We start from the raw sequence: 72089 nt of genomic DNA, 5'->3' as shown, positions 1-72089 counted from the left end.
GAAGTCTTTCCAGCAACTCAGGAATTAGGGGAAAAGTGTAATGATTTTTAATAGTTATCTTATTTAGTTCTCTGTAGTCAATGCATGGTCTTAAGGTGGAGTCTTTCTTTTCTACAAAGAACAAAGGTGCCCCAGCTGGGGATGAAGAAGGTTGAATAAAGCCTTTCTTAAAATTTTCATCTAAGTATTCTCTGAGCACCTTTAATTCTGGTTCAAAAAGATTATACATTTTGCCAAAAGGAATAGTAGCTCCAGGAACCAACTCGATGGGACAATCGTAGGGACGATGAGGAGGTAGTTAATCTGCTTTTTTTCTTGCTGCAGACATCACTAAACTATTCATATTGAGGTGGCAGTTTATCATAACTCTGATAAGGAATTTCGGAAACTTTTTTTGTTTTTGGATGGAAAAACTTATATGACAATTGTCCTTGCAGTATTCAGAAGGAAATGTAACAGTCCTTAATTCCCAGTTGAGAGTAGGATTATGGATAGCAAACCACGGAATTCCTAAAATAAAAGGAAACTTGGGAGAAGAAATCAAATGAAAACTAATAGTTTCATGATTATCAGGTTCAATACAAATTCCAAGTTCAATTGTCTCATGAGTTACAGGTCCAGATGATAAAGGTGATCCATTAACAGTTTCCATATCAATTGGCACAGATTTTGTTCTACGCGCAATGTTATTATCAAGCGCAAATTGCAGTAAGTCCATAAAATCTCCCCCTGCCCCAGAATCTAACATGGCAGAGCATTGCATTTTATGGTTCCCAATTATAACCTGTATCGGAATGACAAAATGAGAAGACGATGAATACATTTTGTTTTTGTTTTGGGTTGCAGGTGAGATGGTCTGCATAACTGAATCCGGCAGTTCAGAAAGTTCAAAATTGCTATCTGCCTTACCACTTGTGCAAGCTATAGACCTTTGAAACCTGTTGGGACAGTTAATGGCATAATGTCCTGAGCCCCCACAATAGAGGTACATATTTTATGTATAGCGCCTCTTTTTCTCCTCCACACTAAGAGGTTTTCGGATGACATCAATTTGCATAGGTTCTGGTAACGATTCAGTTTTTTGCTATGTGTTAAATGCCGAGTGACTGAAGGAGTAGATAGGTTTGTTTCCAAATATCCGCAGTCTCTTTTCTACATTAAGTAGATCTCTCATGCCTTATAGGCGGGGAGGTCTTAATCTCCCATATTTTAGGGGTTATTTTGTGGCCTCCCAACTCTGCCTTTTTAGTGACTGGGAAAATAGTCCTTTCTGCAGTAAAGTGGTGAAGGAGGCAGGTTCTTCTGATTTCTTCACTGTACTGGAATCCAATTACCTATTAAATATACTGAGCGGGTATACACTTTTCTGCAGAATGGCTATAAAGACCTGGTCGGTTATAAGGGCTTGGTGCGCAGTTAAGGCATCGCTTATCTGCACCCCATTATGGCACAATCCGAAACTTCTTAATCTAAACGATTTAAGTTGCAGTCAGTACTGGAGGACTAAAAATGTGCAGTACTTACATCAAGTAGTCAGCGGTGGACAAATTCTGCCCCTTATGGAACTAAGGGCAAAATTAGGTGAGGTGGCCTGGTTCGCATATTTTCAATTGAGGTCAGCACTCTTTAGCACTTTGAACGGTCACCTTTTTATTATAGACACTCCTTTATTTTTACAGGATTTAATTTGTAAAAAAACTGCCACGAGAATTAAACTATCTTACTGTTATAGACACTTAATGGATAATTTTTTTCGGGATGTTCTTTCTCCAGGACAGAGAGCCTGGTCTTCTCTTCTTTCAGAGGAGGGTCCCCCAAACTGGGAGAATATAGGGGAAAGCTTAAAATTGGTTTCACACAATTCTAATCACATTGTTGTTCAATTTAATATTCTGCACAAAATTTATGCGACACCTATATGGCTATACAGAAGAGGACTCCAGACCTCCTCTAACTGCCCCCGCTGCGGCGATCCCGGGGCAGATCATCTACATCTGTTCTGGGACTGCCCAATGGTGAGGAGGTACTGGAGCCTGGTCCAAAAAAATCTGACGCGTAAACTTAAAATTGTTGTTCCTCTGTCTCCTAGGATATGGGTCCTGGGAGATTTATCTGAGGTCAATCATCAACCCATAAAAAGTCACTTGTTGATCAAGGTGATGTTCTTGGCGAGGCTTCTGATTTCTAGATCCTGGTTTTGCTCTTCCGCCCCAGATTGTAAGAACTGGCTGGGTTTGGTGGAGAAAGTGAAAAGCTATGAGAGGATCCTGTACAAACAAAGAGGATCCTACTCAAAGTGGAATAGTCTATGGAAAGATTGGGACACGGCTAATTAATTAGGATCCCCTTCTTTTTTTTTTCTTTTTTTTTTCCCTGCAGGGTGGGGGGGTGGGGGGGGGGGGGTTGGTGGGAAGAGACGGGGAAAATGCTATCTGTCCGGCTTTTCAGCATTTATTCTATAGATGTATAATGTGAAGGTTCAAATGTCGACACTATTATGTATATTCGTATGAAATTATTTTCAACCACGTTCACAGATTAGAATTGGCGGACTTATGGATTTTATAATGTTAATTATGTAATATGTATTTAAGTTTTTGTATCACAATAAATAAAATTTATTTAAAAAAAAAAAGTAGATCTCTGATCAATTCGGATGCACAGTTGAATAAAACCCTCCAAATTATCAGGAGCCTCAACTCTGGCAAGCTCATCTTTTACTAGCTCTGATAATCATTGTCAAAATTGACTCCTTTGGGCTGCTAGATTCCATGTGGTGTCAGCTACCCAACGTCAAAATTCCACTGTGTATTCAGCAACTGAGGGATGTCCTTGTCAAAGATTATGCAATTTGGTCACAGCTGTGGCACATCGATTAGGGTCATCAAAAACTTGATCCATAGCAGTGATAAAGCTATCTAAATCATTGAGGGAACAGTTCTTTTCCACATAAGGGGAGGCCCATGTAAGAGCTTCATCTCTCAGAAGATTGATGATAAATGGCACTTTTTTCCTGTCACTAGTAAAAGGAGCTGGTTGCATTTGAAAATATATGTGGCATTGATTAAGGAATCCTCGGTACTGGTGATTATCGCCATTGAACTTTGATGGCAGAGGCATACAGGTATTTAAATCTGAACCTGAGTTGCGCATATCCAGAAGTTGTTTTTGCAGTTCAATTATTTCTTGTTGTTGATCCAGCACCAGGGTTTATAACTTAGAAAAATGTTCTTGGTAAGTAGAACCAAATTCTTAAAGCTCAGCCACTTGTTGCCTCAAAGTGGTCACAACAGACTCCATTTTTGGGTGAGGTTATTCTGTAACGATCCAAGTCTGGTTCGGAGACTTTATAGCAACTACCTGAGGTAACGTAGTCAGGAGGAAGCCAGTGGTCGATGCACAGGATAATGTCAGCAAGCAGGAGAGAGTAGCTTGATTACAGGCTGGGAGCACAATAATCTTGCAATGCAGGAAGTGCAAGGCTGGGCTTAAATAGGAAGTTCAATCATGGAACAGGGTGGCGCAAACCAGGGAGGCGGGAACCAAAACTTGAGACACAGGGACTAGGCATAAGTTCAGCACAGGAGCTGGGTTCAAGTCCTGAAACTTGACAATCGCTTTGGTGATTGAATGCTGACGAAATAACTGATAAAGAGTAGGAGGATAAGAATAAAGGAGCATCAGGACCAGTAAACATCAGGACCAGTAAATGATGGGAAGGACAGACAGCTCATTTCAGCTGAGGTGGTAGAGCCTTGACTTGCGGAAAAGGGGTGTGGGCTACTGGGTGATGCAGCGGTTGTTGTGGCAGGCTGGACAACTACATTAGCACCACGGTTCTCCTAGGCCACTTTATGGGGACACTGAATGTGTTGACGCAGGGCCGTGGTGCCCACATGGCTTCTGCCCACATATTCGGCAAATGGCCATGTTTACCTCCTCCGTTGGGCTTAACTAAAAACTGCCAGTCCGCCGAGTATGGCATTTTCCTCCAACACTCTGCGCTGACTAGCTGCTACCGCTGCCTCCGTGAACCCCTGCACCGCGGGTCTACCCCGGCACGTTTGGCTTCCAACCTCCCACTGCTGCCTCCCTGCTGACTCATGGCCACACTACCACACTGCTGGCTCAGCCGCTGCCTCGTGCGCAAGCTGCCACCCTCTTCTCCTGATGAGGATGAAGCCCCTTCTTCACCTGGCTCCCAAGTGCGATAGGCTACATCATCATCATCATCATCCGCTACTGTCTACATGTCACTGATATCTCCCTCAATGGTCTCAGGGCCAGGAGCCTGACCGCAGATGTCTCCTCCAGATCTTGGCTGGGCAGTAGCTGCTGACTGTCCTCTAGTAGCTCATCCTCGCTGAAAAGTGGAACCGAGCCTATGGCATATAATACTTCTTGTGCTGAGGGAACAGAAAATGACAGAGACAGGTTGGGGGCACAGGGGATGCTCTCAGACCATGTCAACTAAGCGTCGTGTCAGAGGAACTCACCGACACTTGGCGGGGGGTGTCTAATGTCACTTGCGATGAAGTTAAAGACCGAGTCAACCTATAACATTGTCCTCTGTGCAACGCTGTCCCCCTACTTACCGCCGCGGTAAGTAGGGGGACAGCGTTGCACAGAGGACAATGTTATAGCTTGATAAAGGCCTCATTGAGTAGGCCGAAACGTTGCTGGGATTAAAGTTTTGGGGTCTTCACCTTGTCACCTAAACACAACACAGAAAATCCGCGGCACTCCTTGAAATAAAAAATGTGCAATTTATTCACACATGTCAGAAAAGACAACGTTTCGGTTCTCTCACAGAACCTTTTTCAAGTCACCTGACTTGAAAAAGGTTCTGTGAGAGAACCGAAACGTTGTCTTTTCTGACATGTGTGAATAAATTGCACATTTTTTACTTCAAGGAGTGCCGTGGATTTTCTGTGTTGTTTATCCGGTCCTGCATCGAGGGACTACTGCGGGCACCGCTACAGCTGCATATTGAGGAGTGCTGCCTGACCTTTTTCATGGATCTATATATATATATATATATATATATATATGTAAGCAATCATTTAATGCTTTGCTAGATTGTGAGTCTAGAGTCTTCTGCAAGTAGAATGAAGCCTCAGAATAGCCTAAGACTACATCTCAATATGGAGATGATCAATTAATTAATGTATTTATTTATTTGCCAATCTAGATGATATAATTTCACCCACACTATCAAATTAGTCTTAATAAAATGAAATATCATTTTCTGTGTCTCTTACCAAGTCCTAGTAGAAATCTCACTTCTGCTCCTAGGAAAGCTGGGTGGTCCATCATAGCGCATCTTACCATGGCTTTCATCTTGATAGACCCCTCTAGAGAGCTCAACTTCTCTTCACATGGTTGTTGGTATCAGACGGGCCGGTCTGAGTATTTCACAATCTGCTCAGTTACTGGGATTTTCACGGACAACCATTTCTAGGGTTTACAAAGAATGGTGTGAAAAGGGAAAAACATCCAGTATGCGGCAGTCCTGTGGGCAAAAATGCCTTGTCGATGCTAGAGGTCAGAGGAGAATGGGCCGACTGATTCAAGCTGATAGAAGAGCAACGTTGACTGAAATAACCACTCATTACAACCGAGGTATGCAGCAAAGCATTTGTGAAGCCACAACATGCACAACCTTGAGGCGGATGGGCTACAACAGCAGAAGACCCCACCGGGTACCACTCATCTCCACAAATAGGAAAGAGAGGCCACAATTTGCACGAGCTCACCAAAATTGGACTGTTGAAGACTGGAAAAATGTTGCCTGGTCTGATGAGTCTCGATTTCTGTTGAGACATTCAAATGGTAGAGTCCGAATTTGGCGTAAACAGAATGAGAACATGTATCCATCATGCCTTGTTACCACTGTGCAGGCTGGTGGTGGTGGTGGTGTAATGGTGTGGGGGATGTTTTCTGGGCACACTTTAGGCCACTTAGTGCCAATTGGCCATCGTTTAAATGCCACAGGCTACCTGAGCATTGTTTCTGACCATGTCCATCCCTTCACGACCACCATGTACCCATCCTCTGATGGCTACTTCCAGCAGGATAATGCACCATGTCACAAAGCTCGAATCATTCCAAATTGGTTTCTTGAACATGACAATGAGTTCACTGTACTAAAATGGCCCCCACAGTCATCAGATCTCAACCCAATAGAGCATCTTTGGGATGTGGTGGAACGGGAGCTTCGTGCCCTGGATGTGCATCCCTCAAATCTCCATCAACTGCAAGATGCTATCCTATCAATATGGGCCAACATTTCTAAAGAATGCTATCAGCACCTTGTTGAATCAATGCCACGTAGAATTAAGGCAGTTCTGAAGGCAAAAGGGGGTCCAACACCGTATTAGTATGGTGTTCCTAATATTTCTTTGAGTATATATATATATATATATATATATATATATATATAAGAAAAATAAATAACTGGCAGCACCACCGACCAAAATAAAATAAGGTAAAGCGGGTGCAATATCCGGATATGGTAACTGGTGCTTACCCACTAATACAAAGATAGAAAAACAGACTGCACTCCCAAAGATCTTCAGTGAAAAAAAGGTTTATTCACCCATAGGTGGCACAAGCTTGTGCCACCTATGGGTGAATAAACCTTTTTTTCACTGAAGATCTTTGGGAGTGCAGTCCGTTTTTCTATCTTTTATATATATATATATATATATATATATATATATATATATATATATATCCCACTGATTGTCTTATGCTAAGGACTAACTAAGGCTCATTAAATGAATACATGATTATATATTTTGCTTCTGTATAGGTAATTATCAGCAGCTGCATAGAGCTTATCTTTATCTCATGTCATAAATTTATAAGTAGACAAGGAGGATTCTTCTCAGACTGGTACATGTATGAGAAGAATAACACTAAAGAGCAGAAACCTTTGTACGACCTTACTTTGTCCCACTCAAGCCATACAAAATTGTAACTATAGTCGAGCCTGGCTCTTAAAGGCAATGAACATCCATCTTGACTAGAATGAATTGGATATCAATGCATTTACCTATGAAAAGGCACAACAGTAGCTCAGCCCTCTAGCCAGACGCCTCAGTGTCAAGGTCCTAATCTTGTGCTAAAGAGCTTGCTTACCACTCGTGTTCCTGACTTCATGCTTCGTTCTATCTCCTATCCCTGTCTGATTGTATTGCCTCTCCTGTTGCCAACCCGGATTGTCTGGCCTTGCTCCTGTGCCACCTGCCTTGACACTTTGCTCGTCCTGACTCTCTCTGCATCATCCTCAGGTTCATAGAAACACAGAATGTGTCGGCAAATAAGAACCATTTGGCCCATTTAGTCTGCCCAATATACTGAATACTGTGAATAGCCCCTGGCCCTATCTTATATAAAGGATGGCCTTATGCCTATACCATGCATGCTTAAACTCCTTCACTGTATTTGCAGCTGCTACTACTTCTGCAGGAAGGCTATTCCATGCATCCACTACTCTCTCAGTAAAGTAATACTTCCTGATATTAGTTTTAAATTAGACGGGCAAAGGTTTAAAAGTATGTCCTCTTGTAGCAGTTTTTCTTCTTTTAAATACTCTCTCCTCTTTTACCTTGTTGATTCCCTTTATGTATTTAAAAGTTTCTATCATATCACCTCTGTCTCGTCTTTCTTCCAAGCTATACATGTTATGGTCAATTAATCTTTCCTGGTAAGTTTTATCCTGCAATCCATGTACCAGTTTAGTAGCTCTTCTCTGAACTCTCTCCAAAGTATCAATATCCTTCTGGAGATATGGTCTCCAGTATTGCGCACAATACTCCAAATGAGGTCTCACTAGTGCTCTGTAGAGCGGCATGAGCACCTCCCTCTTTCTACTGGTAATGCCTCTCCCTATACACCCAAGCATTCTGCTAGTATTTCCTGCTGCTCTATGACATTGTCTGCCTACCTTTAAGTCTTCTGAAATAATGACCCCTAAATCCCTTTCCTCAAATGCTGAGGTTATGACTGTATCACTGATTTTATATTCTGCTCTTGGGTTTTTACGCCCCAGGTGCATTATCTTGCACTTATCAAAATAAAATTTTAGTTGCAGAATTTTGACCATTCCTCTAGTTTTCCTAAATCCTTTTCCATTTGGTGTATCCCTACAGAAACATCAACCCTGTTACGAATCTTTGTGTCATCAGCAAAAAGACACAACTTACCATTGAGGCCTTCTGCAATTTCGCTGATAAAGATATTAAACAATATGGGTCCCAGAACAGATCCCTGAGGTACCCCACTGGTAACAAGACCATGGTCTGAATATACTCCATTGACTACAACAGACCCTGTGAAAAAGCCAGCGTGCGAAACGGACGCTCACCAGGTTCAGTATTTATATATGTTATGCACATGCCACTTTTGCTGCCTATCTGTGTCACTGGATTTATGCTGTTTCTTCCTGTATATTGTTATGCTCACTAGTCATCTCAATCCACCCAGGTGTGGCTGTTGCAGCCTGTGGTGAGGTTGCGCATTTAAAGAGCTGACTGACTTGGAGCACATTTAATTTTCCATCTTTATTTACAGTGTCCAGTGTAGCACATGGGCAGAGGCAATTTGATACAAACATTATTTATATATGTACTGGTCTTGGGGGGCTTTCATCCACACACTCTTGCATTTTCCCACTGAGTTTGTATTTTATAATATTTATTAACTTTTGTCAGTATGCATACATGTTAAATAAAGATTTTGTATGAACATTACCGCTGGTGTATTGTGCAATTATAGGAGTTCATATTCTGCGGCCGTGCGGTTTATATGTTGGCTGTTTCAGCCTTTTTTTGGGTATAACCAGGGAGACATCTCACAACACCATTCTCCTCAAACTTCACACCTCTTATGATGGAATCGCCCACCAACAGCTGCTTACTATAAGTCCTCACCTTCTCCTTTTTGTCTTTGGCTGCAGTCTTGCATACTTTAGGCATGGGAGATGATTGTTCCTCACCCACTGTGCTTGACCCATCCTCCATGTTGCTCTTGCACGACCGCTAGATAACACCAGGAGCTCAGGCCTCTCGCTGCGACTCCTGCTGCCATGCCCCCTTCTTCTGCTGCTACTTCTGCCTGCGACAGAAACATTTTGGCCACTGCCCATTCCCGTTGAAGGGCCTGTCATCTGTCTTCCCGACATATTGTATAATAAAATAATTAAATTAAAATAATACACCCCAAAAAAGGCTGTAGTACAATGTAACTTTATCGCAGAACGGCAATTAAGACGTATTATTTTTCCTATTAATACACTCCAAAAAAAACTATAATAATCACAATTCACTGCAGAACGGTTAATAGGACGTATGTATATTTATTTTTAATACACCACGTAAATAGCTGTAGTACAAAGTAACTTCACCGCAGAACGGCAACTAAGACGTATTCTTTTTCCTATTAATACCCCCAGATAAAGAAATATAACAATTACAATTCACAGCAGAACGGCTAATAGGACGTACGTATCTTTCCTATTAATACACCTCGTAAATGGCTGTAGTACAATGTAACTTCATCGCAGAACGGCAATTAAGACGCATTATTTTTCCTATCAATACACCCCCAAAAAAGAACTATAACAATCACAATTCACAGCAGAACGGCTAATAGGACGTACGTTTATTTTCTTTCAAAACACCCTGTAAATGGCTGTTGTACAATGTAACTTCACTGCAGAACGGCAATTAAGACATATTACCCATAGGGCCGTGGGGGGAACCCGATGGCATGGAAGGCAGCGCGATGCCTTCCTGAGGCATCGCACTGCTTTCTGGTGAAGAGCCTGTGAGATCCAGCCCCCTGGATCTCACAGGCCGGAAGCTGTATGAGTAATACACAGTATTACTCATACAGACAATGCATTCCAATACAGAAGTATTGGAATGCATTGTAAAGGATTAGACCCCCAAAAGTTCAAGTCCCAAAGTGGGACAAAAATTAAAGTAAAAAAAAAATAAAACAAATTCCCCCAAAAAATTAAATGTTTCAAGTAAAAATAAACCAAAACGTCATTTTCCCCAAATAAAGTAGAAAAAATTGGTAAAAAATAGAGGGATTTTTTTTTACACATATTAGGTATCGCCGCGTCCGTATCGAACGGATCTATAAACATATCACATGACCTAACCCCTCAGATGAACACCATAAAAAATAAAAACTGTGCTAAATAAACAATTCTTTTGTCACCTTACATCACAAAAAGTACAACAGCAAGCGATCAAAAAAGGCATTTGCCCACCAAAATAGTACCAATCTAACAGTCACTGCATAGCGCCAAAAATGAGCCCCTACCTGAGACAGTCGCCCAAAAAATAAAAAAATTATGGCTCAGAATATGGAGAAACTAAAACATAATTTTTTTTGTTTGAAAAAAGCTGTTATTGTGTAAAACTTACATAAATAAAAAAAGTATACATATTTGGTATCGCCCCGTTCGTATCAACCTGGTCTATAAAAATATCACATGATCTAACCTGTCAGATGAATGTTGTAAATAACAAAAAATAAAAACGGCGCCAAAACAGCTATTTCTTGTTATCTTGCCTCACAAAAAGTGTAATATAGAGCAACCAAAAATCATATGTATCCTAAACTAGTACCAACAATACTGCCACCCTATCCCGTAGTTTCTAAAATGGAGCCACTTTTTTGGAGTTTTTACTCTAGGGGTGCATCAGGGGGGCTTCAAATGGGACATGGTGTCAAAAAAAAAAACAGTCCAGCAAAATCTGCCTTCCAAAAAAAGTATGGCATTCCTTTCCTTCTGCGCCCCTGCCGTGTGCCGGTACACCTGTTTACGACCACATATAGGGCGTTTCTGCAAACTACAGAATCAGGGCCATAAATATAGAGTTTTGTTTGGCTGTTAACCCTTGCTTTGTTACTGGGAAAAATGGATTAAAATGGAAAATTTGCCAAAAAATTGAAATTCTGAAATTTCATCTCCATTTGCCAATAACTCTCGTGGCACACCTAAAGGGTTAACGATGTTTGTAAAATCTGTTTTGAATACCTTGAGGGGTGTAGTTTCTTAGATGGGGTCACTTTTATGGAGTTTCTGTAAGATGGAGAAACAGCCACAGATTCTTGAATGCTGTTTCTGAGACTGTCATTCAGTTTTTCTGCCACAAGAGGTTGCTGTTTCCACACACAGCAAAGTTACTGCCGGATCTAGATATGCAAAACAGATGATGACTCATGCTGCTGTGTGCTAGACTGAGCAGGAAATGGTGACATGAGGAGACATGCTTGTGCTGAGGCTGAATACAGGATCCAGTGCCATCCTCAGGTCTGTGGGACTTGGAGTGGTCAAAGTGACTGATGCCTGTCAGCAATGCAGATGTTGCCAAGGGAGAAAGGATCGGTTCCCGGAAGGTTGGACTGTGGAATGTGGTTACAGACCCTGTGAGGCCTCATGGTGGATGGAAGGACCTGCGAGTTGGTGTAAGTCCCCATCGGATAAGGACCAGGCCAGGGTTGGCGATCCAGAAGGCTTCCTAGAAAGAGAGAGGAACGGGTCCCGGACGGCTGGAAGAGCTGTGGAACAGTTGGAGTTACCAGGAGAGGTGGAGTTGCTCAGCTTGTAGAAGAACTAGTCCGCCATTTCGTGAGCTGCATGACCCTAAGTTCAGACCTGAGCGGTTTACAGCGCGTTCCTACGCGCTGTAAAACGCCCGACGCTCAAACAAGTTCGTGAGCTTTTTTGGGGCGTTTTGTCACGCGTTCCCGTACATAGATATTCGGGAATGCGCGACAATGTGTGTGTGTTCGCTTGTCTCTGTATGCGCGATTGTAAACGCCCGTACAATCGCGCATACAGAGCGCTCCTTTCAGAACGCTCAGGTCTGAACCGTGTGGAATGAGTATCGGCGTCAGGAAGCTGATCGGAACAGAGCGTCAGAGTACAGGTTCTGCAGGGTCACATGTTGTGGCAGGGACTTGCTGTCAGTCTGGAGCAACCAGTAAATACAGGACATACCCAGCTCAGTGACTTAGCGACACGGTTATTGACTTGTAGGCTCAGCCGTGTGCGCCAGCGGTCAGGTCCGTTACCCTGCGGCACAGTATCGACTTGCGGGCTCTGCTGTGTACCCTGCGGTTTGTCATTTGGGACTCTGAGCCTGGGGGTATTGAGTATTCTGGACACTCCACTGTTGCTACACAAGGCCACTCCAGCGTCTAGGCTGAGAGTATTCAGGGCATGTGAACAGTGTCATTTGGGGGCAAGAAAAAAGGAATGTGACATGTTGTTTTCATTGTATTTGATATACAAACCGGATTCCCAAAAAGTTGGGACACTAAACAAATTGTGAATAAAAACTGAATGCAATGATGTGAAGATGGCAAATGTCAATATTTTATTTGTAACAGAACGTAGATGACAGATCAAACGTTTAATCCGAGTAAATGTATCATTTTAAAGGAAAAATACGTTGATTAAAATTTTCACGGTGTCAACAAATCCCCAAAAAGTTGGGACAAGTAGCAATAAGAGGCTGGAAAAAGTAAATTTGAGCATAACGAAGAGCTGGAAGACCAATTAACACTAATTAGGTCAATTGGCAACATGATTGGGCATAAAAAGAGCTTCTTAGAGTGGCAGTGTCTCTCAGAAGCCAAGATGGGTAGAGGATCACCAATTCCCACAATGTTGCGCAGAAAGATAGTGGAGCAATATCAGAAAGGTGTTACCCAGTGAGAAATTGCAAAGACTTTGCATCTATCATCATCAACTGTGCATGACATCATCCGAAGATTCAGAGAATCTGGAACAATCTCTGTGCCTAAGGGTCAAGGCCGTAAAACCATACTGGATGCCCGTGATCTCCGGGCCCTTAAACGACACTGCACCACAAACAGGAATGCTACTGTAAAGGAAATCACAGAATGGGCTCATTAATACTTCCAGAAACCATTGTCAGTGAACACAATCCACCGTGCCATCCACCGTTGCCAGCTGAAACTCTACAGTGTAAAGAATAAGCCATTTCTAAGCAAGATCCACAAGCTCAGGCGTTTTCACTGGGCCAGGGATCATTTAAAATGGAGTGTGGCAAAATGGAAGACTGTTCTGTGGTCAGACGAGTCACGATTCTAAGTTCTTTTTGGAAATCTGGGACGCCATGTCATCTGGACCAAAGAGGACAAGGACAACCCAAGTTGTTATCAACGCTCAGTTCAGAAGCCTGCATCTCTGATGGTATGGGGTTGCATGAGTGCGTGTGGCATGGGCAGCTTGCATGTCTGGAAAGGCACCATCAATGCAGAAAAAAATATTCAGGTTCTAGAACAACATATGCTCCCATCCAGACGTCATCTCTTTCAGGGAAGACCCTGCATTTTTCAACAAGATAATGCCAGACCACATTCTGCATCAATCACAACATCATGGCTGCGTAGGAGAAGGATCCGGGTACTGAAATGGCCAGTCTGCAGTCCAGATCTTTCACCTATAGAGAACATTTGGCGCATCATAAAGAGGAAGGTGCAACAAAGAAGGCCCAAGACGATTGGACAGTTAGAGGCCTGTATTAGACAAGAATGGGAGAGCATTCCTATTTCTAAACTTGAGAAACTGGTCTTCTCGGTCCCCAGACGTCTGTTGAGTGTTGTAAGAAGGGGAGATGCCACATATGGTGAAAATGGCCTTGTCACAAATTTTTGGGGATTTGTTGACACCATGAAATTCTGATTCAACATATTTTTCCCTTAAAATGGTACATTTTCTCAGTTTAAACTTTTGTTCCGTGATTTATGTTCTATTCTGAATAAAATATTAGAAGTTGGCACCTCCACATCATTGTATTTAGTTTTTATTCATGATTTGTATAGTGTCCCAACTTTTTTTGGAATCCGGTTTGTAGATGGTGCAGGCGCGCTGCGCACACACGTCAGTGTGCTGCGTCCGGGCATAGGCGCGGCACGATAACGTCATCGCGCCCGCCTGTGTCTGGTGTTACTACCGCATAGGCTTTAGGCCTACTAAGCCTGAAGCCGATGGTGGGGATCGGCAGACGGTTCCCGGGCAGGGAACTATGCGCTCCCGTGCCCCGCCATAGTTTGTGGGCGTTTGGGTCGGCGTTGGACCCCCCCCAGCAATGCCGGTCCCGGGGCTACAGACCCAAATGCTCCAATTATAATCCGCCACTGATAACTACTGTGAGGAGGAACATATCTGAGCATCTCTACTGTGAGGGGGCACATACAGTATCTGGCCATAACTACTGTGAGGGGGCACATATCTGAGCATCGCTACTGTGAGGGGGCACATACAGTATCTAGTCATAACTATTGTGAGGGGGCACATATCTCGGCCATAACTACTGTGAGGGGGCACATATCTCGGCCATAACTACTGTGAGGGGGCACATATCTGGCCATAACTACTGTGAGGGGGCACATATCTGGCCATAACTACTGTGAGGGGGGCACATATCTGGCCATAACTACTGTGAGGGGGCACATATCTGGCCATAACTACTGTGAGAGGGCACATATCTGGCCACAACTACTGTGAGGGGGCACATATCTGGCCACAACTACTGTGAGGGGGCACATATCTGGCCACAACTACTGTGAGGGGGCACATATCTGGCCACAACTACTGTGAGGGGGCACATATCTGGCCATAGCTACTGTGAGGGGCACATATCTGGCCATAGCTACTGTGAGGGGCACATATCTGAGCATCGCTACTGTGAAGGGGCACAGACAGTATCTGGCCATAACTACTGTGAGGGGGCACATATCTGGCCATAACTACTGTGAGGGGGCACATATCTGGCCATAACTACTGTGAGGGGGCACATATCCGGCCATAACTACTGTGAGGGGGCACATATCTGGCCATAACTACTGTGAGGGGCACATATCTGGCCACAACTACCGTGAGGGGGCACATATCTGGCCACAACTACTGTGAGGGGGCACATATCTGGCCACAACTACTGTGAGGGGGCACATATCTGGCCATAGCTACTGTGAGGGGCACATATCTGGCCATAGCTACTGTGAGGGGCACATATCTGAGCATCGCTACTGTGAGGGGGCACAGACAGTATCTGGTCATAACTACTGTGAGGGGGCACATATCTGGCCATAACTACTGTGAGGGGGCACATATCTGGCCATAACTACTGTGAGGGAGCACACATCTGAGCATCGCTACTGTGAGGGAGCACATATCTGGGCATCGCTACTGTGAGGGGGCACATATCTGACCATAACTACTGTGAGGGGGCACATATGTGGGCATTGCTACTGTGAGGGGGCACATATCTGGGCATCGCTACTGTTACTTAATAATTTCAGAAGTATACAAATAAAAAAGAATAGGTATATAAGAATCAGACGAACATAGACAGCCATGCTACAGCTTTCCTACGAATCTGTCACTAAATTACAATCTCATCTTTATTTCCTCTTCAGTCAGTGAGCGGTGCAACCCTCTGCCATCCCCGCCCGCACGTGTGAGAAGCACCTGTCTGTGAGCCAGCCCCGCCTCCCGTTGTCATAGCCACAGCTTTATCCCCGTGAAGACATGAAGTCACCGCCCTCTCACACTGCCCAGCTGTCAGTCACCCGCGTTTATCCTTCCCCTTTACCATATTTGGACCGGTCTATGGACGTCATTCCGTGCGTGCAGCCCTCCGTCCCGCCCACCTAGCGCTGGCTGCTGTTACCAAGGAGACGAGTCTCACACACTTCCAGAAACCGGGGAGCAGAGGGGTAAATCACGTGACCCGACAGCCGAAGCGCCCCCTTGAATTCAGCTGCAGGTGAGAATGAGCACGTGCACTGTCGTGACGCTGTATGTACCCCAAGCTATGGCTGAACATTCAGCACAGTCAGTACAGGTGTCTGTTCGGATGGAGTGAGCCTTACCGAGTCCGTTGTTTATGTTATAATTCTGTCGTAAGTAGCAGCATTTAGTTGTAGTGGCACTACAAGTCTCAGCATGACCCATCTGCTTGTTATTCGCTGGTGGTAATGTCACTTTATCTAGCAGGCTGTTTAATGGTGATCGATCTATCTAGCTTTCTGCCTATCTGTCCATCCATCTGTCTGTCTTTTCTTATTTCCTGCATCTCTAAGTATCTGTCTAGTTTAACCTCTTAGATACTGTGGTCAATAGCGACCGCCACATCTAAATGACTGACAGGGTGCCATCCCTGCAGTGCTTTCATGGGGTGCCGATGACCTCCTGATCCCCCAGCTACGGAAGCAGATTAGACCCTGACAAAAACTGGGTTGACTAGGATTAATTTGTGTCAAGTTTATTTTTTTTTAGATGTAAAAAAATCCCACAAGAATAAGCATTGCATTTGGGCCACCTGCATTTTTTTGTGTCGCTTTAGTATTTTTTGTACGCAGTGCGGCTCAGCACTATATAAAATGATTTAGTTACTTAGACTGTACATTGAACACTGTAAAAAGCAAAAAAAACAATGCTGGAAATGGCTGTTTAGTCTCCTCGCACCCCCAAAAATGGAATAAAAAGTGATCAAAAAGCCACGTGTAGCCCCAAAATGGTACCAATAAAAACTACAACTCGATCCAGGACCCAGATTTCTCAACGGAAAAATAAGAAATCTATTTTGTAAAAGCCAAATGGAGCTCCTTCCCTTCGGAGCCCTGCCGTGTGCCCAAACGGCTGTATGTGACCACGTATGAGGTACTGCAGAACCAAATTATGGGGTGCGTTTTCTCCTGTTGAAGGGGTTTTCTGAGATTTTGATATTGATGACCTATCCTTCAGCTGTTTGAAGAGACCGAGGCACTTCAGTGAGCGCTGCAGCCTCTTCCTAGGGGGTGAGGTCACGTTCATCGACCACATGGCTTAGGTGAAGCTTAGCCCCACTGAGGTGAAGGGGAATGTCACAAAATCTCATCATGCACCCGTTGCAGGAGTTGACCTGCGGTGTGGAATGTCAGTGTAAACTGCGGATTTTCACCACGGACCACCAATTAGGCCAGGTGAGGCGATCGCCTCAGGCAGCACCAGGTAGGGGCAAGAGGGGAGGGGGGGGCATCAGCGAAAGGGCCATTGGCAATGAACGTTTTCATTGTGGCAAAATAGTTAGGTTAAGAAATTGGCATTGGAGGGGGGGGGGGCGCCGTTTCAGTAGGTGCACCCTTGTGCAAAGGGTCCTTCATGGATTAAAATTTAAAAAAAACATCCACTTGCGCTCGCGGGAACACTCACTCCTCACTGTATGTAGCAGGAAATGACCTGCGCTCCCATTGTGATGACGTCATCATGCGGGGGATGCAAGTCCTTTCCTGCTAGGGAGTTAGTGTCCCTGCCAGTCCAAGTGGATGAGGTAAGTATGGTATTTTTTATTTATTTTTTACAAAAGCAGAATGGGGGCCAAAGGGGGACATTAATAATACTGGGGGCAACATTAATAATACTAGGGGCCTTCAGTGGGGGCATTAATAATTCTGGGGCCACTAATGGAGACATTATTATATTGGGGGCCACTACTAAAGGCATTAATCATACTGGGGGGCTTATTATTAATACTGGGGGCAACATTAATAATAGGGGCTATCAATGGGGGCATTAATAATTCTGGGGCCACTAATAGAGACATTATTATATTGGGGGCCACTACTAAGGCATAAATAATAAAATAATACTGGGGGGGGGGGGGGAGTACTAATGGGGGCATTAATCATACTGGGGGCACATATGTTAAAAATGGATGGAAACCGGTCAGGTTTAATTATTTTTTTCAGTTTTGTGTGGATGTAGCATAGTTTATGTGGATTTTCTTTGCAGAGTTTCCTGCATTTCCTCACCAAATTCACTATGTGTTTTTTGACGTGTACTCTGCAATATCCAAACCACAGGTCAGTTTCCGCACTTTGTAGATGAGAATTAGAAAATCTCCTCTACTTAGCTGGTACAGTATTAGGGCTCATGCACACAAACGTATTTTCTTTCCGTGTCCGTTCTGGTTTTTTTTTGTGAACCGTATGCGGAACCATTCATTTCAATTGGTCCTATTACTGACTGTATTACAGACAAGGATAGGGCTGTTCTATTAGGGGCCAGCTGTTCCGTCATCTGTATTTTTTGCGGACTGCAAAATACCGCATTTTTCGCCTTATAAGATGCACCGGCCCATAAGACGCACCTAGGTTTTAGAGGACAATAAGAAAAAATTATTTTCCATTACACCTCAGATCAGACCTCAGCTAACAGCCCCAATCAAACCCCCAATGTTAATAAGACCCCAACAAGTCAGGTGAATAACCCCCAATCAGACGACCCCAATCTCACCTCATCAGCCCCCACTGCCTCTCATAATGGCCCCAGCAGTCTTTATTGCCTCATATCAGCCCCTCTGTAGCCCCCCATTGCCTCTCATGTTGCCCCCCCCATTGCCTCTCATGTTGCCCCCCCCATTGCCTCTCATGTTGCCCCCCCCATTGCCTCTCATGTTGCCCCCCCCATTGCCTCTCATGTTGCCCCCCCCATTGCCTCTCATGTTGCCCCCCCCATTGCCTCTCATGTTGCCCCCCCCATTGCCTCTCATGTTGCCCCCCCCATTGCCTCTCATGTTACCCCCCCCCCCATTGCCTCTCATGTTGCCCCCTTTCCCCCCATTGCCTCTCATGTTGCCCCCTTTCCCCCCATTGCCTCTCATGTTGCCCCCCCATTGCCTTATATTTAATAAAATAAATAAACCACTAACCCCCCCCCCCCGCTCCCGGATGCCGCCGCTTCTCTCCTCCAGCACGCTCTGTGTTCCGGCTGTGCTGTGAAGGCTGCGCACAGTATGAGATCACACAGCGCCCTCACGCTGTTCTCAAATATGCAGAACAGGCTACTTCAAAAACATAAAATGCATTTTTTTATATGTTAGGCTACTTTCACACCTGCGTTAGGTGCGGATCCATCTGGTATCTGCACAGACCGATCCGCACCTATAAATACAAACGATGGTATCCAATCTGTCTGCATAACTTAGTCAAAAAAAGTTTAAGTGTAAGTCAAATGGATCCGTCCTGACTTTACATTGAAAGTCAATGGGGGACGGATCCGTTTACAATTGCACCATATTTGTGTCAATGTAAACGGATCAGTCCCCATTGACTTACATTGTATGTCAGGATGGATCCGTTTGGCTGCAAGCAGCGTTTTGGTGTTCGCCTCCAGAGCGGAATGGAGGCTGAACGGAGCCAAACTGATGCATTCTGAATGGATCCGCATCCATTCAGAATGTACTGGGGCTAAACTGATCCGTTTGGGGCCACTTGTTAGAGCCTTGAAACGGATCTCACAGGCGGACCCTGAAACGCCAGTGTGAAAGTAGCCTTACCAAATGAAAAATGTCGACAAATATACTTGGAATTTTTGGAGGTTTTTAAGCACTTAAAATGACGAATAAAAGTTGCGTGTAGAAGAAGTCCTGACTAATACACAATGGTGGAGATTTATCAAAACTGGTGTAAAGTAGAACTGGCTCAGTTGCCCATAGCAACCAATTAGATCTCACCTTTCATTTTTCAGAGCTCCTTTGGAAAATGAAATGATCAATCTGATTGGTTGCTATGGGCAACTGAGGCAGTTTCCCTTTACTCCTGTTTCCCCATTAACTCTAGACTAAAATGGATCAGACAGCAGCTTGTTAAGCCGATCATAGATGGCAGGGAGAATCGCCGACACCAGCTGTCGGTCCTCGGACACCTGCTGCCAGAGTGGGGGTTGTTCATGCGTTAGTTACAACATGCTCTCATCTCACTAATACTCAGCCATCATTCCCTGATTTTTCATTCGTCCGGAAAAGCGGGCAATCTATAGAGTCATAGGCAGTAAATGAAGAGCGTTCTCAGCCAGACACTGATCGCTACTATAATCTATTTTTCTAGTTCTTTAACCAGTTTAAAACTGAGCCATGTACTCCCATTCCTGACCAAACCCTCATTTTTTTTTTGTTATGTAAATAATTTTTGCGCAATTGTTTGGTGACACATGAGCTTTAGGCCTCATGCACACGACCGTTGTGTGCATCCGTGGCCGTTGTGCCGTTTTCCGTTTTTTTTCGCTGACCCATTGACTTTCAATGGGTCCGTGGAAAAATCGGAAAATGCACCGTTTGGCAGCCGCATCCGTGACCCGTTTTTCCTCGCCGTGAAAAAAATATGACCTGTCCTATTTTTTTCACGGCCAACGGTTCACGGACCCATTCAAGTCAATGGGTCAGTGAAAAATCACGGATGCACACAAGATTGGCATCCGTGTCCGTGATCCGTGTCCGTGATCCGTGTCCGTTTTTTCCTATCATTTCAATGGCAAACTTGACTTAGATTATTTTTTTCATTTTTCATGTCCGTGGATCCTCCAAAAAACAAGGAAGACCCACGGACGAAAAAACGGTCACGGATCACGGACCTACGGACCCCGTTTTTGCGGACCTTAAAAAAAAACGGTCGTGTGCATGAGGCCTTACTTTTATGTCATTTCTTACAATTTTTTTCTTTTTCTTTCTTATAACCAGGAAACGGCCTAGAAGCTGCTCAGTGTGTGATGGCTTTTTTTATATATATAATTTTTATTTATTTATTTTATTTTACACTTTGTGCCCCCCCCCCCCCCCCCATAAGGACATAGAAAACCTTTGGGGGACATTTAACAATGCTTTTTTTTTCTTCTGTAACTGGGGCTGACATATTATTCCCAGTTACAGGTGGAATACACCCCCAGAGAGGAGCTACATCGCTGTACAACCTCATGGCAGAGCTGGTCTGGGTTTGTTTAAGGGGTTATGCCATGATTAATGTAAATCTTTAATTACATGCAATTAACAAAAGTATTCAGATCCAGGTGCTGGTTTGAAAACTGTAGAATATTTTTTTTCGTGGGACAACCTCCTCTGCGTGGCGGTCACATGACCTCTAGGACTGGAGCAGGAAGTGGTATTGTGCTTGAGCACTGTGTATGGATCGATGGTGAAAACCTGCCCCTGCCTTCTCTGTGGGGAGCCCTACTGTCACTGACGCAGGTTCCCCGCTCCAGCAGCCTCTGCAAAGATATATGCTAACCACCTGAGCAAGCCGTTAGTAAACAGTGTTGATGACCTAGCCTCCGGATAGGTCATCAATATCAGATTGGAGGTGGTCCGACTCCTGAATCCCCACTGAAAAAAGCAGCAGTAGTCACAGGAGCCCTGCGGCCTCCTCACAGCTCACCATACATAGTATCTGTGCTTGGTAGTGCAGCCCTACCCCGTTCTCTTGAATGGGACTGAGCTGCGCCTAGGCCATGTGACCAATGAGGGTGATGTCATTGGTCAAGGAAGAGACTGCCATGCTCACCGGAGTGACGGGGCCTCTTCAAACGGCTGATCGGCAGGGGTGCCAGGAGTCGATCCCCCTGATCTAATATTGAGGAAAGGTCATCAATATTGAACACCCCATAAATAAATCTATAAGTACTATGGGGGGAATTTATCATGAGGGGAGTATCTGAAGTCGGTTTTGCTTGCGCCAATGTTGGCGTTCTTTATGCTACATTTCTCAAATGGCTCACGTTACCTGATAAATTTGTCTTATCCTTAGACCTAACACTTTTGTCTGGAGAACCTACTCCAGTTTTTCTACTCCACCCTCCTCCTGGAGTGAGATTGCGACTTTAAAAAAAAAAAAAGTCTCCATCATAAATCTGGAGTGAAATTAATTAACATAGCGAACCACGCCCACATTACCAAACTGGAGCGAGTGGTGTATGCAAAAGGTGGCATCTTTTTACGCAAGAGATTGCAAAAAGTCGCAAAAGCCTTATTTTTGATGCCAGAATTCTGGAGTGAAGGTATGATAAATCAGGGCCTATACATTGTTATGTTTTGATATCTATATAGTCATTATAACTAAATATTTTGTCATAATTTGGGACTTTGATTTAAGGCTCATGCACACGGCCATATTTTTAGTCCACATGTCATCCGCATTTTTTGCAGATCGGATACGAACCCATTCATCTCAAAGATGCGGGCAGCACACTGTAAAGTAGAATGTAGAAGAAGTAGAACATTGTGGAGTAGTGAAATTTGCAGACCGCAAAAACGTCTACGGCTGTGTGCTTAAAGGGGTTCTCTCCCTTCAGCAAATGGCATTTATCATGTAGAGAAAGATAATACAGAACACTTACTAATGTATTGTGATTGTCCATATTGCTTCCTTTTGCTGGCTGGATTCATTTTTCCATCATATTATACACTGCTCGTTTCCATGGTTACAACCACTCTGCAATCCATAAGCAGTGGCCATGCTTGCACACTATAGAAAAAAAAAAAGGGGCCAGCCTTTCTGGTAGCCAGGACCACGGGAGTGAGCGTTGGCCGCCGCTTTTTCCTATAGTGTGCAAGCAGGACCACCACTGGTGGATTGCAGGGTGGTCATAACCATGGTAAACTGTGTAATGCGATGGAAAGATGAATCCAGCCAGCAAAGCAGGCGATATGGACAATCACAATACATTAGTAAGTGCCCTGTATTGACTTTCTCTACCTGATAAATGCCATTTGCTGAAGTGACAAATCCCCTTTAACATGTTGGCCTTGTCTTAGCATTTTGCCCAAGGTAAGTTCATGGCTGCTTAGCATATTAGCTGGCATAAACGTCTATCCGTGCAGTTTTACGCATGAGACTTTCCCAGCTCAGCTCTACAGTTCGGCTGGTGACCGTCCCAGCCAATAATAAATCTCCTTGCTCGCAGCCAATGATAGGCGGCCTTGGCGGCGAGTAAGGAACTTGTTGTTATTTAGGAGCCTGTTATTTGGGTGGGCTCCTGAACTGGAGGAACGTACGCGCCCCGCCAGTGTGAGAAGGGTGCATTGGTGCCATTGGCTGTTGGGATAAGCTTCCTCTTTAGAATATGACATGGTGAACAGTAGTGACTGTTGGGCTGGGGGTTAGTAATAAAAATATAGAGCGACCTCTATTAGTCGGTGGTCTTGCTGCTCAGCACATGCAGTATTTTTTCGCGGCGCCCTCCCCTATGCATTAGCAGCAATAATACTCACCTCTTGACGCTCCAGCCATGTGACTTCTGCTGTCAGTACACCATAGTAGTAATGTCAGCCTATTGCCGACTGTGTATGTCGGTTCCTCCAATGGACACTGGTGGAGGAGTAACAAACAGGCCTGTGGAGACAAAGGGACGGCTTCCAGCCCCATAGGTCACCTGGCCACCAAATATATTTCGGGTAGAAAGCTGATCTTGGGGTCTGCCTTGACCGTTGTGGTTCACAGGTCCTGAATTAATCGATTTTAGTAAATACTTGCATTCTACATAAAATAGTAATTCACGATCATCTTGTCTTAGAATTATTCCTCCTGGAAATATGGGTTGTACTAGTCCCTTGTCAATGCAGTGCGTCCTTACCCACTGACCCTGTCAGACTCTGCATGGACAACAGCTTTCTCATTTGTAAAGACAGCAATTGGCGCATGGCAGGGATGGTTTTCATTTTCGGTCATTGGGACAGTCCAATACACGGCACATTTCAGTCCAGCGAGCTTCAGTTTAAGACTGGAGTATAAAACGCATCTCAGTAAATCTCCGTTATTACTAGTCACGGAGGGGAGTCCTGGAAAAGTGCCTACCGTACCATAGCGTACCTGCGTCCCAGACGCTGGCAGATTGTGGTATTGTCCATCATGTCTGCTTGTCATCAGATAGTACCCTGTCCTCTGCGTGTCCGCTGAACGTCTAATTCTTTTGTAATCCTGTGTAAAGCGATTACTGTTTAGTGTGTCTGGAAGAGAGGCGACAATCTGTTCACAATTGGATTTACTTCTACTATTAGTGACATAGTGGTAGTCACATCGCTGTATCACCCCCGGCTCATAGCAATTGTGTACTGTTTGCTCAGATCGATTTGGGCTGCAGCCTAGCAATGGTGGATGCAACTCTAAAATTTAGATGCTGTGACACCAGCATCTAAGGGGTTACAGGGGTTGTCTCACTTCATGTAGAGAAAGTTAAAGGGGTTATCCGATATCTAAAATCCCCCCCCCCCCCCCCTTCAGTGTCCAGGCCTCTTGTATGGATTATAATTACCTGCCACCCCCGTCGCTCCAGATCCCTGCATGGCCGCCTCTGCATCTCCCCTCGCTCGGATCAAAACTTCCTGCAGGGGGGGGGGGGGGGGGGGCAGCCAATAGCAGGCCGCAACAGGGGTGAGCCTCCTTGATTGCAGGGTGGTCGTAATCTCTGGATAAGAGCAGTGTATAATGGGATGGAAAAATGAATCCAGCCATGATAAATGCCATCTGCTGACACAACCCGTTTAAATGGCTGGAATCAGAGTTACCGTATCTTTTAGGGCCCATGCACACAAACGTATTCTTTCCGTGTCCGTTCTGTTTTTTTTTTTGCGGACCATATGTGAAACCATTCATTTCAATGAGTCTGCCAAAACAATGAAGGTTACTCCGTGTGCATTCCGTTTTCATATGTCCGTATTTCCATTCCACAAAAAAAACAGAACTATTATTGTCCGCATTACAGACAAGGATAGTACTGTTCTATTAGCTGTTCCGTTCTGCAAAATACAGAATGCACACGGACATCATCCGTATTTTTTACGGATGTGTGTTTTGTGGACTGCAAAATACATACGGTTGTGTGTATGAGCCCTTAGAGCGAGGTGATGCTAAAGTAAATGCATTTTTAGAACTTTTAATACAAAGTTTTAAGTGTAATTTAAAAAAAAAAAAGACTCCCTCCCCCAAAAATGTAAAAAAAAAGGTTTCTTTTAATATGCTTTTTTTTTCCCCCAACAAAATGTTTTTTTTTTTTTTAATAGTTTACCTTAAAGTACATCATGTATTTGTTACTGCTGCAGTTGTAACCACTTCTAGAATAAAGTTGTTATTTTCACCACATGATAAAAATAGAAAAAAAACACTATGGTACAATTAATTGCTTTGTTATTTTATTTAATTTTTTTGCATCCCACCCAAAAATAATAATTTGAAAAACAAATCAATAAATTATGCATAACCTAAAATGGTACAATTTAGAATTCAACCTGTTCTGCAAAAGAACAAGCCCTTATTGTGGGTATATTGAGGGGGGGGGGGTGTTTATGGCCCTCAGAATGTAGCACGCTGAGTATGTGGCCAGAAGTGGTACTACAGGTATCTGGCTGGTGTACGAGAGCTACTACTGCATAATGTTACAAGGAAAGATGTGGTGTGTGAATGGGAACCCGTTAGGAACGCCTCATATACTTGTGGCCTCTTGACATTTGCTTGCCAGAGGGTATGACAATGCCTGTTTGAAAGACACTTTCCTAAAATGTGTGAGATAGGTGGGACAGGTAGATGGTGATCCTGTGAGGTAGGTGAGACAGGTAGAAAGTGCCCCACCTCACAGGGTCACCTTCTACCTGTCCCACCTACCTCTCAGGGTCACCTTCTACCTGTCCCACCTACCTCACAGGGTCACCTTCTACTGTACCTGTCCTGTGTACCACATATGGTCCCCTTCTGCCTGTCCCACCTATGTCACAGGGTCCCCTTCTACCTGTCCCACCTACAGTACCTCAAAGGATCACCTATCCAAGCTACCTCACAGGATCACCTTCTACTGTACCTGTCCCACCTACATCACAGGGTCACATTCTACCTGCCCCAACCACCTCACAGGATCACCTTTTACATAACCCACATACCTCACAGGGTCACCTTCTACCTGTCCCACCTACAGTACCTCCAGAGATCACTTACCAATCCAAGCTACCTCACAGGATCACCTTCTACCTGCCCCAACCACCTCACAGGATCACCTTCTACATAACTCACATACGTCACAGGTTGCCTCTGCAACCAATAACGGCACAGCTTTTGGATTTCAGGAGCAGACTACAAAATGAAAGCTGTGCTGTGATTGGTTGCTATAGAACAGTTTCTCTCCCATATCTTTACCTTCTCAGTGCTGTTACAATTCTAGAAATGTAGTGAATTGCTAGATAGTCCTGGAGACGTCAGTGGCTGCATATTTTTCTCTCTATTTCTATACGCAGAATGGGGAGAATTTGTCATATATTCTACAATAGTAGTGTAGCTGTAGAAAAGTTGCAAATTTTGTATACTTTCCCATCGTATATGGCATGCTCTTCACTTTTCTGACACAAGTTGGGGTGGATGAGGCCTCAGGGGCCTGGCCTACATGGCCTGAAAAATGTATTATTATTTTTTGTGCCAGAAAGCTATGGTATATTTTCTTTTTTGGTGCACAGAAGTCCTGAAATGCATCACTCACCTTAAGTGCCCATTCACACGACCGTATGAACGGATCCACATCCGTTCCGCATTTTTGCGGATGGTATGCGGATCCATTCATTTCTATGGGCTCTGAAAAGATGCTGTCCGCATCCGTAGTTCTGTTCCGCGGATCTGCAAAAATAAACTCACATGTCCTATAGTTGTCTGCATTAAACGTTCCGTAGCCCCATTCAAGTCTATGGTTCCGCAAAAATGCGGATCATACGGGAGTGCTTCCGCAAAACGGAACACCATTCGTTCCATTTTTTCACGGAAGAACGGATCCGCATATTTGCGGATCCGCAAAACACATACGGTCGTCTGAATGAGGCATAAATCTGTCACCTGGTTTGACCATATTAAGCTGTCACCATTGCCACGTTTAATAAAATACCTCATCTCCTGCAGTGGTCTTCTTTCTTATATCCATGCTTTAATTTTGCTAAAAAAGGGATTTTTGTAATATGCAAATGAACTCTAAAGGTGCCCAGAGGGGCGTTATTCTTCACCCTCTGAGCCCAGTAACGCCCCCCTGCAGTGCCCAGACTGCCTTTATTTAGAGCCCAAGCACGCCTCCTCGCTATGCAGTATCGTCCCACACCCTAGCTTAACGGCGCTGCCCCCTCTGCTACGTCAGCTAATTTATTCAAGCCACGCACCCGGAATCTTCAGTTCGACCGGCTAAAATCTCGCGCAGGCGCAGTACCGCCTACTGCCTGTGCGATCCAACTGCTCCTGAGGGCAACAGCTTCAAAAGTGTCACTAGGCATGCACCAAGCCCAGTGAGGTCTTCTTATCGCTGTTGCCCTCAGGAGCGGTTGGATCGCACAGGCAGTAGGCGGTACTGCACCTGCGCGAGATTTCAGCCGGACTAACTGAAGATTCCAGGTGCGTGGCTTGAATGAATTAGCTGACATAGGGAGCGGCGCCGTTAAGCTAGGGTGTGGGACGATACTGCATAGCGAGGAGGCGTGCTTGGGCTCTAAATAAAGGCGGTCTGGGCACTGCAGGGGGGCGTTACTGGGCTCAGAGGGTAAAGAATAAAGCCCCTCTGGGCACCTTCAGGGTTAATTTGCATATTATAAAAATCGCTTTATTAGCAAAATTAAAGCTGGATATAAGAAAGAAGACCACTGCAGGAGATGAGGTATTTTATTAAACATTGCAATGGTGAGAGCCTAATATGGTCAAACCAGGTGACAGATTCCTTTTAATAAATTTTGTGCAACCTATGAAAGCGCATGTGTGTGTGTATGTGTATATGTATGTGTGTGTGTATATATATATATATATATATATATATATATATATATATAGCAAAAAAAGAAGGCAGCACTCCAAATAGTGAAGAAAAGTGGACGATTTATTCACCCAACCAGCTGCTGGTTGGGTGAATAAATCGTCCACTTTTCTTCACTATTTGGAGTGCTGCCTTCTTTTCTTGCTTTTTGTCTACATCTGGACCTTGGTCTCCGGTCCCCCAGGAGGATTTTTTGCACCCCCACATTAGTTTGTGTGCTGTTTCTTTTCATAGATTATATAGAGAGATAGAGATATATATATATATATAGTGGGGATGTGCTTGTGGTAGGCTACAGTAGCGGCGGCAGTATTGAGGCAACCACAGACAGTCTTAGTGATACACCGTGACTTTATTTACACCAAAGGCATAACAGGCAATGTGCAGACCACACGGGTGCATATCCACATAGTGCATAAAACAAAAGTCCTTCCATAGAAAACAGCAGGTTTGAGTCACCTTGTTTTGGACAGATCACAGCAGTTCTGCAGGCATGTAAGCTGCCTGCCTTTGTCTCCCTCAGGCCAGAGCCCCTAAGCTCGTAGCACCACAGGTCCCAGGGCTATCCTTCAATGTGTGCTGTGCCCAGACTCTCCTTCACCAGCACTCACTCTGTCTGTGGAAATCTCCAGCACAGCAAGACACACCCCACCCCCATCATCAGCAGACTGGGTTCTTTAAAGGCCCAGCTCCACCAAAAAAAACCCCAGCTCTTTACCTGTTCCCAGTAAGAACCGGCCCAGACACGCTGCGCCAGCAGCATTCGCCGCTGTAACCGCAATGATCCGGTTCTTACTCCACCGTGGCCAGGACCTCTGGTGGCACGTATCGTCCGTCCATTACTATTCCGGGGACTCTCCCACATGGGGGGGGGGGGGGGTTAGCTCTTTTTCGGGGGTTGCAACCACACACGTCTTCACGGACACCAAGTTTTAAGGTCCAAACATTGCTTTTATTTGGCACCTTTGCAAAAACAAAACATAATACAAAACAAACACCTGCCCAGCTGGGCTCTAACTAAACATATAATAACCTGACTCACCTAACATATACCTCACAGTTCACACACTGTTTCAGGTGCGGCTTTCTTAGCCCGTAGTCCACCTCACTTCCCGGCTGTAACAAAGTCAGTCAAGGCCATCTCCCAGCCTCTTGGTCCCTCAGCCTTGCCCAGCTGAGACCACATTCCCAGAGAACTCCAGGCCTCTGTCCACAGGTAACACACTCCCCCCTTACTGACGCCTTGGGAGGTGCTTTATGCCAGCCTGAGTACCTCCAGCTGGTCTCACCTGTGGTGGAATAGGGGTGTGGATCACACTATCCACCCCTTCCTTGCCTCTAAACTTTGTGAGATCTATCACTGTCTCACAATATATTATAGTGGTGACTCGCTGTGGTAGACAGGATTAGCGGACACAGTATAGAGGCAACAATAAGTTCTTTGGATCAAACAGTTCAGTGTTTTATTCACACTTTAGGCAAGTGACAAAACTAACAGTTATATTCAAACAAAAAATCCACCTTGCGGTGTTGGTGGTAATTCACATCATGCGGCAATTCTGCCTCAAAGAGTCCTTGCTCATAGCAGCACCAAACTGTTTTCACGCCAAACAGGTAGCAAGCCTTCATCCAGACACAAGGCTCCCAGATCCCAACACAGAGACACGGCTTCTGAGCCCAGCTGCCTATTTAAGGACAGCCAGGTGCTGCCAAAACCCGGACCGGCATTTTAAATCCAGCATTTTACCTGCCTGTAAATCAGCCCAGCAGCACATGCTGGGAGGAAAATACCTGTTTTTCCAGACAAAACCCCTCACTGTGTCACTATATATTTATTTTTTATTAAGATTGATGTCAGGAATGCTAGTTTTAATAAATTCCCCCCATATGTGTTAACATAGGAGCACTGAGCCCTGTTGTTGCATTTAGTAAAAGCATTACCTGTAACATTAGCGATAATTAAAGATTATCCAGATGTCAGGTTACTCAGGATAGCAACAAAGAAGAGATATCTGCATATAAAGTAACTTCGTCCAGCCAAGGTGCATTAACTGAAACATGAGCTAACACAATTGGGTCATAGCCGTGCTGTAAGTGCAGACCCGAGCAACACTACAGAACTATATAAATATATATTATAGATGAGCGAAATTAGGCTACTTTCACACTAGCGTTTCTATTTTCCGGTATTGAGATCTGTAATAGGGTCTCAATACTGGAAAAAAAATGGGGACAACACATAACTGAACAGAATGGAATGCTCCAAAATACATTCCGTTCGGTTGCGTACAGCATGCTGCGGTTTTCTTTCCTTCATTGGATGTGGAGCAAAACGGATCCGTCAGGACCCACAATGCAAGTCAATGGGACTAACTCTGACACTATCTGAGACAATAGAAAACGGCTATGGCTATGTTAAAGATAATACAACCGGATCCGTTCATAACGGATGCAGATGGTTGTGTCATCAGTAACGGAAGCGTTTTTGCTGAGCCCTGCCGGATCCAGCAAAAACGCTAGTGTGAAAGTAGCCTTATTCTACAGAATTGATTTGTCCAATCACACTATGTGTGTATATATATATATATATATATATATATATATATTGTATGTATGTATATGTGTATATATATATATATATATATATATATATATATATATATATATATATATATAAAGCATTCTTTATTAAATTGTTTATTTTTAGAGAAATTTTATTTTTCTACAAACAGTAAAAAAGACAAAGTACAACAGTTTCAAGATTGGAAGGTCCTGCTGTCGCAATAGCCAAACAAGCAATCTGGGGCGGCAGTCCCTCTAGAATTGTAGAAAAACATCCATTTCCAAATCTCCTCTATGAAAACTTGGAAATTAATACTTTTGAAAAGTTCTAGAGGGACTGACAGATTGCTTGTTTGGCTGGTAATAAAAAGCAGCACCAGGAGGAGGACAGGACCAGCGCTGTAGAGAATGGCGCTGGAGGGAAGGGGTCAGTATAAGATGAGTTTTTATTTTATTTCAGGCTGTTGCAAGGCTTGTCTGAGATTTTTATTGGTCTTGAAAACCACTTTTAAGAGAATCAGTAGTTAGTTAGAGAGTTACTATTCATGTGTTGAAGGCTCCAATGATACATCAAGATAATAAATTCAGAAAGCTGGCTTCAGTATTGGAAGCACAGTCACATCTCCATACTCATAATGCTTGTCCACCTTTGTTATCTATACCTTTGCCACCAAGCAAAAGGGGGTTTTCAAGGTGTTTTAATATTGATGCCTAATCCCCAGGATAGGACATCAGTATCAGATTGGAGGAGACTGCAGTTGTGCTTCTAGGTTGAATTTGATTCTAGTTTGTTTTTTTGGGCATTAAGTTCAGTATCGGCCTACTGTAGTCGGCCATTGGGGAGGAAATGGCATGTACCTCAGTGGTGTGGATGGTAAAGGACCGTTGTACATTGGGGTTTAAAGGGGTTGTACAGAACTAGAAAAACATGGTTCACCTATCAGAGTTGTGTCTGGTATTGCATCTCAGCTACATTGAAAAGAGACAACTTGAGCTGCAGTACCACACACAGTGGTGGAACAATGTGGTGCTGTCTTTGGAAGAAAGCAGCCACGCGTCTCTAATCCTAGAAAATCATCACTAGATCCAGGTCATGGACTGAGTGGTTTAGAAACCTAGGGTACAGAAGTCTTCCTGAGAGGTGGACAGAAGGTAAATGGAAATCACTGTTGATTGGATCCCAGTAATTACTATGAGATGTTGGCCACCTTTGCCTGCACTCACCTCAATCGCCTGGTTTCAGAGCAACAAGGGATGCTTGGTTGACAGCCAGGTAGACACGAGGGCACTGTAACCTTGTATTGGATCTTTTGGTATTGTATAATTTTTGGACTAGTGATTCTGAACCTGTGTCTGGGTGAGGCATGCACCATTAGCTGATATATATAATATATATATATATATATATATATATATATATATATATATATATAAAAACATCTAGCTAAAAAGTGCCTTAATCTACAGTCCACAGTAATGGGTGGTCCAGCAGTGCCAGACCCTCCTGACTGCCTCCCTAAAGGGGTTTTGTGTGTGATGGGAGAAAAAGTCCTGTGACCGATCAGAAGACAAAACGGTGATGTGAACCCAGTCAGATGTGCATGCTGTAGAGCTGGGTGTGTATAATGTGTATACAGCAGAGCTGTGCGTGTGTGTATAATATGGATACTGCAGAACTGTGTGTGTGTATAATATGTGTACTGTACTGCACTGACTCCTCCACTTTATTAAACCACCATTGAAAGTTTAATAAGTAGAGAATATTTTTTTATATTTTAATTTTTTATTTTGTGTGTTATAGTCTGAAAAATATTATATAATATAATTTGTATGCTGACTGAATTTTATGGGTTTCCGTTTAGGTTCCCTTTGGAATGGCCACATCGGGGGACTGCCCATACTCTGCAGCTTAACATTCCACATGTATTATCTTATCCATACAAGTCATAATACTCTTCTATCACTTCTTCTCGGGTGCTGCTTCTTGTAGACACAATTCTTTGTCAAACCCTTGAAAAATTAGATGGTAAAGATGAACCGCTATACAACATTTAAGCAGCTCGGAGATGGCACATATGGGAGCGTGATAATGGGCAAAAGCAATGAGTCTGGAGAACTTGTGGCTATTAAAAGGTAAGTGAACAATTCAGTGTAAATGCATCGGCTCAGATAATGAATGATGAATTCTGGCTGTAGCCAATGACGGCATATTGATGGGATATCATGCTCAGAGCCCCACTGACCATTAGACCTGTGAAAACTAGAGTATGTTTAAAGATATCAAAGAATCTGTGACATTTGATGAATTTGGCGTAAATTATGCCAACGCAGACTCCTGCAAAACTGACTTTACAGTCCACACTAGTGTCCCAAGCTTCCAGTTTTTCTAGGTTACATTTTTTCCTTCTATATTGAAGGGGTATTATAATAATGTGATTTTATTTTTATTTTTTTAAAGTAACTTTTTTTTTTTTACAAAATATACATTTTTGCCACCCCTAATAGGGGTGTGTACATATGGCAGGGACGTTAGTTTGTACATGTACAATGGCGTTCATACGGTATAACATTGTGTATATTGATTTACTGTTGTCTTCCTACAGGATGAAAAGAAAGTTCTATTCTTGGGATGAGTGCATGAATTTAAGAGAAGTAAAGGTAAGGTTACAGAGTGGAACCAAAATGTCATGGGGTCAATGTGTATCTCAAGGGGCTTTTCTTGGAATTTAGATCATCAATATCTTATTGTGGGGCTCGGATTCCCAGCCCCCCTCCTTCAACGGGGCCACAGTACTTTAGTATCTGAGAGCTGCCAGGAGAGATTTGATGAGAGGTGATGATGACATAATCCTGTACTTCACAGGAAGTCGGTCACACAGGAGAGACTGACCGAAGCTCTATACTTGTACTCAGACTGGGAAACACATGACTTAGATGCCCATAATGAAAGGGCTCATGTGTCTTGGGACGAAACAGATTATACTGCTGGCGAGGTTTATATGTGCAAACAATTTGCTGAATTTACTTACATACCTCCCAACTTTTCGGACAGTCAAAGAGGGACACTTTTGGTTCATTGGGCGAAAGATCAAGATTTTCCTGCATATCTATAGACTTCCATAGTTTTCTCTCAAGAAACAGCTCAAAAATAATCTGAATTTTGAAATTTCTAAAATCCAAATTGCATTAAATAATGAAATAATATACAAGACGGGCTCGAATATACAGAGAAGAACCAGACAAACGCTTTCTAGGTCAATATTGTAAATGTAATAATACAAATTGCTATCTCAGATCAAAAAGAGGGACATTTATGGAGCAAAGAGGGACAGCGGGTCTTGGGTCAAAAATAGGGACTGTCCCTCCAAAAGAGGGACACTTGGGAGGTCTGTACTTATGTCTTATTTCTATTGTTCTCTTTTGTATTTGCTCCAGTCTTTGAAGAAACTTAATCATGCTAATGTGATCAAACTGAAGGAGGTGATCAGAGAAAACGACCAGCTGTTCTTTGTATTTGAATACATGAAAGAAAATCTTTATCAACTAATGAAAGACAGGTATGATTTTATGGAATTACATTTTAATAAATTGGTGATTATTTTAAAATCAAGTACAGATGTCCAATAATCAGTGGAATGTGTGTATGTGAGGAGTAGCACAATTTCTGGCCAATATATGATATACTTTTCCTCTCTTCAGATGCCATTTCTTTCAGTTTTCCCTGAGCTGAAATCTAGAATGGGTGGAGACTAGCTATTGTGATGTCTCCCATACACAGCACACTTAGTGGAATAGGCGATCCTGCTCCCCTGTCTCTCACTAGCACACCCTCATGAGCATAGACAGCATGGATGACCTTAGAGAGAAGTATTGAGCAGTGCAGCTGTTAATACAACACTGGGGTGAGATAGAAAACGTCTCGTATGTTTGACTGCCACTCTGTATCTGTTTCCTCCTCCCCTTTCCCATCTTCATTAACTTCTATGGGCAGTAAGTAAACTGATCAGATTGTCCCTCAGTAGTGATTTTGGCCATGAATAATAGGTGCAGACTGTAACGCCTGTAGGTAGGGACAGACACGGACAGTCAGCCCTGATCTAGAACCCAGCTTACTTTCCCTACCTATTTGCAGTACAAGCCCTAGGTAGTGTCATCTTAACTTATATTATTTCCTTCTTCTTTGTGTGGTGCCAAATCAATTAGAAGTATAGGTATGTGCATGCCATACAGCTTTCATAATGAGACCAGACACACTAGGTGGTTTCATGGGAAAGCACTTCCTCATCCCCCCTGAGCAAGACCCCTCCTTTATTTGAAAATACATTCATATATATAGCAAACATGACATCACAAAAGGGGTGTTCCTTAAGAAGAGACTATTGGCTCCTTAACCTGATAGGAGTGGTTTCGGCAACTTCAACTCTGACTTCATAGGTAGATTTGAACACTGCAATGTAATTCCCATTTTCCCCCTCCCTTATTGATCTTCTCATACATATGGTTTGCGGCCATCTAGTGGACAAAAATGTGTACTACAGAATGTTCACACCACATACACATAGAGAAACAAAGCCCATCTCTCACAGTAGCAAGACTGCAACTGGTTGACAGCCCCTGCGCAAGACAGACAAATACCAAAAGACAAAACAACACAAAAACAGGGTCGCATGTAAATGGGTCAGAACCAGACAGGCTATACAGTACCAAACGAGAGACAGAGAGTGGTCAGAAGACAAGGCAGGGTTAGAAGAATGAGCAATCAAATAAGTAGAGGAACCAGGAACACAGCAAGTGGGTCGGGGACTATCACTGGCACTGGTGTATGGCCAGGAAGGGGTTTAAATAGGGCGCTGAGTTCCAGGATCAGAACCTGATAGGTCATGACTCTCCATTAGTCAGAACACGGCACACAGGAATAGAACAGCGGAGCAATGAACCCACTGCTAATCTCCTCCAGCACATGCCCGCTGTGAGGAGAAACAGAGCATTGCATCCTGTAGCTAAGGATACTGTTGCGTTACCAGGGGGCTTAGCAGCGTGTCTCTCCCGGCGCATCCGCTCCGAACCCAGAGGTCGCGCTGCTAGAGCGCAGACAGGTGAGTTTGTGACACAGGCGGCAGAGGGAGGAGAAATGCTCCAGAAGTGGAGAAATGGGCATTTTTCTCTTACAAGATATATAAGAAAGTGTCATATATTCGCTTGTACTATTGATTACATAGTAACATAAATTATGCAAAGTTTTCTGAACTTAGAAACTAGAACGGAAGCCAAACTATGGAAAGTTACGCTTCTTCGGTATAGCAGGCATTGTTGAGATGTTTTTTTACAATTGAGACAGAGATTAAATAATCCAGACTTCAATCTGCTCAGCATTGGGGTTTGGATTATGGTATGTCCAAAATACAGAGGGTAGACTTAAAGGGATTTTCTGAGATTTTTATACTGATGACCTATCCTCAGGGTAGGTCATCAGTATCCGATCGGTGGGGAGGTCCGATACCCGGGACCCCACGCAATCAGCTGTTCAAGAAGGCAGCAATGCTCCTGTGAGTGCCGCAGCCTTCTCTATGCTTTTCCTAGGCCAGTGACGACACATTCACCGTAGCCGAGGAGCAACTCAGCCCTATTTAAAGTGAATGTGGCTGAGCTGCAATACCAATCACAGCCGCTATACAATGTACGGCGCTGTGCTTGGTGATCTGTGAGAAAACAGCTGATCAGCGGGGGTCCTGGGTGTTGGACTTCCACCGATTTAAATATTGAAATAAATTACAATTGAGACAGAGAGATTAAATAATCCAGACTTCAATCTGCTCGGCATTGGGGTTTGGATTATGGTATGTCCAAAATACAACGGGTAGACTTTAAAGGGTTTTCCGACATTTTAATACTGATGACTAGGGATGAGCGAATCGACTTCGGATGAAGCATCCAAAGTCGATTTGCATAATACTTAGTTTGAATACTGTACGGAGCGAGCGCTCTGTACAGTATTAGAATGTATTGGCTCCTATGAGCTACTAGTTATTACTTTGCGAAGTCTCGCGAGACTTCGCATAATAACTTCATAAATCAATTTCTACTGTAAAAAAACATTTCCCAATTCTGGTTCAGTTCCAAGTGGTACCCGAGTTCGGGAAATAGTTTTTTATGAAGTTATTATGCGAAGTCTCGCGAGACTTCGCAAAGTAATAACTAGCAGCTCATAGGAGCCAATACATTCTAATACTGTACAGAGCACTCTCTCCGTACAGTATTCAAACTAAGCATTATGCGAATCGACTTTGGATGTTTCATCCGAAGTTGATTTGCTCATCCCTAGTCATCAGTATTAAAATGTCAGAAAACCCTTTTGATTTTAGGAATCAGTTATCACTGTGACAGAAAGTCAGGGGCAACAGCCTGCCGGATCCATGCTACCGCTAGTGCAGCGTGCTGCTGGAGGTCCGCTCCGGCCACATTCACTAATGACATGCTGTAGTTTTATTCCGGCCATCTCTCGGCATGTTTGCCATGCTGCTGCCGGACCTCTGGCCCGCCCCCATTATAGTGAATGGGGACGGAGCAAACTTCTGGCGGCATGGTGCACTAGCAGTAGCGTGGATCCGGCAGGCTGTTCCCCCGCCGGAACAGCCTGCTGTAGAAGGCTGCCGCTAGTGTGAAAGTAGCCTAAGCATTATTATTTTTACATCCTCAGCCATAAAATGGAATATAAATCCAATACTTGGATCCAGTGTGTCAAAGACCCAGAGCCATTCTTCTGGAGAGATATATAAAATTCTCACATTTTCATGTCAGAATTAGTGTTGAGTGAACTGGTGTTTCAAGTTCGGCGTACAACGTTCAGGTTATCTAAGAATTCTGTTATGGATTCCGCTACCACAGACCATAAGTTATGGTCCGTGGTAGCGGAATCCATAACGGAATTCTTAGATAATCCGGCCCTTGTACGCCGAACTTGAAGCCCAAGTTCCGCATCCCTAGTGAGAATGTATGCTGTCTGCATTTTTTTGCCGCCCCATAGAAATAAATAGATCTGCAAACCCAATATACTGTTGTGTGCATAAGGCCTTAGTGTACATCATAAAAAGGATGTGAACATAACTGGATTATACCAAATTCTAAGTAAGTGATCTGATTGGAAGCTTTATTCATGGAATCTATTTTCTTTAGACAAATATGATGATTTTTTGTAGATACAGTGAAACCTCTTTAAGAGGACCCCCCCCCCCCCCCCCCCCAAAAAAAAAAAACAACTTGCATTGAAAATCCCCCTAAAGAGCAAAGGCAGTATGCATAATATATCTTCGACTTGAAAAGCTGTAAAAGGAAAGGGGATATCTTCTGAAGAAGTGGTCACTGTAGAAGCAAATTATATATACTCAATACTTCCAGATAAAATGAGGTATAGAAATGATTTATTCATTGCAGTAAAGTAATAATACATAAGGCAAATAGAGCAAGGAATGACTAAAACATACATAGAAATGGATACAATGTATACCGTAGATTTATACACATCAGTAAGACTACTTTCACATTTCCGGCATAGAATTCTGGGAATCAGCCGGACAAAAACAGTTGCGCGCAGCGCTGTTTGTCTGGCCGAATCCTGGCATATTTTCCGGGTAGCGGCCGAATCTCCGTCAGACCCCATTATAGTCAATGGGGCCAACGAGCATTACGGTAACATCCGGATTCCGGAGAACTCTGTTGGAACAACCAGCCGGGGAGCCGTGCCACAAATGTGAAGCTAGCCTTATCCGATATGAGTCAGTTTCCAATTTACAACATATTTGAAGCATTGCTTGAACTGTTGAATTTGTCTTTTCACAGAAATAAGTTGTTTCCTGAATCAGTCATCAGAAACATAATGTATCAGATTTTACAGGGGCTAGCCTTTATCCATAAACACGGTAGGTTTTACAGAGAGTGACACATGACCTTTGCTATGTCCTCTAGGTGCTAAATGTCTTATTTAGAGCTGCCACCCACCTTCAGGGCAGCTGTTTGAGGGCTGTGCCAACCAATAAGTTGCCAGCATCAGTGACTGAAAGTAGGGCATCATGGGTAGGTGGCAAGTTCCTATCACCAGAGAAGGTATTTCCATAATATACAACGACAAATGAATAAGTATCATTCATATCATAAATATAATTAAAATACGCTTAAAGGGATCGAGTCAGAAGATTTTATCTTGCCAAAACCCTAGCACTGCTGGATGACTTTGGTGGAAACATAAATAAGTGGCTATCCATAGCAATAGAATAGAAGAGAAATTCACTTTAAAGAGGAGCCGTCACCTCTCCTGACATGTCTGTTGTAGTGACTACTTGCATTCCCCATGTAATAACAATTCTGGAGCATCTATTATGTCTGTATGGTGTGCCATTCCTGTATTATTTCTACTAGAAGTTATGAATGAATTGCTAGCAGTCTGCAGTAAGGGTACAGAGGGGTGGTAACCAGTTGGGGGTGTGTACCTGCACAATCTGAAAATGGCAGCACTGATTGGATAGAGTCAGACTGTGCAGGTACACGCCCCCAACTGGTTACCTCCCCTCTGTACCCTTACTGCAGACTGCTAGCAATTCATTCATAACTTCTAGTAGAAATAATAAAGGAATGGCACATCATACAGACATAAGAATAGATGCTCCAGAATTGTTATTACAAGTAGCTATTAAAACAGGCATGTCAGGAGCTGTGACAGGTCCTCTTTAATTCTTCAAGTTCAGAGCTGACAAGTGTCCACTGGGTGTTGCCAAGCCAAGGAAGTGTCCTGGGTTATCATCAATAATCCCCTCCCCCAGTCCCTCCCATTTCAATTTGATGGGACCTGTGTTCCCAGCATTCCCTTCTTTAACTGAAATCCTATGTCTGGTCCTTGCATTCAGGAAACATCACATGTGCAGGATGTGCCATGGCAATGACCTCTGTCACCGTAGATACTGTACATATGCTGGTTCCAGAATGTAATGCAGGCGCAGGATTTAAAGGGGTTGTCTAACTTACGTAAGTGGCATTTATAATGTTGAAAAAGTTAATACAAGCCACTTAATAGTGTATTGTTTTTATCCATATTGCCTCCTTTGCTGGCTGGATTTATTTTTCTATCATATTAGACACTGCTCGTTTCCATGGTTACGATCACCCTGCAATCCATCAGCGGTAGCCGTGCTTGCACGCTATAGGAAAAAGTGCCGGGCCTGTGGGAACTTGCATAGGCTGGTGCTTTTTCCTATAGTGTGCAAGCACGACCACCGCTGATGGATTGCAGGGTGATGGTAACCATGGAAACTGTAATGAAAAAATGAATAGAGCCAGCAAAGGAAGCAATTTGGATAATAATTATACATTAGTAAGTGGGTTGTATTAACTTTTTCTACATAATAAATGCTATTTGCTGAAGAGAGACAACCCCTTTAAGTTATGATGACGTAAGGGATCACCGGGTCCACCACTGAAGATAAGAGAGGAGGAGTTGGGGAACCAGGACACCTCCCTGGCTTGGCTGTGCCCAGCGGACACTTGCCAGTACAGTACGAGACAGGATTAGAGCTATTCTACTGCCATGAATGGATACATAGGTATGTTTTCACTTGTTTAACTCACCAACTCAGCTGTGTCAATGGTTGGGTGGGCTAAAATCTTCAAGACATCCTCCATTTAAAAGGGTTCTCTCAGAGTATGAAAAGTTATCTGAAATGACTGAGAACTAGACGTGCTGTTATTTCCTAAAGTAGCGCTTTTACTCTTCATGTTGAGCACTTCTAGGCTCTTTCTGCTTACATCTAAGGGTCTGTTCACAAGTCTGCATTTTGGGTCAAGATCCGTTCCGCAATTATGCGGACAGGGTGCGGACCCATTAATTTTTAATGGGGGTGGAAAAGATGCGGACAGCACACAATGTGCTATCCGCAGCCGCATTTACGGTCCGCGGCCCCGCCAAAAAATAGAACATGTCCTATTCTTGTCCGCAGCTGCGGACAAGAATAGGCATTTCTATTAGGGTGCCGGCTCGGTGTTTTGCGGATGTGCAATTAGCGGATCCGCAAAACACTGCGGACGTGTGAATGGACCCTAATGGTAAGTTTTCAATCCAAGAACAACATTTGGAGATTGAATTGTAACTGAATAATACATTAGTCTGGTGCTCGTCTATTTCAAATAATTTTATGTACTCCAAGAAAACCCCTTTAAATGCAAGGATACATAATGCATGGCATCCAAATACCACTTGTCTTTCTATGTGTGTTTTAACAATACTTTTTTTGCATGCTCCAGCTTTCAAAGAGGATCACTGATACCATTTTGATGAAGGCCAAATATACACACAGTGGCTACTTTATTAGGTAGACCTGCTCAATAATGAAAATATCTGACCAGCCAATCACGGTTCAGCTCAATGTGTGTGTGTGTGTGTATTTATGTGTATATATAATATATATATTGGATATAAAGTCTACACACCCCTGTTAAAATGTCAGGTTTCTGTGCTGTAAAAAAATGAGACAAAGATAAATCATTTCAGAACTTTTTCCACCTTTAATGTGACCTATAAACTGTACAACTCAATTGAAAAACAAACTGAAATCTTTTAGTTAGAGGGAACAAAAAATATAGACATAAAATAATATTGTTGCAGAAGTGTGCACACCCTTAAACTAATACTTTGTTGAAGCACCTTTTGATTTTATTACAGCACTCAGTCTTTTTGGGTATAAGTCAGCATGGCACATTTTGACTTGGCAAGATTTGCCCACTCTTCTTTGCAAAAACACTCCAAATCTGTCAGATTGCGAGGGCATCTCCTGTGCACAGCCCTCTTCAGATCACCCCACAGATTTTCAATCGGATTCAGTTCTGGGCTCTGGCTGGGCCATTCCAAAACTTTAATCTTCTTCTGGTGAAGCCATTCCTTTGTTGATTTTGATGTATGCTTTGGGTCGTTGTCATGCTGAAAGATGAAGTTCCTCTACATGTTCAGCTTTCTAGCAGAAGCCTGAAGGTTTTGTGCCAATATTGACTGGTATTTGGAACTGTTCATAATTCCCTCTAGCTTAACCAAGGCCCCAGTTCCAGCTGAAGAAAAACAGCCCCAAAGCATGATGCTGCCACCACCATGCTTCACTGTGGGTATGGTGTTCTGCAGTGTTGTTTTTGCGCCAAACATATCTTTTGGAATTTTGGCCAAAAAGTTCAACCTTGGTTTCATCAGACCATAACACCTTTTCCCACATGCTTTTGGGAGACTTCAGATGTGTTTTTGCAAAATGTAGCCTGGCTTGGATATTTTTCTTCATAAGAAAAGGCTTTCGTCTTGCCACTCTACCCCATAGCCCAGACATATGAAGAATATGGGAGATTGTTGTCACATGTGCCACACAGCCAGTACTTGCCAGATATTCCTGCAGCTCCTTTAATGTTGCTGTAGGCCTCTTTGTAGCCTCCCAGACCAGTTTTCTTCTCGTCTTTTCATCAATTTTGGAGGGACGTCCAGTTCTTGGTAATGTCACTGTTGTGCCATATTTTCTCCACTTGATGATGACGTCTTCACTGTGTTCCATGGTGTATCTAATGCCTTGGAAATTCTTTTGTACCCTTCTCCTGACTGATACCTTTTAATAATGAGATCCCTCTGATGCTTTGGAAGCTCTTTGTGGACCATGGCTTTTGCTGTGGGATGCAACTAAGAAAATTTCAGGAAAGACCAACTAGAGCAGCTGAACTTTATTTGAGGTTGATTAGAGGCACTTTAAATGATGGCAGGTGTATGCTGACTCCTATTTAACATGATTTTGAATGTGATTGCTTAATTCTGAACACAGCTGCATCCCCAGTTATAAGAAGGTGTGCACACTTATGCAACCACATTATTTTAGTTTTTTTTTGTTTTCTTCCCTCCACCTAAAAGATTTCAGTTTGTTTTTCAATTGAGTTGAACAGTTTATCGGTCACATTAAAGGTGGAAAAAGTTCTGAAATATTTATCTTTGTCTCATTTTTTTTACATCACAGAAACCTGACATTTTAATATCACAGGTCTGCGAGTGGCAAAAGTATGTGAACCTTTAAAATTAACAGATAATTTTTGAAGGTGAAATTAGAGCCAGGTTTTTTCAATCAATGGGATGACAATCAGGAGTGAGTGGGTGTCCTGTTTTATTTAACCCTTTCACGCATTTGGATGTAACTGTACGTCCAAATTGCAAGTAATTTACTGAATTAGGACATAGTCACGTAAAAGCTTCAACCTGTCACCGTATTGTCAGCCATGGTGACAGGGACAGGATCGTAACTGTCTCTGACAGCTGCCCGGCATAGCTCTCTGGCACAGGACCAACCACAGCACTCCCATGTCGGCGATCGCTGTGATTGGCCAGTCAGTGCAAACTGGCCAATCATAGCGCTTAATGCTGTAGTTGCCGGCATCTCCAGCTCTGACAAGCACTTGTCAGAGAAGGAGATCGCAACTGGAGAGAATGTGAAGAAGCTATAAAGTGATCTAAAAAAAAACCTCCGTTCTACCCACCCATCACCCGACAAGTCAGCCGCAAACCACCCACCTCTGTGACAGCGCTCATCAGACAGGCGATCAAAGCTGCAGAACCTGTGAAGAGATTCTGTGTGAAGATAAAAGTTAAAAGAAAAAAAAACTCCATTCTGCCCATCCACCACCCCAGTATTCCTCCACACATTCACCCAGAGCAGATGAACATTTATGCTGCTCAGTTCATTGGCCAGGATCCCAGCTCTTTCTATGCCAAAGGCCAACATTGGACCCCCACAAATGCACCAGAACTACGCAAATTTTGGGGCATATTTCTTAGTTTTGGCATCATAAAAAAAAGGCAAGTATTCACAGTTATTGGTCCGCAGATATATTATATAGCACCCCCCTCTACCGCACACTTATGAGCCAAACACCTATGAGGCTATCCTCAAAAATTCCTATACTTCACTGATAATATTCTCTGTCCACAACCCGAAGACCCAAATTTTGATTGACTATAGAATAAGGCCACTAATTAATCATTATTCTAGTACCTTTTCCGAATTTTATATGCCTGAGCAAAATATTGTTGTAGATTAATCCCTTGTTCATTTTAAGGGGAGGATCAAATTTAGGCAATATCTCCCAAATAAAAGGGCCCGGTATGGTATTAAAGTCTATAAGATCTGTGACAGTGCCACCGAGTATACCTACCGTTTCTGAATCTATGAGGGGAAGGACACTAAACTTGACCCCCCAGAATGCCCCCCATCGCTAGGCGTTAGTGGCAAGATCCTATGGGATCTTGCACATCCTCTACTAGACAAAGGGTATCACTTATACATAGATAACTTCTATAATAGTGTCCCTTTGCTGAAAGCCCTTTTGTCTAGAGCCACTGCAGCCTGTGGCACAATTCGTAAGAATCAGAGGGGCCTCTGCAAAACTTTTCTGGGACTATCAATTTAGCGTGGGAGAGAGCAGGGCTGTCTGCAGCTAAAATCTGCTGCTTGTGAAATATAGGGATAAGAGAGACGTCCTGATTTTAACCACAATCCATGATTGCAGCGGTACCCTTGTTCCTGTACGTGGGTCCACCACTCAAGCCAACAAACCTGTTTGCGTACAGGAGTATAATAAATTCATGGGTGGCGTGGACCTTTCAGATCAGGTCATCAACCATACAACGCCATGCACAAAACAAAAGTATAGTACAAGAAGTTGGCTGTCCATCTGACCCAAGTTGCTCTGTACAATGCATTTGTGCTCTACAGATATGCTGGCAATACGGATACCTTCATGCAATTTCAGGAAAAAGTTATCAAATCCCTGATGTTTACTGACCAGAAAGTAGGTCACAGTGCATCTGGCAGTGATGTCTGCAGGATAAATTCTGATCTTCACAACACACATTTGTGGAAGTGTATCATGACACGGACAACTTTGATTTCTAATGACCTCAGAAGAAGAATTGTTGATGCTCATGAGGATGGAAAAGGTTACAAAGCCATCTCTAATCCTCAGGCTACATGCACACGACCTTTGTGTGTTTTGCGGAACGGCACGGACAGCCATTAATATAACTGCCTATTCTTGTCCGCAAAACGGACAAGAATAGGACAGGTTATATTTTTTTGCAGACCACGGAACAGAGCAACGGATGCTGACCGCACACTTTTGCAGCCCAGTTGAAGTGAATGGGTCCGCATCCAATCCACAAAAATGGCGGCTCGGATGCGGACCAAAACAACGTTCGTGTGCATGAGAACTTAGACAGATTGTGTACAAATGGAGGAAATTCAAGACCATTATTACCCACCCTAGGAGTGGTCAACCAACAAAGTGCAGTCCACAATGTCACAAAAGAAGCCAAAGTAACCTCTAAGCAACTAAAGTCCTTTCTCACATTAGCTAACGTTAATGTTCACGAGTCGACCATCAAGAAGACACTGTACAACAATGGTGTGCATGGCAGGATTGCATAAAAGAACATGGCTTCCAATCTGCAGTTTGCTAAAGATCACCTGGACAAACCAGAAGGCTCCTGGAACAATGTTATGCGGATAGATGACAGCAAAATAGAACTTTTTGGTTTAAATGAGAAGTGTTATGTTTGGAGAAAGGAAAATACTGCATTCCAGCATAAAAACCTCATCTCATCTGTGAAACGCGGTGGTGGTAGTGTTACACTGCCATTCCAGGTCCATCGCTGCTCTGCTTCTTCTATTAGGACCATTACTGAATGAACACTACTACTCCAATTTCTCACCCCTCAATCAGTATTTTGTTGAAGCAGGCACTCGTCTCCTTGCTGTGTGCAGATATACAGCTGCTTCTACTTGCTAATCAGCTTTCTGCTATAAGACTGTGGTGCTGACCTAATTTCCTTAATTTCCTTGCCAGAGTAATTAGGTTTCTAGCTTGCTAATTTGTGCTAAGGCATTGCTGCTATGTATTGACCTCTGCCTGCTTACGGTTGTGACCCTCTGCTGCCATCCCTGACTTGAACTCAGCCTGGCGTGACACCAGCCTGTTACTGACTACGTGTTTTCCTGTTCCTTTGGAGCCTTGCATCGGTGTCTCTGACTCCGTGGGTCAGCTGTCAATCATACCATGGCTAATCCAGAAGGTAGCGATCTGTTTATTCCCTGCAGCGAAGTCCAGATCCCTGTATAGGGGTTAAAGGGTAAATACCAGGGAGTCACCATTATAACTCCTTAGGTTTAGCCCATAGTCAAACAGGTTGGTTAACACAGTGGTTTTACACCCACTGCGGTAACAAGTAGTATCATGGTTTGGGCCTGTTTTGCTGTATCTGGGCCAGAATAGCCATCATTGATGGATCAATGAATTCTGAATTAAACCAGCAAATTCTAAAGGAAAATGTCAGGACATGTGTCTATGAGCTGAATCTCAAGAGAACATTGGTTTTGCAGCAAGACAACGACTGTAAGCATACAAGTCGTTCTACGGAAGAATGGTTAAAGAAGAATAAATTCTTGAATAGCCAAGTTAAAGTCCTGTCTTTAATCCTATAAAAATGTCCTGAAGCGAGCCGTTCATGGGAAGAAACCAACCAACATAACGGGCTAGAAGCTTGTATGGAGGAATGGGCTAAAATGTACAGTTACTGCCTCACAAGGGGTTCACACCAGATACTGAAAGCAAAGGCTCACATACTTTTCCCACTACAAGTTCCGTGGACTCCAGTGGCCTGCTCAGTCTTCTGGTGGCAGAGACCTGTGGGATGAGAGATTCATAGAAAGAATGTTGACATGGATCAGAACCAATATATAGTATGTATCTATCAAACCCATTATGAAGGGTGTATGTAATGAAATTGCCACTGAGTGTATATCATAGATCACCAGACTCACATTTAAGGGTTTGTCCTAAGACTGCAACTTATCACCTAAGTAATAAGTGATGATTGCTGGGGGTCCCGAGTACAGTGCTTGGCAAACCCCAGGAGTCCCATATGGTTTGAAAGGAGTGTCGAAGCACATGCTTGACCTCTACTCCATTCAAACAGGGATCTTGTGATCGTTGGGGTCCTGCTGATCAGACACTTAACAGATTTACTGTGGATGAGTTTCAATCATAGTTCAACCCCTATAATCAGATGATCCAACTAGAAGTCTATGATCTGGTGACAGAACTTGGAAATGGTATAAGTGACCTTGAAGTAGATTCTCTTTTCTTTACATTTCTGTTCCTTCTGTTTTCTTTGCTTTCCTACTTCTGCGTCCTGACAGAGAGAATAAGATGTTCACTGAGAATGAAATAAGGAACATTATGTTTCAGGTGCTCTCTGGTTTAGCCTTTATACACAAGCATGGTAAGCTTTTCTTTTGCATCCCGCATCTACCGTAATTTAGTTGCAAAACGATGATAATGTTTTTTTACATAAACCATTATAAGCTGTACTTCTGGCCAGTCCTGCAGTACGCTACCCACCCACCCCCTCGTGTTATCCCCTTCCCCATCTGTGTAACAAATTTTATAATGTCTGCTAACGTCTCTTTTTTTAAACAGTTTGTCTTACATTTTTTGTATATATATGGGACAGAACAAGTAAAAATAAAATCATTACTCATCTCATGGATCCCCCGCCATTCTGACGTTTACTAGGAAATGCCTGCTAGACCGATCACTGACTGAGACAGGTAGGCCAGTGATTGGATTAGCAGGCATCTCCAGACACTTCCTATGCACACAAACGTATTTTCTTTCCGTGTCTGTTCCGTGTTTTTTTTTTTTGTTTTTTGCGGACCGTGTGCAGAACCATTGATTTCAATGTGTCCTCAAAAAAACGGAAGGCACTCCGTATGCATTCTGTTTCCGCATGTCCGTTCCGCAAAAAAATAGAACATGTCCTATTGTTGTCCGCATTACGGACAAGGATAGGACTGTTCTATTAGGGGCCGGCTGTTCTGTTCCGCAAAATACGGAATGCACACGGATGTCATCTGTATTTTTTGTGGATCGCAAATTACATACTGCCGTGTGCATGAGCCGTAAAGCTGGGACCAGGAAGTGGAGAGCAGCCAGGACAGGTTGGAACCACAGCGGTGGGGACATTAGTGAGGTCCGTTTTTTTTTTTTATCCCATATATATAAAATAAAATGATGTGACAACCCCTGTAATGTCTCAAATAGTTCTCAAACATGATTACATGCCAGTTTCTAATGTTAGGGGCCACAGCTGCATGTAGGGGGCTTACATAGTGTACAGCCCTTTTTCCATACAAACGACTGTATATAGGTCAGATAGATCCCATATCCAGTCCTTCATATTATAGAGACCATGTTTATCCGCTTGTAAGGACCGATGTATTGCCACATGTAGAGCTCTGTAAGCAGCACTAAGCATATTTAGTGTCGTCATGTTGTAATCTTCTAGTGCAGTATCCTGTACTTTCCCTCTGATATTTTGCTTTTACCACTTCTTCTTAGGGCTCATGCCCACGACCGCTGCCCCGTCGTGACCGTATTGCGGCCCGCATACGCCAGGTCCGCAATACACGGGGCACCGGCTGTGTGTGTTCCACATCACGGATTCTGACCCACTCACTTGAATGGGTCCGCAAATCCGGAGATGCAGTGCGGAACGGAACCACGGAACGGAAGCACTCCATGCGTTGGATGCGGCTGCCCCGTGGTCGTGCACAAGCACTGAGCGCTTACGCTCGTGGGCATGAGCCCTTATCCTACTTTGAGTAGCTTTAGGGCAAATGCACACGATCAAGATTTGTGTGCAGAAAATCCGCACTGAAATCTGTGCAGACAATCCGCATCAATTGGTGTGGATTTAATGCAGATTTTACTCTCCCCATTGACGTGAATGAAGAAAATCCACATCAAATGCGGTCAGGAAAAATAAAATAAATTGACATGCTGCACACAGAAAAAAATCTGCATCGTGTACATGATGTACAAATTCTCATAGAATGCAACGTACATGACCTATCGCTGTCCTTTACATATATAAATATATATATATAATATATCTTATTGGCTATTGTTTCAAGGAGTAAAATGATGCACTGACACCTTTCTCCTAAACTTAAATTAGGGTTTTTTCATCGTGATATGAAGCCAGAAAATCTTCTATGTATGGGTCCTGAGCTGATAAAAATAGCTGATTTTGGATTAGTTCGGGAGCTGCGATCTCAACCCCCTTATACAGATTACGTGTCTACCCGATGGTACGTTAAAGACTCTACTGTTTATATATGGAGAGACGTCTGTTTAGCTGTGTTACCTCTTGTGTCATCAGAAAACGTCAAATTCTTTAAATCAAGTTTTTATGTTAAACACATTTTTTAAGAGTTTTCGGTGATGTTACGTTATATTTAATTTTTAATGTCATCTGTATAAAAAAAAAAAAAAACATTAAATTGTGCCACGTCTTGGTCTCAACAGATCACTTTACAGCAGTTATCTGCTTATCTTTACAGGTAGAATGATAGATATGCCCTCTATATAGATAACACAGGATCCACCATTCCCAGTAGGTGATATCACAGCTTTTCTACTCCCTCTTCTAGGCATGCTCTGTGACCAGTGTAAACTCTACCATGGTAGTCAGTGGGTTCCCCTCCTGTCCATTTTCTCTACGGCCCATGGTGGCTGCTGTAAAGCATATCTCTAAATGCTGTTAACCGCAGCTCAGGCATGATGGCCGCCCCTATAATGATATTCAGTAAAAATAATTTTAAAAGCATATTTGAAAAAAATGGATGTGTTACTATTTGGTTCTATATATATCGGTGTCACGTTCCCTTTAAGAGCTCAGGCACGTGTCACACTACAGAGCTGTAGGCCGCAATGTGTATCTATTTCATAGATTTGGTTTCTTCCAGGTACAGAGCTCCTGAGGTGTTGCTGAGGTCTCTGGTGTACAGCTCTCCAATAGACATTTGGGCAGTTGGCAGCATCATGGCCGAGCTCTATACGCTTAGACCACTTTTCCCAGGAACAAGTGAGGTTGATGAGATCTTCAAAATTTGCCAGGTTCTAGGTACACCGAAGAAGGTAAGTCGGCCTCTGTTATTTACTGAATATAAAGGTGCATTCAAACACCTGTGAGGCCCCTTGCAGACGAGCGTGAGCGGAATAGGTCCAGATGCGTTCAGTGACAAATGCGCGACTTCGCAAGCAAGTTCATTTAGTTGCAATCTCGTTCAGTCGTTTAGTTTTTATCGTGCGGGCGCAGTGCGATTTAATGCATTTTGCACGAGCGTGATAAAAAACTGAAGGTATACAAACAACATCTCTTAGCAACCATCCGTTAAAAAACGCCATCGCATCTGAACTTGCTTGCAGATGCGATGCGATTTTCACGCAGCCACATTCAATTCTATGGGGCCAGCTTTGAGTGAAAATCGCAGAAAATAGAACATGCTGCGATTTTCACGCAACGCACAAGTGATGCGTGAAAACCAACGCTCATGTACACAGACCCATTAAAATGAACAGGTCCGGATTCCGTGCGGTCGCATCACGCATTGCACCCGCGTGGAATACTCGCTCGTGTAAAAAGGGACCTAAGTGTTTTGCGGTCCACAGATCAGCAAAACACGCATACCTGCCGCGCGCACGCCGCATCACAGTGCAGACCCATTGACTTTAATGGGTCCGTGGTCCGCATGTTGAGGCGAAATATCGGACCTGTTCTAACTTTTGCATCGCTGCCGCATGGATGCGGAAACGCACTGAAAGGCTATTGTGTGCTTCTGCTTCTTCACAACATGCGTCCCATGGACCCATTAAAGTCCGTGGGTCCGCACCATGAAGCGGCATGCACCCGGCCGGTATCCATGTTTTACGGATCCACAATTTGCGAACTCCAAAACACTTATGGTCATGGGAATGCACCCTAACAATGAGACATGAACCTTTGAGCCAAGCACGGGAGTAAGTACAAAAAGCGAAGCAGTAGTCTTTCATTTATACTTCTCTCCTCTGGCTTCATCAGATCTCAATCTCTTGCCCATAGTCAGGATTCAAATTAGTTCTGTGGTAATGGGTTTTGAAAAGGAGGCTAAAGAAGCTATTCAGGCGGCTGTATTTTATATGCCCATATTAGGCCTCCTGCACACGAACGTATGTGTTCCATTCCGTGGATTCGGTCCCCAATACACAGAGAATGTAGGTGCGGCCTCCGGGACGGATCCAGACCCATTCAACTTGAAGGGGTCCGTGATTCGCCCATTCCGCAAAAAGATAGAGCAAGTTCTATCTTTTTGCGGAACGGAACCCCACAGAAGCACTCTGTAGGGTTCCGCATTTCCGGATTTGTGGACCCATTCAAGTGATGCGGAATGCACACGGAACGGTGTCCGTTTATTGCAGACCCGCATATGCGGTCTGTACTAAGGAAACGGAACACATACCTTCGTGTGCAGGAGGACTTAGACTAAGTTCACACTTCAGTTATTTGGTCAGTTATTTCTATCAGTTAGTGCTTATGCGCAAAAACGTATTTTCTTTCCATGTCCGTTTTTTTTTTTGCGGCACATATGTGGAACCATTCATTTCAACGGGTCCAGGAAAAAAAAGGAAGTTACTCTGTGTGCATTCCGTTTCCATATGTCCGCATTACGGACAAGGATAGGACTGCTCTATTAGGAACCAGCTGTTCCGTAAAATACATACGGTTATGTGCATGAGCCCTTATTGTGTGAAAATAACTGAAGTGTGAACTGGGCCTTAATATATGTTCAGTTGAATGCAGCAGCCTTGGGACAGGGACCTCCCGTTCTTGACTTTAGCGAGGATCCCACATGGCACATCCTGTGTGAAACAGGGATACCGCTTAGGGCTCATGAACACGAACATATTTTTGGTCCGCATCTGATCCGCATTTTTTTTTGTCAGATGTGGACCCGATCAATTCAATGGGGCCACAAAAGATGCGGACAGCACGCCGTATGTCCATTCCGCGGCCCTGCAAAACAATAGAACGTGTCTTGTTCATGTCTGTTTTAGGATAGGACAGTTCTACAGAGGGCTGGACCTTCTGTTACGCAAAATGCGGAACACACACAGCCGGAATCTGTGTTTTGTGGACCGCAAAAGCGGCAAGCTATAAATGACCACGTATGATGTAGCCTTTTTTTTTTACTCCTTAGAATGACTGGTCTGAAGGTTATCAGCTCGCAGCTGCCATGAATTTCCGCTTCCCTCAGTGTGTACCTATAAACTTGAAAACTCTGATCCCAAATGCTAGCGAAGAGGCGTTAACTCTGATGAGAGACATGATGCTATGGGACCCCAAGAAACGGCCCACAGCCAGTCAGGTATGTGGCTTCTCCTTTGTATTTCACATTCTGGCCATTCTCTTAGTTTATAGTTGTGGCATATTCTACTTTATGTCATATGTCACTTTTAGGGATGAGCGAATAGACTTCGGATGAAGTCGATTCATATACTGTAAAACTTTGTTAGAATACTGTACGGAGCGGGCGCTCCGTACAGTATTAGAATGTATTGGCTCCGATGAGCCGAAGTTATTACTTCGCAAAATGTTGCGAGACCTTGGGTAATAACTTCATCAATTAATGTCTACTGTTAAAAACCGTTTTCCGAACTCGGGTTTCGGTTCCAAGTGGTACCGATTCGCCCATCCCTAGTCACTTTATATACTGTATGTTACATCGTGAACTGGCAAGTCTTGTTGGCATGTCATATTTGATATTTTTTCAGAGTGAGCAAATGTGGATATTGCGATTCCCATATTGTTAGAATGGTTGGTATTTAGGGTGCCTTAACATGAAACTCATTCGTTTTTGCCTTTTTTGGCATTTTGTGCAACTGCTCTGAAAACCATCTGAATGCATGTTTAGGAGTGGCCCATGATTAATGTAAAAAAGGACAATCAGATATATAGTACATGACAATCTCATGAGATCTCCCTGGTCATTACTTCAATTGCTCTACTAGATTTATTTCAAGCTGGTGGATCAGGAGGTGTGTCCTGTCTGCTGCAGTTCAGGGGGTGTGTCCTGTCTGCACCACTTCAGGGGGTGTGTCCTGTCTGCACCACTTCAGGGGGTGTGTCCTGTCTGCACCACTTCAGGGGGTGTGTCCTGTCTGCACCACTTCAGGGGGTGTGTCCTGTCTGCACCACTTCAGGGGGTGTGTCCTGTCTGCACCACTTCAGGGGGGGTGTCCTGTCTGCACCACTTCAGGGGGGGTGTCCTGTCTGCACCACTTCAGGGGGGGTGTCCTGTCTGCACCACTTCAGGGGGGGTGTCCTGTCTGCACCACTTCAGGGGTGTGTGTCCTGTCTGCACCACTTCAGGGGGGTGTGTCCTGTCTGCACCACTTCAGGGGTGTGTGTCCTGTCTGCACCACTTCAGGGGGTGTGTCCTGTCTGCACCAGTTCAGGGGGTGTGTCCTGTCTGCACCACTTCAGGTGGGGGTGTCCTGTCTGCACCACTTCAGGTGGGGGTGTCCTGTCTGCACCAGTTCAGGGGGGGTGTCCTGTCTGCACCAGTTCAGGGGGGGGTGTCCTGTCTGCACCAGTTCAGGGGGGGGTGTCCTGTCTGCACCAGTTCAGGGGGGGGGGGGGGTGTCCTGTCTGCACCAGTTCAGGGGGGGGGGGGGTGTCCTGTCTGCACCAGTTCAGGGGGGGGGGTGTCCTGTCTGCACCAGTTCAGGGGGGGGGGGGGTGTCCTGTCTGCACCAGTTCAGGGGGGGGGGCGTGTCCTGTCTGCACCAGTTCAGGGGGGGCGTGTCCTGTCTGCACCAGCTCAGGGGGGGGCGTGTCCTGTCTGCACCAGTTCAGGGGGGGTGTCCTGTCTGCACCAGTTCAGGGGGGGGTGTCCTGTCTGCACCAGTTCAGGGGGGGGGGGTGTCCTGTCTGCACCAGTTCAGGGGGGGGGGGTGTCCTGTCTGCACCAGTTCAGGGGGGGGGGGGTGTCCTGTCTACTGCAGGAAACACCTTCCTCTAATAAACTATATTGTAAAAATCTTTAAAGGGAACCTGTCACCGGGATTTTGTGTATAGAGCTGAGGACATGGGTTGCTAGATGGCCGCTAGCACATCCGCAATATCCAGTCCACATAGCTCTGTGTGCTTTTATTATGTAAAAAAAAACGATTTGATACATATACAAATTAACCTGAGATGAGTCCTGTCCCTAAAGATGAGTCCAGCGTGAAGGAGCTTAGCACGGCACCGCATCCTCAGAATCTCCTCCTTACTCCCCGACTTTAGAAAGCCCGAGCGTGGTATTCTCGCGATGCGGGAGCTAGTGCATGCGCAGTTCCTTCCCTAAGGCTGATGCCAGCACAGGGAAGGAACACTATGATAACACTGCGCATTCACTAGCTCGCACATCGCGAGATTACGGCGCTCTGGCTTTCTGACGTCAGGGAGCAAGGAGGAGATTCTGAGGATGCGGGGCCGTGCTGGGCTCCTTCACGCTGGACTTATCTTTAGGGACAGGACTCATCTCAGGAATTTACATATGTATCAAATTGGTTTTTTTTACACCATAAAAGCACACAGAGTTATGGGGACTGGATATTGCGGATGTGCTAGCGGCCATCTAGCAACCCATGTCCTCAGCTCTATACACACAATCCCGGTGACAGGTTCCCTTTAACATCCCTGTCCCTATACTATGGTATATTAAAAAGAAACTGAAAAGACAGTTACACTTTAACAAATCTTGTGGGTTTTATTGCGTGGTTATGTTATTTTTGTCTAGTTTTTCAAGAAATGGGAAGATAAATGGCTTCTGTTTTAGAAATGCATTTGTCCTAAATAAGCCTGTGGTCGTAGTGTAGAGGTAATGGAAAAGAAATATCCATAGAAACATTTGACGTATGAATAGAAATCAATGACGTTTGTAATCCCTTTGTTCACTTACCCAGGCTTTGAGGTACCCTTATTTTCAAGTTGGACAAGCACTTGGACCTCCAGCACAAGTGGATCAGAAAAAGCCTTTAGATAAGCCGGTGCAATCCACTGAACAGCCATTATCGGAGATAATAAAGAAATCCTCCCCTCCAAAGGAAGCACCGGGAAAGATATTACCAAGTGACTCGCCTGCCCCCCACAGACCACTGCAGCAAATACAGCTGCCACAAAACACAACCAACCACCAGCTAATAGGACCCCCCAGCATCAGCAAAACCATCTCTCCAGTAAGTAACATAGTGGAGTCTGGAGTCCTTTAAGACAGTGTGATGCGGGGCCAGGAATACAGCAATCAATGATAATAAAAAAAAAAGTTGATCAGTGCACATTTAAATAACTTTTACACAGGGAAGTGTGCTGCCGACCAGCAAGCACTGGTATGAAGTCCCTACAAACGACCGTTCCTGATTATACGCCTGCGTAAAAGGCCCTTTAGTGCGCTCATAGATCTAGATTAACCATATAGATTTGATCACACCTTTCGTGTAAAGCTTCTAATTCACTTGACTTAAAGATGTTGGGTGGGATTGGCTGACCGTGCCTGGTGTATAGGGGCCTCTAGGCTGTGCCGCATGGCTGGATGTCAGGGGTAGGAAGGATTGACTGTTGTATTTCAACGTTTGTTCACATGGGAGGTAAGCTGATGCTAGAGGCGTGCAGCCTTTTCTCCTTTCCCTATTGAAGTAAACATGTATGATCAGCCACGCGTGCAGGTTTATGGTGGAATCGGGATAAGGCTACTTTCACACTAGCGTTAATATTTTACGGTAGTGAGATCCGTCATAGGGTCTCAATACCGGAAAAAAACGCTTCAGTTTTGTCCCCATTTATTGTCAATGGGGACAAAATGTAACTGAACAGAACGGAGAGCTCCAAAATACATTCCGTTCCATTCTCATACCGGAGAGGAAACCGGAGCATGCTGCAGTTTTCTTTCCCTAATAGAATGCGGAGCAAGACGGATCCGTCATGACCCTCAAATAGCTATTGGCCCACAGCTATTTTAGGCTACTTTTACACTAGCGTTATTTACTGGATCCGGCAGGGTTTTCGCTTCCGTTACTGATTATACAACCATCTGCAACCATTATGAACGGATAGGTTGTATTATCTTTAACATACCCAAAACGTCATGACCCACAATGCAAGTCAATGGGGACGGATCAGTTTAATCTGACACAATAGAAAACGGATCCGTCCCCCATTGACTTTCAATGGAGCTCATGACGGATCCGTCTTGGCTATGTTAAAGATAATACAACCGGATCTGTTCATAACTAGTGTGAAAGTAGCCTAAACTAGCTGTGGACCAACGGCTATCTCAAGTGTATGGGCAAGTAAAGAGATACCTCAATGTGTTCTACTCAAGGTCCTTGTACACATCCAGTTCTCATATAATTGGGCTGTACATGGCTTCTGTTACTACTTACTGACCGGACATGTGATAGACGTAGTTATACCTTGTCTATTTCCCTATTTTATTTTTTGATCAGATATGTAACATAACCTGTTATCCAGCTTTTCCAGCATTATCCTGATTATTTTTTTATTTTATTCTTTGTACCATAGAAGCCAGTCACCAATGGGCCACAGAACAGTGCGGTGAACCTCAAACATGGAAGACGACGATGGGGCCAGTCCATTTTGAAGGACAGCTGGGATGAATTTGATAAAGACTTTGGTATCTCATTTTCTAAAAAGCCCAGCATGACGATAGTTAAAGAGAACAAAAATGACGACACTTTATATGGGTAATGTTCATAGAAAACTCATGACCATGAACTGAGTGAAATATAGGACTAGATATCTGAATAAAAGGAAAGGATTCCATATTGTAAAGGTTTAGTGCGTATTCCAGAAAGAAACATCGTCCACCGATCCTTAGTCGTGGAGACAGCCAAGTGGGAGTGGCCTTCTTTTTTTGCTACTTTCATAGAGTTTGAGGGAGCGGTAGTGCAAATTCTTGATCACTCTTCCAAACTCCTCCTTGTTCACGCAACAGATTTTTAAAAGGCACGAAAAAAATCTGTGCAGACTCCGTGCTGATTTTCTGCACAGTTATGGTGCGGTTTTTTATGCGCTTTTCTTTCAGCTTCTTATGTTGTTCATCTTCCTGTTCATTTAGAATAGAAGAATCAGCGCTGCTGCTTTCTTCCCCCCCTCCCACACACATTTTATTTTTTTTGCGTGCTTCCCATTTTAAGGGGTGTTTTTTGGTGTGGAAAACACATGAAAAACAGCACCAGAAAATATTTTGTGAACGGCTCTTACTGTGATCATGCAGTTGGACCTAGCGATTGGTGGGTTGGACCGCCACAATGTCATCTTTCTCACTGGAATAAGCCTTTTATTTTATTTTTTTGTGGTGTGAGACTAGGGTTGAAGTCAGATGTCTGTGCAGACCACTCTTCCAAGTTGCTCCATACTAACCTTTTCAAACCATGTCTTTATTAAAGGGGTTCTTCGAGAAAGATTCAAAATGGCCACCAGCAGCCTGTCCTAGAATGTGATCGGTACTGGTTACCTCCACTTGCAGAGCTGCCCCGGGGAATGAGGGGACCTGGCCTCACTACACACATGTTCTGACACTTGCATATACTACATATTGAGTTTTTCTGTCAGGCTGCTCAGCCATGATAGCATATTGTAGGCAAGATCACATCATAACCATCTTAGACCCGTCTCCTTGCCCTCCTAGGCAGCTCTGCAAGTGGTGACAAACAGTCCTTCTCACATTCTAGGGCAGGTTGCTGACTGCCATTTTAAATCATTCCTAGAAAACCCCTATAACTTTGATTTATGCACAGGGGCATAGTCATGCTGGAACAGAAAATGGACACAGATTTGGAAGCATACAATTGTCTTTGTATGATGTGGTGGTAACATTAACCTTCATTGGAAATAAAGGCCATAGCCCAAACCTTGAAGAGCAGCCCCACCTACCAGATTTTTCTTAGTAGACACTCTGTATTCCGTTAGGTAGCCTCCTCCTGGCATCTGCCAGACCAAGAATTGTCCATCATTCCACCAGACAGTGAAGTGAGAACGTGTTTCCACTGCTCCATAGTCCGGTGACAGCATGCTTTACACCACTTCGTCCAATGTTTGGCATTGCAATGGAGACCCATTTCAGGACGCTCCTAATGTAAAGTTCTTGTGCCAATGTCACTTTCAGAGGCAGTATGGAACCATTTCATGGCGCTCCTAGGGTAAAGTTCTTGTGCTGATGTCACTTTCAGAGGCAGTTTGGAACTATATTGGTGCTCCAAACAATACAATGGATAGGCAATTTTTACACACCTCCATCATTTGGCAGCCACGCTGTCAGTTAGCATGCGCTGGCACTTCACGGCTAAGCTGTTGTTACTTCTACTCTACAATAGTAGGGCTTACAGTTTACTGGGGAAGAACTAGCAGATCAAACATTTAACATGTTGGATTGTGGCAACAGTGGTAGCTTATGAAGACCTCCAGGAACACTTTCCTGCATTACTTGACATTGGGCATGGAGAGACGCAACTGTACACGGTGCAGTAGTTACTGATGCAACCGTATGTCCAGCGAGTATTGTTCACAGGTCCTAGGACTTGTGCACAATATTGTGGGGTGTTGTACGCTTGCCTTACAACTTTTCTGCCCAGCGTCCAGTTGCTTCTCTCCACTCCTGATGTCAGATTGGAGTTTCCCTGAAGGTAGACTTTAACGTCACTGAGCTCTTCAGTACGAACCAAACTACTACAAATGTTTTACTATGCAGAATGCCTGGCTGTGTGCTTTATTTTATGCGTCTATTTGCAATGGATGTGGCTAAAGAACTCAGTAATTAGGAGGGGTGTATACATACTGCTACCATGGACAAAGGGAATTTTATCATATTCTATTAGAATTGTAAAGATAATTGAAAAATCATTTTGTTTCCAGTTTTACAGATTCAATTTCCACTGGAGAATTAAATAAAGGTTCTTCAAATGTGGGAATTATAAGAACAGACTCTGGACAAACAACGTCCGCTAAACAGCACTACCTTAGACAGTCAAGATATCTACCAGGTAACTCATCATATGGTAAAATGACCCGGTTTAGAGAGATCTAGTTTGGAAATCCCTATTTCACCACTAAAGACTTATCTGAGTTTTTTTTTTTTTTTTTATATATACTTAGAACTCCCATGATCACCTTTTTATCTGTGATTCGGCTTGTTTTCCCTTTAGTGCTGCAACATGACGCAACGGGGTGTTTGGATGCAAAGGGGTTGTGCACGAATTAGGTCCAGATGCATTCAGTGAAACTCGCAGCATTTTGCAAGCAAGTTCAGTCAGTTTTTTCTGCGTGGGTGCAATGCGTTTTAGTTTTTTTATCACACGCGTGAAAAACTCATCAAAGGTTTACAAACATCTCTTAGGGTACTTTCACACTAGCGTTTTTCTTTTCCGGCATAGAGTTCCGTCCTAGGGGCTCAATACCGGAAAAAAAAAGATCAGTTATATCCCCATGCATTCTGAATGGAGAGTAATCTGTTCAGGATGTCTTCAGTTCAGTCATTTTGACTGATCAGGCAAAAGATAAAACCGCAGCATGCTACGGTTTTATCTCCAGCCCAAAAAACTGAAGACTTGCCTGAATACCGGATCCGGCATTTTTTTTTCCATAGGAATGTATTAGTGCCGAATTCCGGTATTCAAAATACCGGAATTCCGGATCTGTCCGGTAAAAATGTGACAATATTACAAATGGACAGACGGAGCCATTCTTGAAATGCATTTGTAAGACGGATCAGGATCCTGATCCGTCTTAAAATGCAATCAGTTGGCATACGTTTTTCCGGATCCGGCAGGCAGTTCCGGATTCCTCTGCTGCAAGTGTGAAAGTAGCCTTAGTGACTATCAGTTAAAAACGCATTGCTTCCGGATGCGTTTTTTCACTGAAGCCCCATTCACTTCTATGAGGCCAGGGCTGCGTGAAAACCGCAGAATATAGAACATACTGCGTTTTTCTCAGAACTCAGAAATGATGTGTGGAAAAAAAAAAAAACCGCTCATGTACACAGACCCATTGAAATGAATGGGTCAGGATTTAGTGCGGGTGCTATGCGTTCACGTCACACATTGCATCTGCGCGGAAAACTCGCTCGTGTGAAAGGGGCCTTATATTGATGACCTATCCTCAGCCGTTCATTACACTACACGTTGTCTCCTGTGGAGCAGTGGCGTAGTGTAACTACAAGACGAAGTGCAGTGTAATGAACAGGAAGTGGCGCTCGCGTGGAGAGTCGCCTCCCCTTCAAACAGGTGATCGGCAGCGGTCCCGGATGTCAGACCCCCGCAGATCAGATATTTATGTCCTATAAAATATAAATAGTTGGACAACCCCTTTAAGTGATACAGATCTTAAAGGGAATCTGACACCAGGAAATTCACTGATAAGGCTACTTTCACACTAGCGTTCGATCGGATCCGTTCTGAACGGATCCGATCATATTAATGCAGACGGAGGCTCCGTTCAGAACGGATCCGTCTGCATTAAAATGGCAAAAAAAAGCTAAGTGTGAAAATAGCCTCGGACGGATCCGTCCAGACTTTCAATGTAAAGTCAATGGGGGACGGATCCGCTTGAAGATTGAGCCATATTGTGGCATCTTCAAACGGATCCGTCCCCATTGACTTACATTGTAAGTCTGGACGGATCCGCACGGCCAGGCGGACACCCGAACGCTGCAAGCAGCGTTCAGCTGTCCGCCTGTCCGAGCGGAGCGGAGGCTGAACGCCGCCAGACTGATGCAGTCTGAGCGGATCCGCATCCATTCAGACTGCATCAGGGCTGGACGGAGGCGTTCGGGTCCGCTCGTGAGCCCCTTCAAACGGAGCTCACGAGCGGACCAACGAACGCTAGTGTGAAAGCAGCCTAAAACAGGTACAATGCCTGGTAGGGCTAGCTCAGCTGGATGCAAACATAGCTTTCACTTAGCGATATGTTGCTTCATTCTAAAGAAAATTAGATATTAAAGGGGTTGTGCTGCTAATATAAATGTATCCCACCCAAATACAACCATTTATCAAAACTGTCTTATTCTAAAGTTATGAGCCTGTGACGAGTCAGTTTCGATTTTTCACTTGCTGTTGGTTACGTCCTACAGTGGAGCCTGTAATACAGGACGCACATGCTCACAGCGCGTGTTTTCCTTCCCGTCAATAACCTCTCTATGTGCAGCACCAGCTACAGTGTCCATCATGGATGGATGGATAGATAGGCAGACAGATCAACATAATGATGAATTTTGTTTTAACAAATTACAGACATTAGCACAAATTGAGTTACTCAGCATTTTGAATATGTGGAGCTAGAAAGTAAACTGGTTAGTATCATTTGTCCTACTGATGTCAGGACACATCTCACTGCCCTAAGGCATGATGGGACAGCAGTCACATGACAAACCAGGAAGCAGGTTTTAAGCAAGGGAGGTAAGAGAAAACTGCTAATGAGGTAAATATGAAAAACGAAAAAAAAAAAAAACTATCCAATGAGGAATGGAAGTGGGAACTAGAGTACTTTAAATAAACTTTAGAGGGAAAATTAAGTTCCCCTTTCTGGGTTTTCCTTAGGTGCCAAGTTCTCTCCTATCCGCATGATAGGCTACCCCCACCAATCACAAGAGGTGAAGAGTCCCCATAGAGAATGGAGTGGTGGTCACGTACGCACCCTTCCCTTCCATTCACTATGGGGACTCCACACCTCATTCCTGTGATCGGCGAGGGTCCCAACTGTTGAATCCCCATGATCAGTACTTGTCCTGTATCCTATAGGTTGTTATGGTGGCACAACCACTTTAAGATCTTATACATTAGAAAACGGATAGCACACTGAAGTAATATACCGTCGTGTGAATGCGCTTATTCACACTACCATATCTTACTTCAGTGTGCTATCTGATTTTAAAAAGGAGCTATTTACAAATTTGTTTTCTATGGATACCTATGCCTGATCTGCAAATCTCACTGCTGTCCTATTCTGGTGCATTTTTGCGGAAGAGAATACCCATTTGTATTGAAGGAAGTGAGAAAAACCAAATGGAAGCTATCCGTTTTTCACATAGACATAGGAATAAGCTTTAACTATGATTCTGTAGAAAGTAGTAGTGAAGCATACAGAATCTCACAAGAGCGTACACCCCTCAAATTTTTTAAAATATTTTATTATCTTTTCATGAAGAGATGGCTCAGTGTACAGCTTGTATAACAGTGTAAATTTGGTGTGCCCTCAAAATAACTCAACACACAGCCATTATTGTCTAAACCGCCGGCAACAAAAGTGAGTACACCCCTAAGTGAAAATGGCCAAATTGTGCCCAAAGTGTCAATATTTTGTGTGACCACTATTATTTTCCAGCACTGCCTTAACTCTTGGTCATGGAGTTCACTAGAGCTTAACAGGTTGCCACTGGAATCCTCTTCCACACCTCCATGATGACATCATGGAGCTGGTAGATGTTGGAAACCTGGCGCTCCTCCACCTTCCGTTTTGAGGATGCCCCACAGATGTTGAATAGGGTTTAGGTCTGGAGACATGGTTGGCCAATCCAGCACCTTTCCCTCAGTTTGTTTAGCAAGGCAGTGGTCGTCTTTGGGGTCATTCTGTTGGAATATTGTCCTGCGGCCCAGTTTCTGAAGGGAGGGATCATGCTCTGTTTTAGTATGTCACAGTACATGCTGCCATTCATGGTTTCCTTAATTAACTATAGCTCCCCATAGCCAGCAGCACTCATGCAGCCCCAAACCATGAGATTCCCACCACCATGCTTGACTGTAGGCAAGACACACTTGTCTTTGTACTCCTCACCTGGTTGCCACCACACACGCTTGACGCCATCTGAAACAAATAAGACCACAGGACGTGGTTCCAGTAATCCATGTCCTTAATCTGCTTGTCTTCAGCAAGCTGCTTGCGGGCTTTCTTGTGCATCATCTTTAGAAGAGGCTTCCTTCTGGGATGACAGCCATGCAGACCAGTTTGATGCGGTGTATGGTCTGAGCACTGACAGGCTGACCCCCGCTCCTTTAACCTCTGCAGCAATGCTGGAAGCACTTATATGTCTATTTTGAAAAGACAACCTCTGGGTAGGACGCCGAGCACGTGCACTCAGCTTCTTTGGTCGACCATGGCAAGGCCTGTTCTAAGTTGACCCTGTCTTGTTAAACCGCTGTATGGTCTTGGCCACCGTGCTGCAGCTCAGTTTTAGGCTGTTGGCAATCTTTTTATAGCCTAGGCCAGTGGTGGGCAACCTTATTAGTAAAATGAGCCAAATATCGACAAAACAGCGATTTTTTATTTTTTTGAGAGCCAAATTTTTTAAACTTCAAATATATAGGAAGGTACATTGTTATTTACTTCATAAGGGTATTCCTAACCATCTGAACATACCTTTCTAAATCCTCGACACTACATCTTCTTTCACTCCACAACGTTTTACCCTATAAGACGCACATAGGTTTTAGAGGAGGACAATATGGAAAAAAATATTTTTCATTACACCTCAGGTCAGACCACTAATCAGAACCTCAATGTTTGAAATCTCTTTTGAAATTTGAAAAAAAGGAACTCGGGGGTTCTGTACCAACGCAACGCTGTCTTAACAGAGTTTTCCTGAATTTTTATGCACTTGGAAAAGCCGTGCGAAGATTTCTGAATCCATTTACTGTCAGTGTCACAAAATTCAAGGTGGAGTTCTTTTCCCCACTCAGCAACCCAGGGCGGTACGCTAGAATAGCTCTCACTTAGAATCTGCCTATAAATGAGGGTGGTGCATTTATGAGGTAAATTTGGCAGCAGAACATAATTCTCCAACCATGATGGATCAGGGAGAGGGGTAAATTTGGAAATCATAAACTGCCTACAAGCATTCTCAAAGTCATTTCTTTGAATGAAATCTTTACCAAGGGCAGGTACACCCGAGAGGGCAGTATAGAAGTTGGAAGTGATCTGTCACCCTTTCAAATCTCCTAATCTGTGATGTGACATTGATAGCCAAATGTCTGATGGAGATTTAATTTGTAGGAACAGTAGTGTGGGGATAACTGAGATAGGAGCTAAGGGAGAAATCTTGTCCTGAGCAGATGTTAAGACCAAAGACTTATGGCAAATATGCAGCATTCCTCTGGTGAGTACGCTATCTACTTTGGTCCCTTCTCCTGTCCTCTCAGGTGTCCATAACCTATGGAACAATTCCTTACCCAACAGGGCCAATTCTAAATCTACATGCATACAGAATGTCTCTTGTCTGGCCAGTTTAAGCCACCTTTCCAAACTAATAGCCTGTATATAGGTTGATAGGTCAGGGAGGGAGATACCCCCATGTTTCTTTCTTCGGGAAAGAAGGGGAAAGGACATTCTAGTGCGCTTCTTATCCCACAAATAACTGCTCATGATGGATTGTAGTTTATTAATGAAACTAACAGGTACCGATATGGGTAGGGCTCTCAAGGTGTACATTATCAGCGGCAGGATGTAGGTGGTGAGGACATTTTTCCTGCCTAGCCAGGTTAGGAAAGGAGAGCTGCTCTTAGAGAGAATAGAGTTGACTTTGGAGAGTAGCGGGGGGAAATTAAGACTAAACAACAACTTGGGGTCCATCGGGATCATCACCCCCAAATATTTTATTGCTTGTGTAGGCCACTTGAATGGTGTGAGGGCTTTGACCTTAGTACGCAGGACAGCTGGGAGGGAAACGCCAAGGGCCTCCGACTTATCGAAATTTATCTTAAAATTTGAGATAACCCCAAAAGTTTCAAAAATCTGCATAACCTCCAGCAAAGCCTCTTCAGGATTTGACAACAGGAGCAGTAAATCATCAGGAGCAGTAAATCTGCCTAGTTTCACTCCTTTGATCGTGGGGGATTGGCGGAACTTAAGAAGAAGCGTCTCTAGGGTGAGTACAAACAAGGTGGGGGATAATGGGCATCCTTGACGAGTACCGTTTCTAATTTGGAAAGCGTTCGATAGGGTGCCGTTGACTAGTACTCTCGCAGATGGTGCAGAGTATAGAGTATAGATAGCTCTGATGAGGCCTTCAGGGAAGCCAAAGGCTTGTAGTACTTTCTCCATATAGGCCCAGCTAACCCTATCGAACGCCTTCTCCGCATCTGTGCCCAGGAGTACAAGAGGGGACTTAGATTTGATGGCGTGGGTGATCGCATGTATGACTCTACTGATATTATGCCTACCCTCTCTACCTGCAACGAAACCTACCTGTTCTTCACCCACAAGCCCAGGGAGCAACCCTGACATCCTGCTGTTAAGCAGTTTAGCCCACCACTTCAAATCGGTGTTCAGCAGTGAAATCGGCCTGTAACTTCCACATGCTTCCTTATCCTTCCCTTCTTTATGGATAATCGTTATGTGCTTGTGGGGTCAGAGAGCCACCTGTAAGGAGGAGATTGCATGCCATGACAAAATGTGGGACTAAAATATCTTTATACTTTTTGTAATATGAGATTGGAAAACCGTCAGGTCCGGGACTCCTCCCTGAAGGGATAGACATTAGAACCTTTTCTACCTCTTCCGTTGTAAACGTTTGAAGCAGCTGATGTATATCGACCTTAGAAATTCTTAGGATGTTAATAGAGCTAAGGAACTCCGACGTGCGTGTCTCAATTTGCTGGATGGTGAGGGGTATTGGGAGGTTATACAGATTTGAATAAAAGGAGCAAAACTCCTGAGCTATCGCTGGAGTATTAATAAGTTGGGGCCTGAGGCTGATTTGATGGCTTGAATAAAGGATTTATTTCTTTGGTTCTTAATAAGGTTGGAGACTAACTTAGAACCCCTATTCCCATGAAGGTATTGTTTGAAGCGCAATACGAACATTCAAAAAGTCAGTGACCTTATGCCTCAAGCACTTAAGCAGAACCTCAATGTTAATAAGACCTCCCTGAGATCAGATGTCAGCTCAGACCTCAGATAAGAGCCCCATGCCTCTCATCATCCCCATTATCAACCATGATGCCTCTCATCATCACCATTATCATCCATGATGCCTCTCATCCATGATGCCTCTCATATCCCCCATTATGATTCTCATCACCTCATTGCCTCAGATCAGCCCCAAGTTTCATAAAATAAAAAAGCACTTACCTCTCCGGCTCCTGGATGCCGCTGCTCCTCACCACCCGCGCTCTGTGTTCCTCCTGCTGTCGGCTGTGCTGTGAACTGGTGTGCACAGAGTGACATCACAGAGCGCCTTACACTGTGCGCAGCCCTGCACAGCCTACAACCAAGGACCAGGAAGCGGTGAGTACAGAGCCTTCACCGCTTCCTGGTCTTCACCCTCCTACCTATTTTTGCTACGGGCAACGAAAATGCTATTGCACTGTACATGTGAGCCCGCACCTGGAAGAGCCAATATCAGGGGGCTAAAGAGCCGCATGTGGCTCTAGAGCCGCAGGTTGCTGACCACTGGCCTAGGCCATCTTTATGTAGAGCAACAATAATTTTTTTCAGATGCTCAGAGAGTTATTTACCATGAGGTGCCATGTTGAACTTCCATTGACCAGTATGAGAGAGTGTGAGTGCGATAACACCAAATTTAACACATCTGCTCCCCATTCACACCTGAGACCTTGTAACAGTACGAGACACATGACACCAGGGAGGGAAAATGGCTAATTGGGCACAATTTGGCCATTTTAATTTAGGGATGTACTCACTTTTGTTACCAGTGGTTTAGACATTAATGGCTGTGTGTTGAGTTATTTTGAGGGTAAACCAAATTTACACTGTTATACAAGCTGTGCACTGACTACTTCACATTGTATCAAAGTGTCATCTCTTCAGTGTTGTCCCATGTAAAGATGTAATAAAATATTTACAAAAATGTGAGGGTTGTACTCATTTTTTCTGAGATACTGTATGTAAGTACCTGTAATGGTACTCCTGGCTTCAAAAAGTTATTGTCATGAACACATCTGTACTTTTTGCTTTTGAATCTATTGGTGGCAGACACCATGCCTCCTAAGCATGGATTCCCAATTACTTTTATTGCTGGGGAATGATTCCTCATTGGTACCAGAATTGAAGACTATGTAGCACTTCATAGCCCCCAAGATCGGCCAACCTCCAGGGAAACCAAAGCTTTTTATAGTTTTTTTTTCTTTGGACCTTGCTTAATGTATCTCTGAAATGACCGCAGACACCTACAGTTTTTTTTGGTTAGTACAGCTTGTCATAACTTTATTTTTCAAATGTTCTCTAATTTAAGGTATGAACCCCAAGAATGTGGGACTCGTATCTGCCAATAAAGAAGCAAATCATTCAACCTGGGGAAGCGCATTATCCACTAAACCACTTGCTCCGATAGGCGGAATTACATTTAATAGGAACAATGCAGGTATGTCTACTTCTAAGAAGACAAAATAGGAGATTTGCATTCCAAGGGCATATAGAACTCTTAGGGCAATTTCACACAAGCGTATTGAGCAACACGCCCCAATGCGAGGGCTGTATGTTCCGGACTGAACATTGCTGCTAAGACCTGAACTCGCATCACAATGACTTATGATGCTGTGTGTTCCTATGTGAACGTGGGTCTACAGCACTGTACTCATGGCATTATGTGAGTACAGTTCAGTAGACCTGCGGTCTGGCAGGAACACACAGCATCATAAGTCATAATGATACTGTGAGTTCACGTCAGAGGAGCAGTGTTCAGTCCGGTAAATACAGCCTTCACATGAAGTGTGAAATTGGCCTTATTTTTGGGTTTGTCAGGATTCTGGTGATTTTAATGGCAAAAATGATGCAATATTACTGTTCATCATATTTAAAAGTAATACCCACAGTAGAAGACACAGACCAACACAAATCAAATCAATGTTTTTTTTTTTTAGAGATGCAGTGATTTTTCTATCCTCTACTACACTGATTTTCACTGCAGTAGCTACAAGCAGATGCAGAGCTTTAAGTATAAGGTAAAGTCATGAATGTATTGTTATCTACTTTCTGCAGGACATCTGGGAGGACTTGGAGTCCCGTCATACAATACTACAGGAGGATACGTCCCGTCTTTTCATAAGAAGGAAGTTGGATCAGCAGGACAGAGAATACAACTTGCACCAATTGGGCCTTCAGCAAGTAAGACTTATACCCACAAGAATATCGTCTTATTCTCTATATTAAAAGTTTTTCACTTTTATTTTTCGCGTAGATATCCAAAATCAATTCTTGAAAACGTATAACTATTCTCATACGCATTCTTCCCTTTGGCAATAGGTTGTGTCATTATACAGTCTAAGGGCTCATGCACACGACCGTATGTATTTTGCGGTCCGCAAAAAATACGGATGACGTCTGTGTGTATTCTGTATTTTGCGGAATGGAACAGCTGGCCCCTAATAGAACAGTACTATCCTTGTCCGTAATGCAGACAATAATAGGACATGTTCTATTTTTTGGCGGAACAGAAATACGGAAACGGAATGCACACGGAGTAACTTCCTTTTTTTTGCGGACCCATTGAAATGGATGGTTCCGCATACGGTCCGCAAAAAAAGCAGAACGGACACAGAAAGAAAATATTCATGTGCATGAGCAATAAGGGCTTATTTAGATGAACGTATGTTTGTGTTCGTATCCATTGTGCAATTTTGCTCAACAGATGCGCACTCATTAATTTCAATGGGGCCAATGTGTGCTGTCCGCATCCCTACCCCCCTACATTCTATCAAAACTCTGGCCTTTCCATTAAATGCAGAACACACACATGGCGAGGATCTGTGTTTTGCGGATCTCAAACACGAATACAGTCGTCTGAAGAAACCCTAACACTGTCAGCATTGATCTGACAGCATGTAAGGACATGTTTAATCAAATAAGAATAGTAACACTCAGTTGTCAATTGATTCATACATTTTCATTAGGAATAGGAGAGGAACTGCATCATGCAGAGTCCTGAGAAAGGTTTTTACTGAAAAAAATTGTTAGGAGAGCTGTGGGGATATAGATTGTGTGTGTGTATATATATATATATATATATTTATATTTTTGTCATTGCCTTGAATGTGGATGGATGGAAATTAATTTTTATTTTTTTTATTGCTGGCTTTTTATGCCTTCGTAAAGTGGAAACTATATGGAAAACATCATTGAAGGGGTTTTCAGGGCACTTTTTAAAACTTATATAATCAAAGGTTTTAATTGGTGTGGCTCTTTAGAACGAGGGGAGAGAAACACTTGCATATGCGCTCTCTCACCTCTTTGCTGTGGACAAAATCGAGATGGGCCCATAGACTTCTATGGCGTCCGACTCATGCAGAGAGGAGAGAGAATAGGATATGTAAGCACCCCTCTCCCCTCGTTCTGGAGACCCCCCCCCCACCGATCAAAACTTCTCTATGCACATATCAAGTTTTTTGACAAGTTAGTGACACTGTATAAAAAGAAAAAAAAAAAACTCCCCTTATACACCCCAATGACTCTGGTTAGGGGTTGCACAGGCCACACATGCTCGTGAATGAGACCTTACAGGCATAAATCAATATGCGGCTATGCGGAGAGAACTTGCTTCCTGATGTTCTGTAGCCTACACTTTCCTGTTACTTTCTTCCTCCTTATTTCTTTTCTACTTCTTTCTTAACTCTCATCAGCTTTGCCCATCAACAGTGATGCTGTGAACAGTAAACCTAAAATTATCAAACCAAAACCTACCTGCCAAAAGGCAGTTATTGAGAATATCCCAGGTAACCTCTGCTGATACGGTGTCTCCCCGTCCATTACCAGCCTTTCCTAGCCCTGAGTTTCCTTATATTATTCCTTTTCCCTATGTTCCTATGTGTTTCAACCTTCTCCCATAGCATCTCACTAACAGTGAATACCGAAAATGAAATTCAGTCTCTGCAATCTGCTTCTTATCTTCATTCTATTATAGATTACGACACATGGAAAACAAAAGCCGCGCGTTCTCAGTTTCCTGCTCCAGCCTACAAACCAGCAACGAAAAACCTTTCTGTGCTAAACCGACAGCAACCAGTCCAACCGATTCATGGAAGAACAGACTGGGTTGCCAAGTATGGCGGACATCGTTAGAAGTGGCTTCGATGGACGTTTTCATTTTCCATACAGGAGACGCTTTTATGTATAGGATATAAAATACACCTGCCAAAAACTGCACAGAAGTAACGCATCATTAATGCACGGCTAGGTCATACGAGTTCTGGGGAAAATGCACACTAATGATGCACTGGCTTATGTTCTGATTCTGGTTTACATAAAGCTCCCCTTTTGTTCTTACAAATAATGTTCAGGATAGGTAATCAATATCAGATCAGCGGGGGTCCGACACCTAGCTGTAAGAAGAGGCTGGGCACTCCATGAGCGCCATGTCCTCTTTCTAGACCATATGGCCTAGTTACAGCTCAGCCCCATTCAAGTGAAGGCGGCTGAGCTGCAGCAAATGGCAAGCACAGCCACTATACGATGTACGACGGACGCTTTGCTTGGTAAGCGCCCGGGAGGCTCATCCAGTGAGCACTGATTTGTGGGGGTGCCAGGACTCAGACCCCCGCTGATGTGATATTGATGACCTATCCTGTGGATAGGTTATCAATATTATTTCTTGGATAACCCCTTTAACAAACCTCAAAGACTATTGGATACATACATATAAGTAAAAATGCAGTTCATTAACCTGCTGGTAAAACAAATGGGGAAAAGCAAACGGGCCGATTCTGTTGTGCATATTGAAAAGATTTACAAGGTTGATTTTCGAGGGACTGATATTTTTATAATGTAGAAACAGTCATACCAGTGGGGGTCACTGCCGCTCTCATATGCAGGGTAGGACAAATTTCATGAGAAGGCAGCTAGCCTAAGGACTCGTTTACACAAGTAGATTTTTGCTCTATTCGATCCTTAAAGTGCTTTAGTCATCAGGAACATGGTTATTAAACTGGCAGGCTTTAGACATGTGCTAATGTAAGCTGAAGCGAACAGTCTTTGTCCCTTCTTTCTATGTGCTTCCGTTTTTGTGAAAAATGAACTTTTATATTGTGCAAATGGGCCTCCAGGAGCAATGGGGGTGTTGCTCCTAGCCTAGGGGCTCTGTTCTGCCTCCTCTGGCCACGCCCTCATCATGTTGATTGACAGGGCCAGGCAGGATTATGCGAACACTCAATCAGCTTGAGGAGGGCGTGGCCGGAGGAGGAAGAACAGAGCCTCTAGGAGTATGGGCAACGCCCCCATTGCTCCTAAACGGTGGCACTTAGAAAGAAGGGACAGAGACTGTTCGCTTCAGCTGACACTAGCACATGTCTAAAGTCAGCCAGTTTAATACCTGATGACAGAAGCCCTTTAAGTAGGACCCCTCATGTCTGGTTTATTAAATAATTGTATTTCATATAAAATGCTGAACATCTTTTCTTATGACTCTACATTTTGCCATTCCATTATTATTCCTGCTAGAGGTCTATGATTATACTGGGTATTGCCAGACTGGCTCTGTACATTTGTACCTGACAGTGCCCCATTGATAAGGCACATGGTAACACCCAGTTGTTAATTTAGTCATAATTTGATAGTAGGAATAATAGAAGAGAAGCACAACATACAGTTATAAGAAAATATGGTATGCTTCACAACTGCTATTTCACAAATGCAAATAGTTAGTAAATGATCACATCAGAAGAGGTATTAGGTGGTGTTGAGCGAACTTGTGTTTTAAGTTCGGCATCTAAAGATTGGGTTCGGGTTATCGAAGTATCCAGTTATGGATTCCGCTACCACGGACCATAACAAAATTTAGAATCTATAACGCGATTCTTCGATAACCTGAACTCGAACTTTAGACACCGAACTTAAAACACAAGTTCGCTCAACACTAGTATTAGGTCCTCTTTATTTAGGTTTTTGGAATGTAAGAAGAAATCCGGATATATCCATGGCAATACTAGAACAAGGTGGACATTTCAGACAATAGCACACTGAGCTTGATGGGATGCACAGGACAGAAACGTGGTAAAGAGAATATCTGAATGTTCACCATATTCGGACTGGGTCCAATGCGAAAAGAGAATGGGGTCAACTGCTAAATTATCTCCAGTAGTGAAGTGACCTAATTGTAAAGTGGGTTTATCAGACCAGGGCAGGAGCTCACCTTGGTATCACCTTCTTTTCTTATCCTAGAAGTTTAAAGGGAACCCGTCACCACTAAATGCAGCGCAATCTGCAGGCAGTATGTTATAGAGCAGGAGGCGCTGAGCAGATTGAGGTAGAGTTTTATGGGAAAAGATTCACTAAAACGTGTTATTTTTTCATGTCATTTAAATCTCTGCTCTTTCTGACCTCAGCTGTACAAGGTGTTATCAGTGACTGATAGCATTCGGTGTGTGTATACAGAGATAGCTGTCAGTCACTCATAGTTGTACACAGGGCCATCTTATCAGTGACTGATAGCATTCGGTGTGTGTATACAGAGATAGCTGTCAGTCACTCATAGTTGTACACAGGGCCATCTTACCAGTGACTGATCACATTCTGTGTGTGTATACAGAGATAGCTGTCAGTCACTCATAGTTGTACACGGTGCCATCTTACCAGTGACTGATCACATTCTGTGTGTGTGTATACAGAGATAGCCATCAGTCACTCATAGTTGTACACAGGGCCATCTTATCAGTGACTGATCACATTCTGTGTGTGTGTATACAGAGATAGCTGTCAGTCACGCATAGTTGTACACAGGGCCATCTTATCAGTGATTGATAGCATTCTGTGTGCATACAGAGATAGCTGTCAGTAACTACTAGTTGTACACAGCGATGTCTTAAATTCAGAAAGAGCAGAGATATACATTTTGTTTTACTGAATCGTCTCCCCACAAAACGATATATAATCTGCTCCGCTCCTCCTGCAGATTACACTGCATTTTTTGGTGACAGGTTATCTTTTAAGGGAATGTATCAACAGAAAATTACCTATTGTTTAAATCAA

At 43.7% G+C, this 72089-nt stretch overlaps 1 protein-coding gene across 1 annotated transcript; it reads left to right on the top strand.

Annotated features, from left to right (window-relative positions):
- Positions 1–15726: 15726 nt before the first annotated feature.
- On the top strand, positions 15727–69363 carry MAK (male germ cell associated kinase). The gene is made up of 15 exons (XM_044295058.1): positions 15727–15824; positions 32053–32323; positions 32794–32848; positions 33626–33747; positions 46441–46523; positions 48261–48393; positions 49051–49222; positions 51322–51489; positions 54074–54346; positions 55689–55870; positions 58041–58168; positions 66367–66495; positions 67113–67238; positions 68750–68842; positions 69031–69363. The coding sequence occupies exons 2-15, from the start codon at positions 32214–32216 to the stop codon at positions 69186–69188; spliced, it is 1932 nt and encodes a 643-aa protein (XP_044150993.1). The 5' UTR covers positions 15727–15824; positions 32053–32213; the 3' UTR covers positions 69189–69363.
- The last annotated feature ends 2726 nt before the right edge of the window (positions 69364–72089 follow it).

Source organism: Bufo gargarizans, chromosome 5, assembly GCF_014858855.1.
Source record: "Bufo gargarizans isolate SCDJY-AF-19 chromosome 5, ASM1485885v1, whole genome shotgun sequence".
NCBI classification, from domain to species: domain Eukaryota; kingdom Metazoa; phylum Chordata; class Amphibia; order Anura; family Bufonidae; genus Bufo; species Bufo gargarizans.
Note: the sequence above shows the minus strand (reverse complement) of the source record. Positions and strands in the feature narration are given on the sequence as shown.

Coding starts and splice junctions, on each gene's coding strand:
- MAK (XM_044295058.1), top strand. CDS start 32,214: ATGGTAAAGATGAACCGCTATACAACATTTAAGCAGCTCGGAGATGGC. Junction 33,748..46,440: donor TATCAACTAATGAAAGACAG/GTATGATTTTAT, acceptor GCGTCCTGACAG/AGAGAATAAGATGTTCACTG. Junction 49,223..51,321: donor TTCTAGGTACACCGAAGAAG/GTAAGTCGGCCT, acceptor TTTACTCCTTAG/AATGACTGGTCTGAAGGTTA.